Raw genomic sequence first — 69,563 nt, forward strand, 5'->3', positions numbered from 1 at the left:
TTTCTCAAAGATCTATACTCCAATATCAAAATCATGATCAGATAGGTAATCAAAATCAGAATTTGCTTGTAAGATGTAAAAGTCGCCCTTGATTGACAAAGCAAGAATTTGGGTGTTTAGAGAGAGGTTGCTATGGAAAAATACCAATGCGATCACCAAGGAATCATAAAGGTAAAGACTGTGTGACAGATTTGAGTTCTTAACTATGGCCTTTGAAGGGTAGTGGACACGCCATTATCCTTTCTTTAAATGAAGTGACGGAACGTGAGGAAAATAACTTCAGTAGGACGAGAAGGGAAATTGTTTTACACCCGTTGGTGTAAAATATTTTCCGGCAGAAAAGATTTTCCCATGCACTTGTGCAACCAAATATTGGAAATTCTAGAAAATATCTTTCGGAAAATATTTTCAGTCCAATCAAACAGACCCTTAAAGCAAAAAAAAAAGGGTAGGAAACATACCTGTGAAGTGAAGCTCTGTTGTTTCTAGTGTATCTAGACTATCTCTAATATGAAAAGAATACAAATTTTGATTTTTTTTTAAAATTATCTCACAAGAGAGGGATAAAATTTAAGAAACTAGGGATGGAGCAGAGAAATTAGAACCTATAAACTCTAATTCGTGTGGGACCTCAACCTTAATCATTAAACTAAAGCTGCTTGGCAAAGAGATAAACTTTGATATTATACATGGTATTGTCTTGTACCAAGGCGAAATATCCTTTCCTGCTAAAAAGAAAGCCATAGAATATTCTGTTCTTTTTTCCAATTTTCTTTCTTGATAGCAATATGAAATGGTTTTGCAAGGCAACAAAAAAGCAATTCCAAAAATTCCCTCCTAAGATGGTTATGCATATTGCTCATCATTTCTTTGGGTATGTGGATTCTATTTTGTTTGGCAAAGTAAACATAAATAAAAAAAAAAATTTGTTTTTGGAACTTTGTGTGCCATCCCATGAGCAAACTAATAAAGGCAACTTATTTCTATATATAAAAAAAAAAAAAATTGCACATAAGTTCCTATTCCAACAATAAATTTCTCCAATGCAAAAACAAAAATGCAAGTAAATTAAAAGCTAGCATCAACATCCTTGATTTATGGCTATACTGTTATCTATCCCAGTGTGAACGCCCATACAGATTTTCCCATACGCTTACGTCCAATGATCCAAAAGAAGATTACATATAGTTATACCAAAATGAACAAAATAGGGGCCTTAATTCTGTGGATTGAGTAAATGTGAGCCATCGTAGTAGAACGACCGACATCATCATTGACTTGGAAAATAGAATTAAATTTTGGAGAAAAAATGAAGTGCATTTCACACTCGGTTCATTAAATTCAATGGAAAATCTGAAATCACAGGTTGACTTAAAAAAGAAGAAAAAGAAAAAATCTATCTAAATACGACATGAGCTGTTGTATACTATTTGTAGGGTAATTTTTAATGTTACAGGATTAAACCAAAAAAAAAAAAAAAAACACAGCTGCCACAGATGAAATTGAGCACAATTTTGCAAAGAAATAGCCCACGTATGTTATTTTAATGTTATAGGATTAAACCCAAAAAAAAAAAAACACACATCTGTAATCTCGTTCACCTCCAAAAAAAAAAAAGATATATATATATATATATAGTGCACTCATTGTATCCGATTTTCTTAGTGTAGTAAATAGATGGGTACTGAATTAAAAATAAGGGATTATTTCATCGATTAATTTTGTCTACATCATTACCATATACCTTACTAGATCTAGATGCATGGCCCATTGTCTCAATTTGAGTTTGAACACGGAGGAGATTTGCACTAATAGTAGCAATTGTGTGCAACAAATACACTTTCAAGTTCCATATCTTCAATTTCATATGTGGTTGCAACCCCAACCACTTGTGCATGCCCATTATTTGGACACGCATACATAGTAGATTTCGTATTGTACTATTACCATTAACTTTTTCTTTATAAAAAAGCATAATTTTATTAAAATAAATCCAAACTAACGGTTAAAAAGTACATAATACATGACATAGATATAAAATTTAACTAACTAACATATATAACAGGTCAAAAAATTAACAAGGACATAACAGTGAAGCTCCAAAACTGCTACATTACCATTAAGCTTTTGAATAGGAGTGCATAACAATTGCGGTAGGATAGAGTATTATTTGAAATAATTACTGTAGTACTTCTTGTGATATGATGCATGTGAGATAAAAAAATGATTGGAAATATAAAAAGGTGAATTGAAAAATATATTTATGATGCAAACGAAATATTATTTAAGATAATTTACTATCCAAACACTCCCATTGACTGAAGATTGATTGAAGATTAGTACCGGGCAATCACTCAACTTAGTAGTTAATTACACTAGTGTTTTGATCTTTCCTTAGACGAACAAATTTGTTGTTGTCGGGGTTGGGGAGAATTAAAGAGACGAGAGGTGAAGGGCAAACGGTCCGCTCCGCAACAACGATAGGAGCCGCCCCGGAAACAGAGTCAGCGTTCATCTACTGCACGTAATCGCTCCCTTCCAACTTTGGGAATCGCTTCCACCATATTACGTCGTCAATTTAGAAACAAGGAGTAGCTTTATTTAGTGGCGAGCCAATGATTGTTCACACTCGCAATCCAGGTTGCAAAGTGCTTGCCAAGGCTCACGCTAGTGGTTCAATTTTTATGAAATAAAAAAAATTGTCGTTTTCTCATAATTTCGATTAGAATCCCACGAATTTGAGATTAAAATATGTTGATAAACCTTTGATAAGTGATCGATAAATAGTCAAATACAGCCTGCTGCCTACTTATATATGTGTCATATAGCTAATTTCCGCTATAAAGTGTAGAATGTTAAATAAAAAAAGTTTTTCTAATGAATATTTAATAGATACTCGTTTATACATTTAAATCAAATTTAATTTACCAAATAAATGCATGTATTAATAATTATTATGAAATGTTATATTTATATACTTTTTCGGAACTTTAACATTTGAATCACGTCTTAGAAAGGCCCAAATAAAAAAAATAAAAAAAAGCCTTTTTCTCAACTTTTTTCATGCCTTCATTTTTGGTATTTTGCTCTTGAAGATGTGAATAGAATATAAATAAGAAACTCACACTTAAGCCCTCAGGGGCTTGGTCTGGTGGTTGAGGTTGCTGAAAATGGAGCCTCAGGTCCCTGGTTCGAACCTTGCTGCCAGCAAGTTGCTGAGGGTGATGAATAGTCTGCGGAGTCCACTCCCTGCGGGACACACCTAAAAAAAAAAAAAAAAAACTCACACTTAGTTTAATTTCCACTTAAAATTGAGAACGTCATTGTATACTTACTAGAGTTTGAAAAGAAACGAAAGTTAAAAGAAACTTGTCAAAACTCACACCACAGCCTCTGTGCCAGCATGTCAAGATTTTGGCCGCAATCTTGGAGAGTTGGAGGAGAAGACAAAAGAAATTGCCTTTACATGTGACAGCATCTTTTTTTTTTTGACAAAAAGAATGTGACAGCACCTTTACGTCACAAATGCGTAATGACTTTTTAGGGATAATTTCTAAAACCTCCCTTAAGGTTTCAGACAGTCTCACTCCTTTCCCCTGCAGTTTTCAAAATATTAGGAACCTCTCCTAATAGAATATTGAGTCCCACTCTTTACATCATCATAGACAAAATGACTTAAATACTCACACAACTTATCAGATATTTCAAATTATTTGGACAAATTTATTTAAATTAGTTATAAATATGATTAATTGAATTAACGATGATATAAAAGTGCAAATAATATCTAAAATGCCATGAGAAAAAAAGGCACTAAATTCAAGCACCCTACTATGACCGACGTATGGCATAGAAAACTGCAAGAGCAAGAAGTCCCTTCAATTAGAGCAAGAGAATAAGAGATTTTTAACCCACATGTGAAGATTCTCGCCTTTATTGTACAGGATTTAATAGCTCTTTAAACCATATTTTCAAGTTAGTCTTTAAAAATTTTGTACTGAAAAATTTTGATTCTTTTGGCGGCTTATGCTGATATAGTTGTTGTATGTGTATAGCAGATTATACTTAGTTGATTTTTTGTTTCTGAAACCTCCCCTAAAATTTCATTATTATTTAATTGCCTAGGTGCTGTTCGAATGAAATTATCTCACTAATGCAAGGTTTGAGGGCATTTGTGATATCAGGTTATTTTCTCTCTCCAACTCCTGCCTTTTTAATTGTTTATCTTTTTGAATTGGGCAGAATTTGATACTAACTACTTACTTTTAAGAGAGGTCTTTAATATTTTAGAAACTTCAAAGGAGGGAAGTGAGACTGTCAAAGATTTCGAGGAAGGTTTTTGAAATTATCCCTGACTTTTTTAGATCATATGAATTCCCTCTCGCCTTAATCTCAGCCGGTGTCCATATCTTGACTACAATATTATTCATACTACTAGGTCACATCATAGTACGCGTCTTATTAAGTTTTTTTTTTTCCACAAGGGCATTAGCTCATCGGAACAAAATCAATCCAACAAGTTAATTCCAACCCCCCCCCCCCAACAAAAAAACAAAACCCAAAATCAATGTTGATAATGAAAAGGAGCAGGACATGGGCAGTCTGTCCCTTTACTTGTTACATGGGCACAACGATGTAAATCTGTACCGCAAGCATAATTAAGCAATTATCTGGTCACAAATTATTTATGCTTAACTCTTTAATGTGTATTAATCGGTCGAGCCAACTTTTTCTGCCAAGAATTTTCCTACTAATGCTAGATTTATTCAACTACGAAAATGAATTTATTTATTGAATAATCAGATATATTTTATTTGATTGTATTATGCATCGTTATTAATTTGATCTTGCCGGATTATTCTGATCAAAAAATGGTTGCGCCGAGAGTTTTGAAGCAACTTGTTGCCTGTCTGTCTTTGCTTTCAACACACAGAAGATTCATCCGATATTCATAATAATAAGAGATTCAAGATTCAATATTTTGGTACGAGAAGTTCCCGCTAGCCACTAGGAGGTCTTGGACCAGCCAGCCATAACCATTTTTCAGCATCCCTATTTCCCATAGATGTTTATCCAATATAAACAATTCCATATTTTGATCTCCAAACCAACCAAACTCCTATTGGCTTGCAGAATACCGTACGCCGTAACGGATTCATTTCTATTCTCCTAAAGCTCATTCTTTCTTTTTTTTTTTGTTGTCAGCAATAATACATTTATATAACCTATTCTATCATAATATAGAGGAGAGGGGAAGCCTAAAGAGGATGTAGTAGGGGACTAGTGGGTATACAGACCTAATTAGATCAAGAAAATGCTATGACACAATCCTTAAATTTTTTTTATTACAGGTGAGATTTGAACCCTCATCTATAACCCAAGGAGGGACTTAAGCCCTTCCACTCCTTGGTGGCACTGAGCCATTGGCCCTGTGGTTCCTAAAGCTCATTCACGGTTTGTGTTTATCACTTCAAGGCCAACTTTCACACACTCACACACTGATAAAGACAACCCATCGAACAAATACTACTAAAAAAAGAAATAATACTCTATTACTTTATCCCACCCCATTTGGTCAAAATCCCAAATCCTTTATCCGTATATAATATATATGTATGCATTGTCTCAGCTAGCAATTGCAGCCCATCCGCTGTTCTTTGCATAGGCCAAAATGGATCGCTCTGCTAGCGTTTCAAGGCGTGATCCAAATGGTATTGAAAATGGCGCGCCTTTGCAGTCTGAAGATGATGCCTACAACCATGCCACTGGTAACAAGAAATCAGATGATAGAGTGGTGGAGAATGGCATTGAATCAATAGAGAAGATCTTTGAGTCCAAAGAGGTGCCATCATGGCAAAGCCAGCTGACGATAAGGGCCTTTGTTACAGCCTTTTTGCTGGGAATCTTGTTCACTTTCATTGTCATGAAGCTGAATCTCACAACTGGGATTATCCCTTCTCTCAATGTCTCAGCTGGGCTACTGGGGTTCTTTTTCGTCAAGACCTGGACAAAGTTTCTTGAGAAATCTGGGCTTTTGAAGCAGCCTTTTACTAGGCAAGAAAATACTGTCATCCAAACCTGCGTTGTTGCAACCTCTGGCATCGCTTTTAGCGGTAAATATCTCAGACTTCCAAAATCAACATGCATGTTTTGCTATGGAGATGTTACTACTTGTGTTTCTTCCATTTTTATTTTTTTATTTTTTTCCTGGGATCAAGTAGCATAAAGTTGTTGTTTGAGGGTCTAAGACTAATTTTTACGTATCTGAAATTAGAAATCAACCCGAATTAAAGGTAACATTTAAGGGTCCAAGGTTAATTTTCATGTATCATTAGTAGGACTAGGAGAATAAAATGATATTTTCATCTCTGGCGGCGAGTCGGTGGTGGCCCTGGTGCAGAGTTTAGCCTTTTAGGTGTTAGTCACATGTTCCGGCGTGGCCTGAAGAGTAATGATGGGTGGGGAAATCGAGATTGATTGATGGAAATTGGGATGTGAATTTATGATGAAACCATGGATTATTTGCTTATGCTAATGGAGTCCAATGAAAATCGGCACTTTGAGGGTCCCGAACGTGTGAATATAGAGAGTTTGGGGGACCCTGTTGGAGCTTTCACTAATAATTCATTTAGCGGCATAGAGATATATTTCAATCTGTTCTTTTCTTTTAGTTTAGTGTCAAAATCACCGCTTCCTAATAGCATAATAATGGGAAAATGCTATGCATACGGTTGGAAACTTTTATGCAATCATGTCTTTAATGCTGAACTTTCCGGTTGAGAGTTCTTGCTTGCTGCCTTTTCCTTCATCCAACTTGGGGTAAAATAAGAACAAAAACTTTGCCTTTCTTCACGAGTATCAGTTCTGGCAAATTCCCAAAGTCTTACGGCGGTCAAGATTCTATCTGGTATCCGGTTCTACAAAACTTTGATGGATCCATGTAACTTTTACACGGAATATCATTAAGTAACAGTAGTAATATAAACATCTTTTGGGCTGTCAGTTTTGAAAATGAATCAATTTCTATCCTTTAACGTGAATCTTTCTTTGCAAAGAAGCTCCTTGATTCTATGTAATTTGAGCTACACCAGCTGTGTGTGTGTGTCGTGTTGCTTGTGTGTTTAGTATCAGCTCTCATCACAAGTGATGCCGTAAAAAGTTCGGCAGCTGGGTGGGAATGACCTTTCACAAGATTCCAAAATCTGCCTGCACTTGTGCAAAATAGACTAGTATTGCTTCAAATTTATGAAGTGTTTGGTCAATAGCGTAATCTTTTTATAACCTACGAAATGGTTTGCCTTCACTGGAAAGTTTGGATTAGACTGTTTTACTTAATTCCCTTGTCATATCCGGTGGTTATTGATTACTCTAAGATAGAGCTTAATTTGCTTTGCATGGTGGTGTCAAAGAAGCCATGATTAGGAAAACATTTTCCGTGACTTGTGGTGCGACTGTATATGATGCAGATGATGGAACAATTGAATAGTAAGTCAGTGCTTAGTGTGTCAAGATGTTGATGGGTGCATAGAAATAAAATTATTAAAGAGATGAATCTTCTAAACAGTAATAATAATTGCAATCTGACACCCCATCTGTGATCAACTCAACGCCTTGATTCCCTAATCTATCTATCCCTGGCATCTCAAAACGGCAAGTTCATGTTTCAGTCTGGAAAATCAAGAAAAGTTATTTCTTAAGTGGAAAATCAAGAAAAGTTTTTGGACTTTGGCTTATTTTTATTTTAGTTGTGTTGTTTTAGTAACTAAACCTTGGCCAGCAGGTGATAGATATATCAAAATTTTGAACTGATGCGGGCAAATCACTTCTCTTTCTATTTGGAACTCTAAAATTTAACTGAAGCACGAGATTGTGGAAAAGTAGCTGTGATGCATCACAAGCAACCAGAAATAGTTATTGGTAACCTATTTTGACTCGAAATTCCTGACTAGGACGCAGTGGGATATCGTAGCACGTCAACCTTAAATGAAAACCAATATCCACTTAATTTATTTTGTATGAAACATCTTTTAACCCAGCATGACGCGCCAGGACCTGTTTCTCTATACCATTTAGCAATCTGAAGGCTGCTAGTTGAAAAAAAAAAAAAAAACTTTTGGATTTTGTGGGTGACGCTCACCATTGGAGGATGTATATTATTTCAAACATTTTTATTAGGATTGCTGGTTTTTTTTACTTCTTTTCACTTTTAATTTAATGTCTTCAGTTGCTAATGTTACGAAGACTCGGACTTGGTGAATGAAGTGTAAAAATTTGGCTATACAGGCTATGGCGTGTAAAAACATACTATGTTCACTTGCTAATATTATGAAGACTCAGACTTGATGAACAGAGTGTAAAAACAGGACATCAGTCTTTTAGTGTATGAACTGTTGCTTCTGTCTGCTTCAGTGGGTTTCTTTGATGGCAGTTTGTTCCGAATGAGGGCCATATATTGTTTGATTACCTAATGCAGAATTCCAAGGCAGAAATAACCATGATGACAAGTTAAGACACACACCTGATGTAGAAGTAAAACAAAAAGGCCTGTTATTATTATATCTTTTTTTATTTTTTAAAAGCCTCTTATTTAAGTAATTTTTTATACTAACAAGTCTTTTTCCAAACTCTGACGAAATCCCAGTTTGAAATAGTGCCTAAACTAAGCTGTTAAATACGTTGATGCTAGCTAGTTCTGTTGGTTGTCATCTTGGCAATAGTACAGCACTGAATGGTAACTTTGTGTCTTTGGACCTTGTAGTAGCGTTACTCATTAGCTAACCAGGATGCTTGTTACTATGTCTTCTATCAGCAAAATTTCACACAGAAAAATAAGAAGAAGAAAAGGCTATGCAACTGGAAATTACTAATATGCACTAATTCACTGTTCTGTGAGTCCTTGAGTGAAGTTGTATATTCCATTAACACTATAGCTATCAAATGCTCCATCCTTGAACTACCAATACTGATTCTCCATTCCCTGGACTCCAATATGCAGGAGGTTTTGGCAGCTACATTTTTGGAATGAGTGAAGTTGTTGCTAAACAGTCTGGTGAAGATAACTTTGCACAGAACATCAAGATCCCATCTCTTGGGTGGATGTTTGGATTTCTTTTTCTTGTTAGCTTTCTTGGGCTATTCTCTGTGGTGCCCCTGAGAAAGGTATCTCTGGACTTGCTCTTTACCTCTGTTTCTGGATGATCACCAAATTCACTTGTCATGTACCTGGCATCCTTGTGTTTAAATCTTTTGTCCTGCTATTTCTTTGGCATCCTTGAATAGGGTTCCACTGTCCATGCATTTTCTTTGTCGATCCTCATTCTGAATTAGCCTCTGTGTTGCCTCAGTATTTTGGGCATCAAAACGTGTTCTGCTCATAACCATTTCTTTGTTTGTTAACTGCATCAGATAATGATCATAGACTTCAAATTGACATATCCCAGCGGTACTGCAACTGCTTATCTTATCAACAGTTTCCACACTCCCCAAGGAGCCAAGCTAGCAAAGTAAGACGAGGACCATATAATCTTCTATTACATGTCTTATTGACATTGATGATCTAATTTGCTTCTCATACTCTCTTGCTCATAAAATTTTAATGCAGGAAGCAAGTGAGAACTCTTGGAAAATTCTTTTCCTTCAGCTTCTTGTGGGGTTTCTTCCAGTGGTTCTTCACTGCAGGAGACGGCTGTGGATTTGTGCAGTTCCCAACTTTTGGCCTCAAAGCTTATAAAAATAGGCAAGTCCTTGATCTAGTTCTGGCTGAAGGGATCAGAATGAAATTTCTTTGGTGTTTGTTTGCTCAATTAACGGTTTGTCTTGTCGTCAACCATTATTTTCTAAACGAATTTTAATCATCATAAATGTATAAGAGCATATTGTGCAACTTTAATCATCAATTAACAAGGGCATAATTGGGATATCAAAATGTAAGACCACAATAATGCTTACGCTCAAAGGTACCAAGACTCATGGTACTTTAGAAATAGTATTATAAAATGATAATGATGATATATAAAACATCTTGCATACATTAAGCTGTTAGCGCATAAAAATGCATAACACCCTTGGGACCAAAACCTGTTTTTTGTTGTGCAGGTTTAATTTTCTTGTGTCAGACATTCTTGGATACCAATATGTAGCTTATTAACTTGTTTAACCATTTGTTTTCTACGAAATCAGGTTTTACTTCGATTTCTCTGCAACCTATGTTGGTGTTGGGATGATATGTCCTTATTTAATCAATGTCTCTGTGCTAGTTGGAGCAATCCTTTCTTGGGGCATCATGTGGCCTCTCATAGAGAATAGGAAGGGTGACTGGTATAGTGCAACTGAAAATTCTAGCAGCCTCCATGGAATACAAGGTTATCGGGTAATTTTCTTACCTATGCCAGAAGTAAGCAACCAAAGTACAGATGGTGACCTTCTGTTCATTCTTCTTCTTTATAGGTTTTCATTGCCATAGCTATGATACTTGGTGATGGGCTTTACAACTTTGTGAAAGTTCTTGGACGCACTTTAATTGCCATGTATCACCAAATCTACAAGAAAGATGCTGGTGCTGTTCTCCCAGTTGGTGTTAATAACTCACCTGTCAACTCAGCATTGTCTTATGATGATGAACGCCGAAGGCAACTATTCCTGAAGGATCAAATTCCATTGTGGGTTGCTATCACTGGTTACATCACCATTTCCATAATTTCCGTTATAGTTCTCCCGCACATCTTCCCCCAGCTCAAGTGGTATTACATTCTCGTCATTTATATTTTTGCTCCAATCCTAGCCTTTTGTAATGCCTATGGCTGCGGGCTTACCGACTGGTCACTAGCATCCACATATGGAAAGCTGGCAATCTTCATAGTTGGGGCATGGGCTGGTGCCGCCCATGGTGGTGTTATTGCTGGATTAGCTGCATGTGGGGTCATGATGAATATTGTTTCCACAGCTTCGGACCTCACACAGGACTTCAAGACAGGTTATTTGACCCTTGCCTCCCCAAGATCTATGTTTGTCAGCCAGATCATTGGAACAGCTATGGGTTGTATTATTTCTCCTAGTGTATTCTGGCTCTTCTACAAGGCCTTCCATGATTTGGGAGAACAAGGTTCAGAATATCCAGCACCTTATGCTCTAATTTACCGTAACATGGCGATCTTGGGAGTTGAAGGATTTGGCGCTTTGCCAAAGAACTGCCTCACACTTTGCTATGTATTCTTTGCTGAAGCAGTTGTCATCAATGGCATCCGAGACTTGTTGGGGAAGAAGTGGGCACGGTTTATTCCTCTTCCAATGGCAATGGCAATACCATTCTATCTTGGATCATACTTTGCCATTGATATGTGTGTTGGTAGCTTGATACTATTCGTTTGGGAGAAGTTGAACAAGGCCAAGGCTGATGCATTTGGACCTGCCGTAGCCTCTGGATTGATATGTGGAGATGGCATATGGACATTGCCTAGTGCAATACTAGCTTTGGCAGGTGTCAATCCTCCAATTTGCATGAAATTTCTTTCGAGGAAAGTCAATTCTAAGGTCGATACCTTCTTAGGTTCTTGAAGCTTGTAACTTGAAAAGCTGGAGTCACTTGCACGCTTTATGATTTCTGTGTCCTTGTATTCTCACGTTTTCCTAGTCCGTGTTTTTCAGCATCTCAATTCGAAAGTGTAAAGTGATGTATATAGACATATTTGGGATCAAAGATGCTAGTTTAAAGTGTCGTTTTATTCTGTACCTTGTTTGAAGACGACTGCTTGTAGCCTGACAGTTTCAATGCATGCTAGATAGATTGATAGACTGAAATTGCAGATTGGACATCTAGAAATGTAGGCTCCCTCTCTCTCTTTTTCTTTTCTATGGATTGCATGTTGAAACTTTTTAGCTTCGGGGTTCGTAGAAATCCTCAAAAGAATTCTTCTCGTCAGCTGAAGATTATATTTGGCATCCTTTCACTCTTTTTTTTTTTTTTATTCTGCCAAAGAAATATTATCGTTTGGTTTATGATATACTTGATCAACCAGCCAACTTCCACCCGCATGGAATGGCTAAGGCAAATGCACCTATTTATCTTTCGTTAGCCCAGCCTAAATCTCCACCCTCCTTGACGGCTTTTTACTTTGTTGTTGCTGTTTTTTTTTCATACATACATATATAATTTTGTTTAGTATATAAAAAAAAAAAAAAAGAAGTGAAAAGAAATTGGTGATGGGTTTATGATGACATTCTTTGGACCGAATGAGTAATTTTGGAGCTGTCATAAAATGATAAAATTGGATTTAAACTCGTGGTCCGTCTCTTATGGAGCTTCAATTGTTTATTGCTACCTGCACAAAGTTATGCTCTTTTTTGGACATTGCTGATGCTTTATATGCTCTTTGTTCATACTAGTCTGTCTTTCTAATTGCATTTCATTCAGTATGCATGTACAATGTGTTGAAGATACAATGTGTTATTCAAGTGAATTTACAAGGTTGGTTAGTACTTAGGCCTCAATCAGCTCGCGTATTGGTTTTCTAGATAGATGATCAGGAGGAATGTGGGTAAACTCTGAGAGCAGAGCCCTGAACTCATCACCTGTCAGGGTTTCCTTTTCTTGCAGCACTTCCGCTATACTGTCCATTGCCTCCCTGCTATTTCTTATGTGATTCTTTGCAATTTCATATGCTCTTTCAATAATCTGACGCACTGATTTATCAATATCTTCGGCAAGCTTTTCAGACAGGTTGTTTCTTGCCAGCATTCTCAGCACCACATCACTGCTCTGTCCTGCCGGATCAGTCAAAGACCACGGCCCAATCTCAGACATTCCATAAGTTGTCACCATCTGTTATATATATATAAAAAAAAAAAAAAAAAAAAACAAGAAAAAAAGAATACCAGCAGACTAAGTTGAATTTGTAAAACTTGAATATGGTTATCCTGATTTCCAAAGAATTAAGTTCTTGAAACATACCTGTCTTGCTACTTGGGTAATCTGCTGCAAGTCTCCTGCAGCACCAGTTGTTATTTCTGGTTCGCCGAATATTATTTCTTCTGCGGCCCTACCTCCAAGCCCTCCAACAATTCTGGCGAAAAGCTGCTGCTTTGAGATCAGTGTTGGATCCTCACCGGGTATGAACCACGTCAGACCACGGGCTTGACCCCTAGGGATCATTGTCACCTTCTGTACAGGATCATGACCCGGTGTCAAGGTCCTGTATTCAGCCAAGGAAAACGATAAGCTCATAATGTATCGTTCATGTTAAACAGCCTAGACGCATGAAGGATCTTGCTTAACATGACTATTAAAGGAAGAAGCTTCGGTCCATTTTTTCATTTTTAGAATATTCCGCAAGAGTAAGATGATACATAACAATAGAAATGAGAACCACTGAGTGATGAACTCACGCGCAGACTGCATGCCCAACTTCATGATAAGCCACTAAAATCTTGCTCTTTCCATCTGTCATCTTGGTTCCCTCCATTCCAGCTACAATTCGATCAATTGAATCATCAATCTCTTTTAAGGTTATCTTCTCTTTGCCTCTCCGACCAGCAAGAATAGCAGCTTCATTCATGAGGTTTGCAAGATCTGCACCACTGAATCCTGGAGTCCTCATAGAAATGACACTGAGAGAGACATCCTTGTCGAGTTTCTTGTTGTTGCTGTGAACCTTCAATATTTCTTCTCTCCCTCTTACATCTGGGAGTCCAACACTAACCTGTTAAAACAAATTAAGATTTGATTAGTAGTGTGTTTCTGCTTCTCAAAGTCACATCAGCATGATTAGTACCTGTCTGTCAAACCTTCCTGGCCTAAGCAAAGCTTCATCTAGAACATCGGGTCTGTTAGTGGCAGCAAGGACAATGACTCCAGTATTTCCCGTAAAACCATCCATTTCTGTGAGCAGCTGGTTAAGTGTTTGCTCCCTTTCGTCATTTCCTCCACCAATACCAGTTCCTCTCTGCCTCCCAACAGCGTCAATCTCATCAATGAAGACCAAACATGGTGAATTCTGTTGAGCTTTGTTGAATAAGTCCCTCACTCTAGAAGCTCCCACTCCAACAAACATCTCAATAAACTCTGAACCTGAAAGGTTAAAGAAAGGAACCCCCGCTTCTCCAGCTATGGCTTTAGCCAACAATGTCTTCCCTGTTCCTGGAGGTCCTATTAAGAGTACGCCCTTGGGAATTTTTGCTCCTACTGCAGCAAATTTATCTGGGGTTCTTAAGAACTCAACAACTTCCTGAAAATCTTGCTTTGCTTCATCAACTCCAGCTACATCATCAAATGTCACTCCAGTATTTGGTTCCATTTGAAATTTGGCTTTGCTCCTGTAAGAATATTCCAATAGTTTTCAGTACTAACTTCAAAATTTTTATTGCTTACTAATGACCAATACTTGCATTGTAAATCAGAATGTTCAACTTACCTTCCTAATCCAAAAGGTAGGTTTGGACCTCCAGCTCCGGGTGTATTTGAAGAACTTCTCAAGAGGAGAGCGCCAAGCAGTATCAAGGGAAAAGCCAAATTTCCCAGCAAGTCAAGAACGGCAGAGGCCATATTCACCTCCATTGGATGAGATGCAAAATCCACATCCTTCTCTTTGAGCTTTGTCAACAATTCTTGTGGCAATCCAGGCAGCTGAACTTTAACTCTCTGGAATTTCTCCAGTGCAGGATTGTATATCTCAACAATTGCCACAGTCCCATTCTCGAACAAATCCACCTTCTTAACATTACCTTGATCTAAGTACTCTAACAATCTTGAATACGACATTCTACTCGAACTAGCTTCCATTGGACTTTCTGGCTCTGGTCCAGCCCTTGCAGGCTGAGCCAGAGTCCCTCCAACTAGGCTTACACCAGTGCTTTGTAACAGGTTTCGCCGACTAAATTTGACATCAATATTCGCTACTGGAGTTCTGTGACATGTGTTCTCTCTGCTGGAGCTTTTGCTGATCCTGGAACTGTCTTTTGGATCATCTTGGCATTTGCAGATGGGAAGGTGAGACATAGATAAAGATAGAGCAGGAGACATTTTATTAACTGAAAATTTTTTCAGTAACTTAAAGGTAGAGTGGATTCAAAACACTTAGTAGCTGTATGAGGATATCCTGTGTTTTCTGCAGTTGATGGCAGTTGGACAGTTTTGGAGGGAATGATTGGTTGCAGTTTAAATAGGAGAAGAGCAAGATGCTTCTAGCAGCTTTTGGCTTGGCAGTATATGCAGCGTGGATGTTTCTCATCCTAGTCGACTTTCGTTCGTGAAGGATCTGGAGTAGTTTATTTGTCTTGTAGATGACTCAGATGCATGAAATTAAGGATTCTTGATACTCAAGTTGGACCTCAAGAATGACAAACGTTATAAACCCTCATTTTTTTTTGGACCATACACTTGGAAAGGTAAAGGTCTTCCATTGCCAAATTTTTGTGTGGAGAAAAATGTGAAAGACCCTAAAGAGCTCAAGAAAATTTAAGAGCATGTTTGCTTTTACCAACTATATCCCGGATTGAAATCGAATACATATTCATCATTCAGCATTATTTGACACACAGTTGTCATAGTTTTGCATCAACCTACGCTTCCAAGTCTTGAGCCCCTAATCCAGAAGTTTGAATAGGAAAAATCTTAAGCCGTGAGCCTTCTGTTGGTGACTTCCCCCCCTTTTTTCGGTCCACCTTTGAATTTTCCTGATAATTAGTTTTCTGATATTTTATTTATAATGTTTTAAAAATAATCAATCCCTAGTGTATTCCCTAATATATCTGCTCTCTAATCTGAAACTTGATCACCATCAATTAGAATAGTCAACTTGTTAAAATTCATTGGAAAAAGGAAGAAACCAATTTAAAAATAAAATTCACAATAGCAAAGGGTATTTTCGGTCTCCCTTGAAGTTATGTGACACAAAACAAAAGTTAAGAGAATAAGGTAAATATCAATGCATGCCTTATCGAAGTAAATTATAGTTAATCCAACTTTTCAGTAAACTTTTTATTACTACAGAGTTTCCAAATTTTTACTCTTCTTTGAATGATTCTTGGACTTCATGTCAATTTGTGGGAAATCAAATTGATTGATTGTTGAATGAGGATTCGAAATAACCTATGAGTGATGTAAGGAGACCCTTTTGTTGAAACTTTAGTTACATAAAGTAATTTTAGGCCCCCATAACTAGGGAATAAATGTTGCAGTGGTTGCTAAGTATAAAGAGAAGGGATAATATCAAAAAAAATCCCATGAGATTTTTCTTAATATCACCTAATACCCCTAAAATTTTAAAAATATCACTTACCTTCCTTACTTTTGTTATTTATGCAACAAAATTTTCAAAAATCCTAAACTACCTTTTTGCTTGTTAAATAAAAATACTCCTAAATCACTTTGTTTACTCCAAGAAAATCATCTCTTAAAAAACAATCTCTAGTAATACTACTACGCCACAATATGCTATAGTCTATAAAAATATAAATTTGAAAAATAAAAAATGTATTTGCAAAGAAATATACTAGCACCAATTTAACTTGGATAACTTTTCTATACACTGTCAATGCATAATTTTTTTTTTAATATTAACAGGTTTAAATCATGCTACATAATATAAATTCAAATCATGCACATGTCGCATACATTCAAAACTATTAGTGTAAAAAAATCATTATACTATTAGTATATGAAAAGTTAATTCATTTAACCTTTATACATTCAAAATTGATTTCTTATGATTTTTATTTTTTTCCCAACTTCTTTTTAACCAGTGCCCAAGATTTTAAATTGCATTGATCATTATAAAAATCAATTCAAAAAAAAATCGTATCCTACTCTATCATATTCACAAAAAATAAAAGAAATAATATTTAATTTACTATAATTTACAAATAAAAAAATGACATATTCATCCAAACAAAAAATAAGTAAGAGAGAATGATGGAAAAAGAAGAAAGAGAAAAACGTACCTTTAAATTTATTTTTTTAACTTCATTTATTTGATATGTGAATTATATACCAAGTGAGGATTAATATAATCTTTTCACAATTCACAAGGGATGCAAGTAATATTTTTAAAACTGCAAGATGCTAAGTGACATTAGAAGAAACCTCAAGGAAGGTTTCTGATACTGATATTATCCCAAACACGTAGAAATCTTCAACTGCGAAAAATGCAAAGACAGCCAGCTCGGCTTCCCCACTCTCCTCTCATTTTCCCCTTTTTTCCATTCACAAGTATACCCCGCGTACCATGGTTGCATATACCCTTTCACGGACACGTGGATAAACCAGTAAAACGAACAACTTTCAGGACGAAGTTGAGTCCAGAAGAGTCGGGCTTTACTCTATATACGCAAAACTGTCAGGTACATTTCTAGTCATGGAAACCTTTACAGCTCTTAGGTGCACGGCAAGTTTCTCTATCTCTAGACACATGATAAGTCACAGGCTGAGCAGTGGCTTGACACAAGTCGTCGGACCAGGTCACCTGAACGACTCTGGATTTTGAGGCCGTAGCAGATTATCCGAAGAACAGAAGTCAGGAATCAAATACATCTTTCAATGATTGATAAGCTTGGATGTCGCATGGATGTTGCAGCCAAATATAGATTTTGTGTTATGTAACTTCTGGTTTGATAACCTGAAAAATGTCAATTCCATGTCAAACTGCCATAGTATATAACAAACCAATTCAGCAGAAATTAACAATTCCTGTACAGACTAGCAGCATAGCTCAATGCATGGACTTTAACTAATATACCTAACAAACCAGAGAAATCCAACAGGATGTATTACCAACACACACAAACTCTGTGAAGTTACCAACAAAAAAAGCCAGGCTTTGCTACACACACTACCAAGTAAAATGAACAATACCCAACATAAAAACTCCAGGAAGCGTATCCAAAATGGTAAAAATCAGCATGTTGTACCACACTGTGCACAACAACCTGCACATTCTAACATCACCAAAATTGCCAAACAAGGTAACAGAAGTAATTTAATCAGGGAGAAGACGCGTTAGCATTTGGCATTGCTTGGACCTAACAGATAGGGTTATGCATAGAAAAAAAAAAAGCATCTTAATATCCAGAACCATGTTTTTACAACTAAAAGAAATGGTCAAACAGCAAATTGTACTCGAATGTGAAACATGTAGAGCGCCCGTAACATAGCAGCAAGTTAAAACGATAGCAATTGCGAAAATAAAAATCAAGAGAAATTCCTTCAATCCCATGCTATTTTAATACTGATTTCCTTCAGCCAATGTAATGGTCACTATGAAGCCAAATTATGAACGATTCTATAGGCAACCAAGCACATTGCAACTGTATCAAATGCACTGCTTCATTACATGAAAACTAAAACAAGCAATTTCTGCATTAGAATCAGGAAAAATGCCATTGTCATGCAATAAAACAACCATGACCTGTGAGCAATTATTACAGTCAGATTTCTATCTCCATGATCCCAACCAAGCCATGCAAGCATAAATCAAAGCTATTTATCTTCTACTATTTTATGTACAAAATATTCCAACATAACTAATAAGATAATGGAACGAGAGGTAGTTCCTTAGAAAATGGTAAAGGAATAGCAACCTTTAAATATCTGCTCTTTGTCTGCTCAAAAAAGCTTATAGCATTGTCAAGTGCGTGGAGAGCCATCTTTTTAACCTATTGCAGGCAAAGAATGATTTAGTTCAAAGGTATTTCTGAATTAACCATATAGGATGTTACATAAAGCTGAAAAGGCAATCATCTCAACATCAACGATGATAAACTATGGCAATTACTTTCAAACTGCAACATGATGGTGGCAGGTATAGTTCATCAAATAGTTCATGCTGTAAAAAGTCATACCAGAAAAGTAATGCTTCCTTCCGAAAATTTAAAAGTTCACTTCAGCACTAATATTTTCAGCTACTATACCTCTAGCTTGTCCTCCTTGGCCTGATGTTTTTGTGGAAGAGTCCGAAATTCCTCAGACAAGCGAATACACTCAGAAATATTTTCAGGAGAAACAAAGTCGAGAGCAACCTTAATGCAAGACTGCAGAGTTGAATTGAGAAGATTAAAAGCTAGAAACAAAAAGAGAAAACGATAACATCCACCAGTAATGGAAAAAAAAAAACTATTGGTATCCTGTATAGCACAACAGAAAGCAAATTTAGCAGACCACGAAAACATATCTAGGGATAAGGAGGAAGAAATCTGTAATATGAGCATATTTTATAAGAACTCAAGTACGGGAGACTAACAAGCAATCCTGAGTCCTACCGCAGCGTTTATACCCCTGTTATGAAAGAACCATCAAAAGTTCTGCAAATGACAAGGAACATCATACATCTGAATCATGCTAGTTACTACCACTCTGCCTTAGATGAAGGTGATATTTTTTAAGAAAAATACTGGTAAATCCCCTAAAAATGAAAGTTCTGTAAGAAATTTGTCTAGAAATGAAGAAGTAAAGTGTGACAAATTTTGCAAGACCCCTTCATGATGTTAAAGCAAGAACTAAAAACCAAGATCTCGATAAATTAAGATACAGGAATATGATCACCAGTTTCATTGTAGCAAATCAGCATAAAGAGTCACCAAACATGTCTCATAATTGCTAGTACATCCTGTAGGTGTCAAAAAGCTTTAGTATGAAACATGAGGGTTTTTGAGGAGCTGAGTATTGCACTCAGAACCAGGTGTTATCCCAAAGGATTTAAGAACCATTGGAATGTCGTTGAAGTTGTTTTCCCAGTATAAATTCCAGGTAAAAATGAAAAAGATGGCACAAAAAATTCCTTCTACAATCTGCCCAAGATTTAAATAAGCACACCTGAGCACAACCATCTGCTTAAGATAGCCATGTACAGATGCTAAAAGAGATAGATTTCAGGTGCATTAAAACCATAGTTACACACTTAAAGGTTTGAAAGAGAGTTGAAAATATAAACATGCAAGGTGCTACATACCTTAAGATTCCTAACTTGATGAGGACACCCTGCCGGCACAAAAACTGCATCACCGAGTTTTTGAACAAACGTCCAGGGTTCAACTCCTATATTGACCACATAAGAATATTACATAAACCTTTTGGAAAAAAATTGAAAAGATACACAAGATTTGTTAAAGCTTTAAAAGATATTTAACCAACCAAACTCTTCCTTCAGCTTCTTCTTATGATACTCAGTCAAGTAGAAAGCTTGGTCATGAATTGGGTGAACAATCTGGAGAATGAAACACATTGGATCATGATAATTAGCTGGTCCAGAGTTTGACAGTAACAAGAAGTCAATTGCTAACTCTCAGAGAGAGATGGGATCAAAATGTATCTATAGAAAGCTTAAATATAACAAACACATATGTAACCATATCAAGATGCAGCACTTCCACTAAACATGGCCCCCCCAAAAACATTAAGCCCATGGTGGCAGAACAGAACCAAGAAGATAATTAAACAAGCACAAGTTCAGGTTCAATGAAAGGCAACACTAAGCAAACGTTAACGCTGAAAATCGTCTTCAAGTGATCCAATCGGATTCAATAACATCTGTTAAAGGTGCTTAATTTACCCATCGAGACCAGATGCAACACTGACTTTCATGTCATCTAGTGAACATTTTCTAACATTTTCAGCACACGTTTATCAATCTCTAAATACACAGCGAATGCAATTAAAAGACCACCTGTGTAACACTTCTTTTTGGCATGTCTTGGGACCTCATCGCAGAAACTTATAAAAATAAAATTAATGATAAAATTACCTTTTCCACGGGACGGCAGTAAATATGCCTGAATTCCCTATGGTGCTTTCTAAGATATTCCTCTAGCTTGGGAACATCCTGCCGCCTGAATATATCCCAGATTGCCCCACCCTCGACTTCAAAAAAACCATTCAGCTTGTTTTTGGTACCTATTTCAAACACATATACAGATTACATTTCCTGATGTACGTTCTTTTTTAGAAACACATACCCAGATGGAACAATATCAAGCTCACCTACACTACTATTTTCCTTGTTCAAGTCTGTACTTCTAATATGTAATTCAGAGGCATTTTCAGTCAATGAACTTCTCAATTTGCTATTCTGCTCATCACTAGACTGACTAGCTTCATCATTTCTTCTACCTGGCACACTCTTTTGAGTTCCCAGCAACCCGCCAATGTGGGAACTCTCAGAGGGCAATCCAAACTCTGTGACTGGTTTGGTCAAAATACCATCTTGCAATGTTTCAGCTGCAATGGAGGCACCACCTCCACTCCCTTTTCCAGCATTAGTTGGCAAATGATCAATACTCCCACTTTGAAGGTTCAAAGAATCAGAAATTTTAGGAGAAGCATGACTAACTTCAGTAGTTAATGCACTTCCAGATGGTTCCAACGTCACGGGCACCTTCTCCACAGCCTCTTTATCACTTGGATCAGACGTCCCAAAGAGTTCTTTTTGGTCTTGGGCATCATGCTTTTGCTTGAGCTCTTTTATTTTAGCAAGCTGCTCTGGTTCAACAGCCACTTCAGCAGTATGCATCAAGATATTCACCTGGTTCATATAAACAGAGTTAACATAGTTTATAAAGAATAGCATCTATAGGTCCATATTCAAAACAGATTACCATCATATCAAGACAAACAACAGGAGAAAACAGTATTTTCTGTCACCCAAAAAAAAAAGAAACCAAAAGCAAACCAGTAATTTCTCGTAAATTAATTTTTTGAAAGCTGGGCATCGAAGTTTGACTCATTGACTACATCAAGATACTTCAGAACAAGAGTTGCACAATTTCCCTTTTTCTAGTTTTTTGGGGAATGACCTAGACTGATACTCACAAGAAGCAAACACCTCGATTATCTCAGTGATAAGCCCCAAAATGAGCAAGTACGTTTCTTCTTATACTTTATTATCAATGGTTGTTTCTAATAATGAACTCATTTCCTGGATGCTACCATGCCACTAGACGAACATGTAGAAATTATCAATAATACAAAGAGAACTTTTTTTCCATAAAGGGATACTACAAATTTAGATTACACGTGTCTTTAACTTCTTTGACCCATATGTAGAAACTATCAATAATACAAAGAGAACAATTTCTTTCTCCTAAAGAGATATTTCTGTATCTCGCAGAAGTTAAGACACATTCATTTAAGCTTTAGCTCAATCAAGGAATATGAAATAAAATGGATTAAGATTACTATGGAAGCCTACAGGTAATACAATTTTTCATTCAACTACAAACTTGACGGGTCATCCAAACAATCATCTGGAAAATAGTGAAAGAAAGCTGGATCCATTAATCTATGTTCCCCAAAAAAATGTAGATAAACATCTCCATTCATGGTCAAATTAAATTGCACCAAAGCAATACTGAAATCATGCAGGAACCTATCAATCTACATAAAAAGGGACAGTCTTTCCACGATGTCCCGCTGAGGAGCACTAAGTGAATTATCACTTTCAAACTGAATTATATTTATTCCTAATAGTTATATCAGATCATCGCAATTTCTCAAAAGGCTAGCGCTGAAAAGCTTTAATAGGGAATCACAAATCTTTCCATCCACACAAAATCCTGGTCTTGCTATCCTCCACTTTTGCAGCACATCAATGCAAAAGGCTTCCATAAGAACCATGTCCCTTAAATTATCGAAAGCAGCCACAAAGAACATCAAGGAAAAACAAAATCATGGCCTTGCAACCATACTGCTCACTTAGTTTGAACCCTATGTCTCAAATATAGTGGGAAAAGGGGGAAAAAAGGTGTGCATTTATGCTGATAGAAAATCCTTAAAGCTTTGGTAGAAGCATATAATTTCGCATAAGGGTGCATCTTCCGTGATCAAGAGATCTTTGAAGATTAACTGTTAGACCCATTATTTTTAGAAACAGAACCACCAATGCATAAATAGTTATACTATATATACCGCATCTGACATGTCACAGTGAAGCTTCGTCACTGAATCTCCCCGTCCAAGATCTTCTGCAAACCCATATGCTATATAAGTCTTAGGCCCCATGTCTGGCTTCAGCACTGTAGTTGGCACTTTTGCCGCCAAATTAAGAATTCCTGAATTTGGATGTGTATATTCTTTAAAAGGCAAGGCACTAACAAATTCTACACAATGGCGAGGCAGTCTCTCCCCAAAGTAACTTGATGACGGCCAATCCTTGAGTTTTAACATTTCAGGCCAGTGTTTTCCATCTGCCCGACCATCAGTGTATCCCTTAAAAAACTGGTGTATATTTATATCAACCTGCACACATAGAGGACAGCTTAGAAAACTCAGAGAGCAAGAGATACACACCAAAAATTTGAAGTATGAAATAATTTTCCACAAGAAATGGGAAAACATGCTACATCTGTGAATGAAGCAAGATACACCATCATATATGTCAATTTTGTATTCTAATGCTAGAAGTGAATAATTTCTTTTTCTAAGAAATTGAGAACATCTTTAATGATCATAAAACCATTCAAACACATGCATGGTCACTTGCAAACCTACTGCACCATCGTGGCCTGAACAACCTATTGAGAGTAGTACCTTTCAAACACAAAAAGATCAACATTTTATCAAATACCAAGATAATATAAAAACATAATTTACTCTCAAACTCACCAACAAACGAGCATTAAGAGTGGTATTGCAATTACAGTGTTTCTCAACATTCCACATGCCAAGACATTTAGTGCTGCAATTTTTAGATCGACTCCCTGTAAGACATTTTGGAAAGTGGGGCTGGCAATGGAACGCAATATTTCTACCATGCATAAGCAAATAGAAAAGGAAAGTGCTGTGCCACAAATCAGGACAAAGAGAAACCAAATGCTGTAAATACAGTTTTGTTTACAGCAGAAAATTGTTGGTAAAATCAGGTGATATCGTAACTATTTATCAACACCAAACAGAAACATGAACCTGCTTTTTCCATCAATAGACCCAGGTAACAGTGATCAGATTTGCTGCATAAGTAAAAGCAGCCACCTAATTGAACAATTCCCCTAGCACTTTTGTGAGCCATCCAACTAGAAACTAATATACACCTCTTCAATATGTATGTTTAATATAATTTATACAGAAATCACTTTCAAGGATGTCTACTGCAACAAAAAGCAGAGCACTAATTATGATGAATTCTACATTAAGAAACGCTGAAGCTAATTTGCATCCAAAAAGTAAGACAAACATGTTGACAGTCATATGCTGAAAATAGAGTAATAAAACAAATTTAAAAAAAAAAACAGCTTTGCCCAAAGTTACTCTCACCCCAAGTTGCAAAAAGATTAAAAAACATTACTATAAGGACCACAGAATAAAACCAAAAATCACAGAAAACTACAACAGTTATATCTGGCCAGATGTATGTCTGCCTGCTGCGTGTATTTACTTTGTGGCTGATTTGCATCTTTATTGATCCTGATGGTTCAAAGCCAAGGTACCAATAGAAAAGCATGCTGAAAACTACTTACTTCACATCCATGCAGCATGTCACGGTGAGAAAAGTAATCCAAATGTCAAGATTAAGTATTCCAAATCTCAAAATACCAAAGTACCAAAATGAAAATTTTAACAGCTATATGTCATGAACCAAAGAAAAAGAACCATATATCAGCCAATTCATGTGGCACATCTCTTGATCCGTATTTAGGTTCAAGAATGTCTGCGACTCCTAAACGCAGATAAGATTTAGACCTTTCTTTATGGAAGTGATCTTGTAGTTGGGAAAAAGATCTTACATTTTCTAGAATTTAAGAGAGATGCTCCAGCAGCTTAAAGAATCGAAGAGAAGCTAAGAACGTAATTACCAACAGCTAAAGAGTAAACCAAGATAGTTAGCATCCTTCCAAAAATAGCCACACAATTTGCCAACATTTACCATCAACTACTACTACTCCATAAATGCTAACAGCACGTGTTAGGATAACTGCCATTTAATGGAGAATCAGATAAATTGGAAAAGCACATTGATTGTCACATAAGAAGACTGCAAAAGAGAGAAGAAAATCAGACAGGAAAGAATGAAAAAAGGATAGACAGAAAGGACTTGCCTCGCACCAATCAAGGCAATCAATTGCTGTCACCAACAAATCCGACGATCCCTTTTTAACTAGGATCTCACGTACTGCACGCCACATGACCATTGGCTCCCAGCTTAACCCAGATGTTAGTTCAAGAACATTGCCAACGATGACTGGTTCTCCCCTAATCCAATGTTTCTGGAAGTGCTCCAAGTCCCCTTGCTGGAGGTCACTTGCAGAGGGACAGTACAAGTAATTGTCACCAGAATTCTTTCTTGAAGCAGCTTTCTTCAGTTGTTTATCTCCAATATCAGAATCATCACTGTATTCGAAACAGGTACACTGCTTGGAAGTTTCACTACAGTTGCCAAGTCTATGGCTCTCAATTAAATTCTCGACTTTCTTTCTGAAATCCAACACATCTTGTTCAGCATATATGCACCTGAGCTGCAGTTGCTCATACCCACAACCACCCCTTTCTTTAGGAGGGCAAGGAATTTCACCAGTTTCTTTTGCTTTCCAGTCAGGAAGGGTACTTTCCATCCCAGGAACTGATTCACTACATGAACCTGAAAAGCTTTCTTGTTTTGGAGGCACCTGCAGTTCGCCATGCAAGTATCCTTTCCCTGGGTCAGCGTACTCGATAACAACTTCCTTACTACCTCCTTGTAAACAGCCTTCACGTATTTCTCGACAGCAAGTCAGACAGAGATCATAAGAACACTTTGGACAGCTTCTGTGGAAATCAACTATAGAGGTACCGCAACAATCACTGCACAAGCATGTGTCAGTTCTCAAACCTTCAAAATAGGATCAACTTAGTTACTAAGAAAATGACTAATCAATAAAGAAGTGGCCTACCAATAAAGACGCTCATCTGCGAAACATCTAATCCTCTCTACTCCTATCTCTGACGATAATATTCCTGTATAACCAACATTTATCACATGTAGAAGTACCAAAATACTGACAGAAAGAAGTATACATGCAATTTTATTAGAAATACATTAACTAAACCATCTTGACATCTTCATATAATAAGCAGTCTGTTCAATCTTTTCTCACCCACCTCCCTCTCATGTTTGTCCACTTCGGTAGCAAAACACAAGCCCTTTCGCAATAACTTATAACCAAGAGAACCGAAATGGAGGAGAGTTCGAGGAGAAGAAAAAGCATTAGTGAGATGATGGCTAATAAGCATAGAGCAAACTCCCCACCCACCCCTAAAACCCCCCAACCCCCCAGAACACAAGCCAAAAAAAAAGGAAAAAGGAAACCAATAAAAATGCAAAAATACAAAAGCACCTGCAAGCTCAAATCCATCTAACATATTTAAGTGATACCTCGAATTTTAGCTTCTGTCTCCTTTTCCACCATTTGGTCATGATCAAATTGTTTGAGGATAGGGGCAACCATGCGAACAAGATACTTAAAGTGATGTATCACTTCAGCTTCATTATCTGGAGTCCCAGAATATACAGTTTGCTGCAATAATGAACACAACCAATCATAAATTACCACCGTCTACCCTGGAAGCAAGAAAGCAACCCAATGCAGCAAAAACTTACATTCTGTATCTCATCTCTTCGTAGACAAGCTTTGCAGTTGCAGTTTCCTCGGCAATATGGGCATGCTTCTGCTATTGCTTCCTCTGAAAGCTGAGGGTACCTGTATTTCAGTCAAATATAGTGGTAAATATTGCAATCAAGACAAGCTAAGCACTCTATTAGCATCTACTCAAGCCAGCACACATAAGAGCTGAAAAGCACCATATAACTGATAAAGAAGGTTGTTGACAAGAAAATACACTAATGGCACAAGCTTAACACAAACATGTACTACTGCCATGCCGCCACCAGCACACTAAGATCAGCCAGAGCCAGTAGACTAGAACATCCAAAGTAGCTCAAATTAATAAGAGTGCACATCTCTATGATAAGCTATACTAATGAAAAAGACACACCACACATACACAGAATTGGTGATTGCACTCAATCCCCTATAAAATGCTGATGCACTAGGTAAAAACCTAAAATATAACGCAATCAGATAAAATATGAGAACCAAAAGACAATATCTACTTGAAAACCATTCATTATTTTGCATGCTAAACAGTGGAACCCAACCTAGAACCTCATATGTTAGCACACCATCAATGACTCATACACTTCCTTATTCAGCCAAGAGACACTGATCAACAGAAAACATAATGCACTTGGTCTGTACTCGACAAATACAAGGCGCACATACCACAGTATACATGATTCTCGCATAATCAATTAGAACAGCCAAAAGCTTATTTTCCATCTTGCAGTTAACATGGTAATTAATAAATATGGCAGAACAAGCATGTAATTTTTGGGATCTATTAATATCACTCAAATGTGAAATTGGAATATCTTCCAGATACACTTGCCATCTTTTGATACAGAGATAACAATAGCGCCTATTATAGCCATTCAATTGCCGTTCCTTGCGACACCTCACAACCCTCTTATTGCTGTACATGCATTGGTGGCACATTTGGCAATCATCTTCAGGATCCTGTTCATTCAACTCTTAGTATGACTGTGATTCATCCCAATAGATTACATACTATTCCAACTATATAATCTTAAGAAGCCAGCAGACAACTTACATCAGTACTGAAGTGCTTTCTTCTAAGATCAACCTTGGGCTTATGGCAGTTCTTCTTCTCCCGAGAACTCCTTTCTCTAATTAAGTGTGCTCCATCATCTGATTCTGTACGATCATCGTCTTCTTCCTCAATTCCTCCCACCTTTTCCATTTTTGGACCCTTCCTCCTCCTCCTCTCTTCAGTTGAATCTGTTTTCAAAGTTTTCTTGACTTTCTTTATTGCCTTAAACACAGATTTACCATTTTCATCGCCAATTTTATCCTTTTCGCTGGATCTTTCCTCTTTCTCATCTTTAAACATGTTACTCAGCCCCCCTGTCTTCTCCCGTGACTTCTTCTGTCCTCTCTTCAATAAAGTTGCAGGCATGAAATCCTTTTTTGCAAATTTTATTAAACAAGCATCATCCATCTCCTCAGAACCATCAACATTATCACCGTCATTGTCACATCCAGCTACTTCCCCTTTCTCAACCTTGTTACTCTTACCCTGTAACCAATTCTCCTTAGAGCCATCAACATCAATACCATCATCACCATCTCCCTCTGCTTTTACTCTCCCAACCTCCTTAGCGTTCACCCGCAGCTGAGATTTCTTCTTACCACGTTCATCCTTACCATCTTTCATGATATCTTCAAAACCACCATCATCAAAATTATCCTCTTCAGATTTCATACCTTTCATCGCCACTTTCAGTGTCTTGGTCCTCGAACCCTTTTTCAACATTTTCACCACACTATCTCCATTTTTCTTCTTCGAATTCTCACCATCTTCCTCCTTGTCCTCATTACTCATTGCCCTCCGATCATTTTTCATCTTTGTTCGCAGCTCAAGTTGACCACACCTTTGACCACCTTTACGCCTGCTACCCTTCCCTTCTTCATCAACAATCTGGTCATTCCTCTCTACTTTCCTCTTTTTTTTCCCCCATTTATCCCCGCCACTACTTTCAGCAGTAATTAGCTCTCTACTCCGCTCCTCCTCTTCCTCCTCAGTATCTTCTTCGCTGCTCTCAACTTCCTTCTTCTTATCCAACTCGAGCTCCCTATGCCTCTTATCAATTTTTTCCACCTTATATTTCTGCCCCTCCTCCTCATCACTCATATCACTCGAATCACTGTCCTTTACACCATCCTGAAATTCTCCACTCCTTCTACCAATTTTAATCATATTACGCCTTCCTACCTCTTCATCATCACTCCGATAACTTCTCACAGCTTTCTTCTCATTTTCCAACTTAACTCCACCACTTTCTGTAGCACTACTTATTTCTTTGAACCAGTACTCTTCATCATCGCTACTCTCTTCATTTCTTTCAATCTCCTTGGCATGCTTCCTCCTCAACTCACTTTTACCACCACTTTTAGAACTTTGAACCACATTATCCCTAGCACTCCCTTTAGCACCTTTTGCAACATCACCTCTTTCCTCATCACTCTCCTCCAACCAACCAACTTGCTTCTTTTTCATCAGAGAATCAATTTTATCACCCACCTTATCACCTCTTTCCTCATCACTCTCCTCCAACCAACCAACTTGCTTCTTTTTCATCAGAGAATCAATTTTATCACCCACCTTAGATCTCTTAACAGCATTTCCCCTGTGGCTCTCGAATTTTGCCCCCTTCTCATCACTCCTTCTACCAGTAATTTTCACAACATTCATCCTCTCATCCTCCTCTGTCTCTTCGCTATCTTCCTCCTCCTCCGCCTCCACTCTCATCCTCTTACTCCTCGGCTTTTTCTTTGGCAACACCTCTTCTGTCGAAGAAGACTCGCCGCCCCCGCCCTTGCTCCTCTTGTCTTTGCTACCACCGCTAGAAAGCCCTAACTTCTTCGACTTATTTGCAACAGAACCACCAGCCTTACCACTACCACTAGCCTTAGATTTCTCCGAACGCCTTTTCTCAGACCTAGAATTTCTCGACGGAGCAGAAGATTTCCTTTTCAAATTTTTTCCGACGATTTGGAGGTAATGCTTTTCGCAGTAGGGTTTTCCATGGATCCTCCAGCTATGGCACCGCCACGTCTTACCGTCAGACCTTCTACAGCGCAGCTCATCCGGCGCCTCCCTAAAATCGGCGGCCTCTTCTTCCGAGGGCGAGTCCGCCATTCTCCGCCGTTGTCCACCCGTTGACACGTGTTCAAGTCAGTATTTTTAGAGGGAAAAGGAAGCTTAAGAAGAGAGAGATATTTTTTGTGTCGTGTAAATTTGCATGTATATGAAATAAATATTTTACTGGAGGAATGATTCGGAAATGTTCACTGCGGATGTTTAATATTTATAGCAGGGAGAGTGTGAGGGTAATTTTGTCAATTAATATTGGCCCATGGTTTTTGTTGCTCAAACTTTGTGGGCACCAGATGTCCAGTTGGCAACACTTGGCTGTAAATTGGACCCAAACAATTTCCAGCCCTGGTGTTTTTTACTAGGCACCGTTTGGGCTATGAGATTTCTATCCTAAATTGGAACCAATTTTGTGAATATGTTCACATATTCCTATTTGACGTTTTATTATCTTAAATCGGTTTAGAATGCATTGAATGTAGTAACAATGTGTAGAATAATTTGTATTGTTTTTCCTAATATGTTTTGCTTAAAGAATAATTTGACATACCTGTTTAGTTTAAGGATTTATATTGTTTAAATGTTGGATTAATGTTTTATAATACACTATTAATGTAAAGATTTTTTACCTGACAAGCATGGATATATAATACATTGATAAAAAGTGAATTCAAAATTTGAACAGTGTTGGTGTAGCATTCATTTAAGCCTACTTGTGTACAAAAATTTTTTACATTGATAATGTATAAAAATTAATCTCTTAAACGTTTTGCCCAAATATTTGTTTTACATGTGCTATTTAGAAAAACCCTGGCGTAAAATGTATCTATACGAATTGTTTGGTATTTATTTGTTTTCCTTATGTGCAATAGGAACTCATTAAAATTAGTTTAGAGGTTAAGTATTTAAAGTCATTAAATGCATTTTGCACTTTAAGAGTTTTGACCAGTTTTATTTGTAAAAGAATTTAGTCCTTTTTTTTCTTTTCGAATGCACTAGATTTCTGGTTCAAACGTTTGTGTTTGGATAGGAGATTATTTGAAATATTATTTGGAATAATTACTGTGGCACTTTTTTGTTATGTGATGTATGTGAGATAAAAAAGTAATTAGAAAAATAAAAAGGTATGTTAGAAATTGTATTTGTGATATAAGCAAATAATTTTTTGCCATTATTTGGCTATCCAACACACCCTCGAAGCCCATGCTAAGTGCAGGAGATTTAACCTATGTGATAAAAATATTTATTCAAATGAATTTATAAAAAAATAGTAGAATTAGAATTGCATCGTAATTGGTTTAATTGAATCAGTTGAAATGCATGAAATTATAAGTAAATTGGCCAAATCAACAAACTATAAAAGGAAAACGAATGTATAAGTTTAAAAAAAAAGGATTATAGTAGATAATCGTACCATACCACAACAATAATAGCAAAAACATCATAACCATTGTTAATATACCATTATAGCAAAATCATAGCCATATCAAATCAACAATTAACATGTATCAACTATAATGTCAGATTTAGATCCTACCTTAGTCACGAAGTTGCAAACAATAGATAATCTTTAATCACAGTTTAACCTCCTGCTGCCACAAACATTAGATTTTGGAAATATAGTTAGAAAATGTAAGAAGGTTCCTATGGATATTCATTTGCATGTATCATATATTCCATAACGAAATTTTCATATTCAAACAATGGCTATTGAGAAGGTATTGCAGTGGAAATTTCACAAATTTTATTGTAACAGCTAAACATTCAAAATTCCAGAAAGAAAGAAAGTAAATGATCAAACCTATCCAAACATCGACAACAAAAGATTGAACACAAACACTTGAAGCAACATTTTTTAGTATTAAAAGTCTTCATTATTATCAAGTTGAAGAGCACTATAATCATGTTCATTATTAAGTGCATCTTGAACCAGTAATCTTTAGCATTAAGACCCTCTATTATTTTAAGTGGTCTAAACACCACTTAAAAGCTTGATAATCATATGGAATATAAGCCAATCGCAAATGGATAAGCTTGATAATCATATGGAATATAAGCCAATCGCAAATGGGATGACACAATAGTCAAACCCAACTCAACTATACATTATAATGTTGTAGATTTGACATAATTACTTGCATTTGATTTTTTTTCCCCTACCTAAATTATCCCCAAAGATGGCATATAAAAATTTTTCCAACAATCATCTGCAAACTGCTTTATATATATATATATACTTTTTAAAAAATGAGCTTCTTTAATATTAATTCTTGATATAAAATTGACAAGTCTTGAGCAGTTTTATTTGTAAATTAATTTAGTTCTTTTTCATTTCTTCCAAAAGCATGAGACTTCTGGTTCAAACATAGTATTATAATCCTATTTATAATTAACAGATATCCTCACAAATGTTAATAATTACTTTCTAAAATTTAGCTCCAATTACGACATAATTGTAATAAATGTAAATGATTGTCTTATCTTTTGAAAGTTTTAGTGCTTTACGTACCTTCTAAAATTGAGCTCCAACCACGACATAATTGTAATAAATGTAATTGATTGTCTTGTCTTTTGAAAGATTTAGTATTTTACTTACCTTCCAAAACGAAAAAATGAAAAGCTACTTTTGCCTACAATGGTTTATGATTCTTGTAGTTTTATTTTCTTTTTTTTTAAACGGATGTTTCCTAACGGACATTTATTATTACACATAGATTTCACCAAATTTATTACACATAGATTTCACCAAATCTATTATACATATGCACATATATAAGAAAAATAGGAGGTTTAGTGTTTTGTTTCTCATCTTGTCATGTGGCTTACTGGTTATTTGACAAGTGGCACGACTTCAATATATTTTCTCTTGCAAATTGCTTTTGCTCCTTCCCATGTGTTTAGACCAAACTAAGATAGAGAAAAATGCAGTTTTGGTATCCAAACGTTGACAGATGAACATTTTTCATCTCTAAATTTTGGACAAAAATAAACCCGGTACCCAAACATTTAACTTTTGAGCACATTTAGTACATTTAACAGGTTTGTCCCATATTGTTATTAGAAAGAGTCATGTGACAGTCACGTGTCCGGTAACTATTGCATTAAAAAATGTCAAAAAATGTAAAAAAACCTTTTAATAAAATTATTAGTCATTAAACTTAGTACTTAGTGTCAAATGAATATTTTATTTGATAAATTATTAGTCCTTAAATTTAGTACTTAGTGCCAAAAAGATATTTTACATGACACTTAGTGTCAAAAGGATATCTTACATTTTTTTGACAATTTTATACAATAGTTGCTAAACATGTAACTATTAAATGACTCTTTTCGATAGTAATTTGGGAAAAATCCACCAGATGTACTAAATATACTCAATAGTTGAAAAATTAGGTACTAGATTTGTCATTATCCAAAAATTGGGGATTAAAATCATTCATATGTCAAAATTTGGATATCAAAAATGTATTTTTGTCAACTAGGACCCATTGGGATAATTTCTGACTTTAAAAAGGACTAGGCCATATCTTTTTCTTTAGGCCTAATCAGTTTCATTAAGCTCAATTATGAGACTAAGTTGATGTGTTGTCTAATCCATCACCCTTAGATTAGTTTTAATCTAACTAAATATATATATATATATATAATATAATAACCAGTTGGCTCTATTGTAGCTTCTTTAGGCATTGCCATGTGGCCTGATGGGAGGTGAAATTTGCATTTCTTTTGCTGCCTTGACATTTGTCCTACCATTATAAGAATGCAAACAGGCTGCAAAATTTGGACCATGGAATAATGATATGATATGAAGTATGGTAAGAGAAGAGCAGTCTAACCGCTTGCTATAAAGAGAAAAAAAAAAAGGAAAACGATCTAAACAATTTGTTTTATAGTATTAAAATCAGTGAAAAAGCCTATAAATTGTTAGTGTAAATGCAAGCTTATTATTTTAGAAAGTAAATATAACTATATCATGCATTTGAATTTGTATTTTAGATTTTTTTCTATTTGTTTGGGATTTAGAGGAAAAAAAATCTACCAAAACATATACTATGGATTTGAAAAAAAAGTATAAGAGAAACAAAATTCTTTTATGTTTATTTTGTTTTATTAAATGAATTCTTTTTTATTGTCAATTTTGAGTTGTTGGATTTGAATTTATCAATTGTTCTCCTTTTAGTTTTTGTTGGATTGTTAACTTTGTGATGCACTTTGCTAGAGTTTAAAGCCTTTGACCATTATTTTTTAGATATTGTCTCTGATTTTTAGATATATAGGCGGCAAGCTTATTTGAGATGAAAATTAAATAAATTTCTATCATATAATGTCCACAGGGTGAGCCAAGAAAATCTCCAAACAATTAACTTTCAATTCTCTATCATTTGTTTTCTTCACAATATAATTCAATAGTGCAACCTCATGAAAAAACAAAAAAATTAAAATAAAAGGACTATGCTATTGAGCTATTCCAAGCTAATAAAAATAAAACTAATTTTTCATATATAATTGAATGGTTTATATACTATAAAAAATAAAGAGTTTAAAATAAATACTTCTTTAGAGTTTAACAAAACTGGTATATTTTTTTAACAACCATGCACATTTTCCTTTATACCACTAAAAAGTGACGAAAAAAACATTGTTTTTTTCGTGAAAAAATATGCACATTTTTCTTTTTTTTATTAAACACCAACTACGTTGTCACTTCTAAATTATGAAAATACTTATATGTTTTGTTATTTTTTTCAAAAAATATGATTGCAGATACCACGAATATATTACTTGATCAATTAATACATTAAATACTTTTCAGTGGGCACTGGCTATGCGCAGCACAATGTAACTCAACTAGTAATTATTATATTTATTTATAATTATAAATATAATAATTATATACTTTTGCTAATTAATTTTACTTTTTCAAAAATCTAACACCCACGTATATTTTAACGTTAGACGAACCCTTTTGAAGTCTGTAGAAGCACTTACAGAGTATGCAGGATGCTACCATGCACTTGTGGAGTCTGCTTTATCTTCTAAATCTCAAAAGGAAACCTGGAATTGTAATTCCAAATTTTGGCGTTGGTTCAGTCTTTTTTTTCCCTATGCATAGTAAGTTTCTAATTGCCATGCACTCACACGCAGTATCCAACTCACCTATTTGAGAAAATGAGAAAAAATTCCAGATGAAATGGTCTACAAGTTGGTCTGATCCATTTCAAAACATTGCATTGTGCCTGCATTGTAGCCATGTCTCGATATCGGACTTTTTGTCGGCCCGAATGGCAGTCGACCTTTTTTCTCCTGCAATTTATGAAGTCTTTAATAAATAAAAAAACTTTTTTTTTACACTAAATTATTTGCATATTTTTATTTACTTATATTATCAATATATTTTTAATTATTTTTTTATTTTATATACATTATATAAAAAAAAATATTACAATATTTTTTAAAAAAATTATCTTCAATAATCTACAATCCAAACACACTCACCGTGATAGTTGAAAAAAATTACAACGTTGTTATTGCATTGGTGTATTATCAACCAATTTCTCCATAAAAAATATCCTTGTTTGAGTTGTCATTTTTATAAAAAATTTTATTTTTTAATTACATTTTTGTTTTACATTCATTAAATTATTACAATATATATTTTTTTACAAAAAAAATTTCAGAAAATAACACTCCACAGAGACTTTCTATTAGCCATAGGCAGCGGGCTACTAGACCAAAGTGGTACTACTTGTGGGGGGACAAAACATTCAAAAAGGGACCTTGAAAGTCGAGAAACAGCAGAATGTCTTTTCATGTTACTCCTTCTGAGCAACTTTTTCAAATGTATTTATTGCGAGAAAGCTTTCCAGGTTCCTTGAGTTGGTGTTGTTGCAGTAAAAAGTGACAAACTGGTTAATTTCCGGGTCCTGGCATTTTTTTTTCCCTTCGGTCAAAACCCACACTTGCAAGTTGCAAGTCATTCTCCATTCTTTAAATTTTCTAGCAAGTCAATCTCCATAGTTTCTTGTTTCTGTCCACTGAGACTGAGCACGAGGGCCGGCGGAATGGAAGGTTCATCATCGTTATGGGGATACGGCTCAGTATCAGGGTCGAAGACGAAGGAAATGATAGAACAAGCGAAGGAGGAGTTGCAAATTTTGGAAGCTCAACAACCAGATAATTTTAACTACTTGAAGGATGAACTTAAATCCTTCATCTCCCGCTTGGAGTCACAAAGCTTGCCTCTTCCTTCCGGTCATGACAACTACAAGAACTCAACTGGTTACTCAAATATTTCCTCCGCCTCAACTCGGGGTTTGTTCTGCGTTTTTTCTTTCTTTTACCCCTTTATGATCTATAGCAGGTTTCTTTCTTTTCTTCATGGGAACTTCTCTGTTGTATATTGTTGTGATTACAGAGTCATCAGCTTGCAAGAAGAGGAAGAAAGAAGATTCTCTGGAGGATGAGAATATTGAAGGACCAAAACGGAAATCTCAAAGGGTTGCTGGGGATGGCTGCAGCGAAAGAAGGAACAGGATTGATCTGGCCATTGAGAGGGCTCGAGAATGTCTTGAAAAAATTCAACGGTTCAAAACCAGCTTTTGTTGATTTCGTTCACCATCTTATTTACGTAATCACGACTTGCATTGATATTTGGTTTCACGAGGACTGGTGGAGTGGTGATTCTCAAGCTCGTGATAAAAATGTCGAAACTGAAATTCACTTCAAAATTAGCCTCGTTCATGCCACTTAATGGCAAAAAAAAAAATTTTGTTTTTTGGTATGCAGTTTTTAATGTAATGAATGAGGCTAATTAGAGTGAAATTATATGTTAAAAAAAGTACATCAATGTTTTAAATAAAAACAAACATTGGGTCGATCCAGTGATCTGATCAGAAGAAAATTCGGAAATTCTTTAATTTTATCAAAGAAATTTAAGTGTTTCCTCATTCCTACCTAATCATGTGCCATAAATTTCGTGAATATTGAGATGTACTCTCCCACTTCCTCTTGTTCTTAAATCTTAATATAAAAAAAGGGTAAATAAGAAAAGACTTGCTCTTGTTCTGCATCACGATGCAAATTTTGTCTTTCTGTAGATCTTAGAAGGGAAAGTTAAGACTGTCAATCTCAACTTTTGCACGGCTTCTTCTTCTTCATTCTTTTCTGTTTTTGCGTCAATACACGGCAACCAGTAAGTTTCAAAGAAACGAGAAATTAGTTGATACGCTGCAATGATCAAATAAACTATTTCGACAAAAACACTTATTTTTAAAAATTATTGCATGACAAGCAAAAAGAAGTACAGAGCTTTTACAAAATTAAAAAAAAAAATAAATGATATAAAAAAGGGCAAAAATTAAGCATATGGATTAACGAGAAAGGGGGTTTTCAAAGAATAAAAAAGATCAATAGATAAAATGGAATTTTTTTGGGCAGTATCTTAGTCCCACACACATTAGTCCTATGGGTCTGCATGGGCATAGACCCAGTATTTTTCAATCCCATTTAAGTTCCTGTCCGCCCTGCCCATTTGCCTTGTCTAGTTTTATAGCCAACAAGAAGATGCAACTATTCTACTACTAAATATGGTCCTCAACCAAGAACAGCATTAAACCAGTACAAGTCCCGGGGTCTGCAGAAGATTCAAGGGAAGGCTGGGAAAGCATTAACACAGGAAATCGTCTTCAACCATACTTTCCAAGTGATCAAAATAGGTACAACAACAACAAATCATATTAATGGGGCTTAATTTGCCCATAAGGATCACATGCTACATTAACCTTCATGTAAATGAGCTAACATTCACTAACATTTTTAACAAGAGCTCAGAAAGATGATACTGAAATCAGGGCACATCTTTATAAATCTCTAGAACTAAAAATGCAATTACCTTTTCCACTGGACAGCAGTAAACATGCTTGATGATTGTACCACCATCCACTTCCGCGACACCACTGGGATCGTTCATAGCACCTAACTTCAACACGTACAAAGATCATATTTCCTGATTTACAATCTATTTTATAAACTGACATAAAATAGTATCAAGCTTACTAAGACCACTGTGGTTTTCCTTGTTCAAGTCTATACTTTTAGTACGTAGTTCTGTGGCATTTTCAGTCAATGAAGCTCCAAATTTGCTATTCTCCTCATCACTAGACCGACTGTCTTCAGCTTTTATGCATCACACACTCTTCGCAGTTGCCAGCAATGATTCAATTTTGGAGTTCTCTAAGGGTAATGCAAACTCTATGACTTGTTTGGTCAAAACAACATTTTGCATCATCCTATTCCCTGTGGAGGCAAAACTGTCACTCCCTTTCCCAGCATTAGTTGGCAAACGATCAAAACTCCCACTTTGAGCGTTCAAAGTATCAGAATTTATCATCGGGCAAATGATGCAAAATTCCAGATGGCTCCATTGTCATTTTGCCCTTAGATTACGGCATCTTCTCCATAGCCTTTTTATCACTTGAATCAGATATACCAAAGAGTTTCTTTGGTCTTGGACATCGTGCTTTTCCTTGAGCTTTTTAATTTTAGGAACCTTTTCTGATACAAAAGTCATTTCAGCAGTATGCATCAAGATATTCACCTAGTTATGAAAAGAGTCGACAAGTTATAAAGAATGGCATCAAGATATGCAAGAAACATTACCAACAGATCAAGACAAACAAACAAATAAATAAATAAAAAAAGAGTATCTTATGCCGCAACCAAACGCTGTCCAGTAATCTCTAGTAGATTAATTTTGTTAAAGCTGGACATCCAAGTTTGACTCATTGGCTGCATTAAGACACTTCAGAACAAAAGCCAAACTTTTTTCCCTTAATAGAATTTGGGGGGATGACATGAAGTGGTACTGGTAAGAAGCAAATATCTAGATTATCTCATTGATAAGCGGCCCAAAATATCTATATAATCAATATATGACTTTCTACTAACGTGCTCATTTCCTGAACGATACCAAGCCACTACACCAACATCTCGAAAGTACAATTAATTTCTTCTTCCAGAAAGAAATACTCCAAATTTTTATTACATGTATCTTAGAGAAGTTCAGACGCGTTCACTTGAGCTTCAGTTGAATAAAGAAAAGAGATGAAACAAAAAGGATTAAGATTACTATGAAAGGCCTGAGGTAATTCAATTTTTCATTCAACTAAAACCTTGACAGTCATCCAACCAATCACCCGGATAAGAAGAAAGCTAGGTCCATTAATCTACATTCACATAAAAATGTAGATAAACATCTCCTTTCCATGGTCAAATAAAATTCCATCGATGCACAAATAGAGACCATGCAGGAACCTACTCCCCAAACAAAGGGCCAGTTTTTTTTAAATCTCTGCTGAGGAACACAAAGTAAAAACTCCTCAGATATTATCACTTTCAAACTGAATTATGTTAATTCCTAGGTGATACTTTTATCAGATCACTGCATTTTCTCAGAAGGCTAGAGCTGAAAAGATTTGATAGGGAGGCAAAAGGATTTCCATCCAGACAACATCCATCCCGGTCCTGCTATTGTTCAACATTTTACAGCACCTCAATGCATAGGGCTTCCATAAGAGTTATGTCCCCTTAAATTATCAAAAACTTTTAAACAACAAAGAACATTATTTTTTTGGGGGGGGGGGAGGTCTTGCCACCCTACCGTTCGCTTACTTTAAATTCTAAGCATATTATGGAAAAAAGTACGTAATTTATCCTGAGTGGAATTGTCGAAAGCCTCTTGCTAATGAAAATCATTAAAGCTTGGTAGAAACATATAACTTAGCATAAGGGTGCATTTACCAGTGATCAAGAAATCTTTTAAAGATAAATCAATAGGCCTGTTCATTTTAGAAGCAGAACAACCAAGGAATTGTATTTATACTATGTATACTGCATCCGACATGTCACAGTGAAGCTTTGTCACTGAATTTCCCCATCTGAGCTCTCAGTTGGGATTTTATGAATGTAACTGTACTCTTGCTGCTGTATGACACAGAGAACAAGGAGGCATCATTCCATCACCTATGGAACATAATACCACCAGATCCGGAAAAAACATGTCTCAGCAACCAATATGATTTATATGTCTTAGGCCCCATGTCTCAGTTGGGATTTTATGAAAGTAACTGTATTCTTGCTGCTATATCAGCAATGACACAGAGAACAAGGTGGCATCATTCCATTACCTATGGAACATGATATCACTAGATACGGAAAAAAATAGCATGCCCCACAAGACTAGCAAACCAGGAAGCAGAACATTGCAACATGTCCTTGACTTATAAGAAAAATTGTTTACGACATAGGCAAATAAAAGCGTCTTAAAGAAGCAACAGCAGTGTACAAAGAGAACACGTTCCAATCCACTTGAACACCTGTATTTTTGTAAACTACATACCACGAAATAGATGAATTAACTTTTACATACGGGCAAACAATGCGGCACTTGGTCACTTAAGTTAGATAACATCTCCTTTATGCAAACAAACAAAGAAGAAAAATTTCAGCTTGCAGAGAAAATGTTCGTTAAATCTATGGACTAGAATATGTAAGAGCATTTTCTGAGCATGAGTCAAGAAGGTGTTCAATTTATAGACTTCACTAACATATCTCCGCACTGACTAACATAGTTAAATTCATAAACAGGTGTCACAAGAACTTAACCACGGTAGGGAAGGGTTATATAGAAGCTAATTCAAAATTCAATTGTTTGAACATGAAAGAAGAAATGCATTCAAGTTTCTAACCTCGTGAATTCAGGACTGATGTTGCAATCACATTAAGGAGTCAATTGCTCTTAGCTGGTTCCTCCCAGTTCGACTGAGGATGAGATGTTCCTCATACAGCCACATTAAAAAGATGACGTTTATATTTCACACATCTTGCTTTTTGTTATCCTATGTCTCAAATCCTTGATTTCAGCATCCAAATGACAATTACCTGAACTAATCCTCTTCATTACTCTCTGCCTCTTCTAGTTCCTCATCTTCATAATTCTCCACCTCTTCCAATCCATCCCCTTCACTCTGACCCACATTCTTCAACTTAGCATTCCTTCTTAACATTCCACGGCGTCCCACGTTAACAAGATTAAGAAGGTTCCTCCTTGCCTCATAAACAGGGTTCGGCTGTATCAAGCATCCTCTTTCATAAGCCTCTCGTAGAAACACCGTGTGCCTCTTCCCTTTCGTCGACAAATAAAACATCCCTGGATGATCCAAAAACAAATCCCGGATATTCAAATCAATCCCAAACCACTTCCTAAACTGACTAATCTTCTCAACCTCCACCATCTTCTCCACAGTCAAACTCAAAAACTCATGAACAATCCCAGCAGCCCGCTTCTCCATTTTCTTCATCCCAAATTTACTCCTCCTCGTCCCCTCAATCGGCATCTCCTCATACGGGCCAATATAAGGCAAACTCTGCCACTCCTTAACCTTAGCCTTAAAACTCTTCCTCAACCTCATCCCTGGAGGATAGTTATGCTTAAAACTATACCGAATCACGGTTCTATCCACATCACAATCCTCTCTGCAACACTCCGTTAATCTCCAATCCTCAACAGAAGCAATTAAACTACTCTTATCTACCTCGCTAACTAGCTTTAAAACATGAGTATTAGGTTCATTGCCATCATCAAGAGCAAACAGATTCGGGTTTTTCGCAATTACCGAGCTCTCAAAGTCGTCAGGCAGTCCAAGCTCTTTCCATACTTTGAAAATGGCCCTCAAAGGTAGTGTCTTGGTGAGAGAAATCGACAGAAGTCGCACCAATCTGTCAACCACAAGTGGGATTGAAGCATTGATCGCTTGTGATTCATGATCAAAGATTTCCAGGGCAGCCAACTGGAGGGTGCAAAAGGGTTCAAATTTGGTGGGGTGGTTGAAAATGTGGAAAATGTGCGGGTATTTGCGTAGGAAGGCGGTGGCGCCGCGGTTGAGATGGAGTTTCTGGGACAGGCGGTTGAGAAAGCCGAGGGGAACGGAGGGAGGGTTGTTTGATTCTGAAGCGGGAGTGGCGGTGGCGAGGATGAGGTCTTGGATGGAGATGACTTTGAGGAGGTTTCTGTACTTGTCCATGAGCTTTTCGAAAGTCGGGTCTCGAGCTCTGGAGGCTACATATTCTGCTGAGGTGGTTTTGCGGCGGATGATAGTGGCAGAGGTAATGGTTGGTTTGAGGGTGGCAGTGAGTCTTTTGATAGTTGCGGTGGCCATTGTTGGGGTGGCCGAAGGCGGAGGAGTAATTGTTAGTCTCGGAGGACGCCTTTAAATTCAAATTAATCCTTAATAAATATGTGATTAAAAAGGCCTATCTAATTTCCCTGCATGTGTTGGTAAGAGAAGGGGTGGGGGCATAAAGGCGCTGATAGCTGATAACGACTTTAATCAGTGTAAATATGGGTGAAAGGAAATTCCAGCTACTGCACATTTGAATCGAGCGTGGCCCAATTTGTGAAGAGTTGTTTTTGTTCTCACTGAATCTAATAAAAGCCCAAAAGTACATTGGAGAGTCGTTTGTCTACGAATCTGATGAAAGCCCAAATGAAATTATAGCTTTTAATGCTCGAGTTTAATAAGTAATTAATTTGATTGAGATTTACCCAAAAAAAAAAAAAATTTAAAGGGCAAATTGTGAAGGCTTAAACACCAACCATAATATTCTATGTGGTTTTTTTTTCTTCTTCAAAGATAGCTTTTGTTCCTTTATGCGCTGGATCCAAAGTTCAGTTCGATAGCTTTTGTGCCATTATAATTTCATATTGCCATGACACTGTTCTTTCAATTATTTCTTAAATTTTAAAAATTTATTCCATGTTATTTTTAATAATTTGCATTATTTTAAGCATCTTTAAATAATAATAAACGCATGAAACCAGATAATCTAATTGAAAGTATTTAAAGATAAACTAATGAAAAAAATGATTAAAAGAATAGTGATGGGGGTAAATTGCTTATGGTGTGTGAAACCATTAATTCAGAATTACGAAAGGTTTAAAAAATTTATTAAATATTAACATGTTGGTTTTCTTCTTATGTGTGGATTCAGGAGGACAAGAGGGTGTAAAACTTATGGAGCTATTAGTAATTGGCTCAGAAAATAAATTAGACAATAATAAAATTTAGCTGGATTTGATGATTTTTTTTGGTTTTAGGTAAATAGTTGCATTTTAAACTCATAAAAAGAGATTTGCTTGGGGATACAAAAAGGGTAAAAAGGAAATATAAACTTGCAAAATTCCCCGTTAATTAATAAGAAAAGCCAAAACGTCCCCGTTACACGGCCGAGACCGTGGTGGCAGCCGGACCTCAACTTCTTCAAGTGGGGGGCGCTGTCAAGCATCAGCAACTCAGGAAAACCATCAAGAAATGGTGTGGGGTCTCTTTCCCGTCGACCCTCTCCCAGGTTCCATTTTTCATCTATATTATCCAACCTCTGAAATTTACTTAACATTATTGAAGCTTCTTTTACCATGCGGTATTGTGGTTTAATTTTTCTTATGTAAAATATGTTAAACACGGAGTGGGGAATATGCTGCACTGATGCTAATGTGTTATTGGATGGCATGGGACAGTTTTTTGGTCTAAAGAAAATTCAATAATAGTTTGTGTTGTATTTCTTCAAATTGAAGTTGAAAAATAGCAGGGAGTATGATGGATTGGTTGTATATAGATTTTTTATCCTTCTGAGCTGTATTGGGAAGTTAGAAGTTAACATTTTGTACAATACGAGTTAAAGAAGAAAAGAATTGTCATCTAAAATCCTAGATTTGGCTAACGCAGTTGTAGCTGTTTTTGTTACAGGTGAAGATAGATACTACTTTTTCAGCAAAGGAACTTACAAAGTTGGTCGCAAAGGTATTATTGATCATTGGAGAGTTGTAGTGCTCTTCTTGATATTATTTATACCAGAAACTATATTCAGTTTTTGATGTGTTAAGCTTATGATGTTGAGTGCCTCATGCCTCTATTTTTGAATGCGTTTATGTAGGATGTGATATAATCATAAACAAAGACAAAGGTGTCTCGAGGATACATGCGGAGATTGTGATAGATGAAATGGTTTGCTTCGATAATCCACAGAGACAATCTTCAGATATATCCTCGAAAGTTCGGATAAGGGACTGCTCTAAGTATGGAACATTTGTCAAGAAGAATCTGGGGTCAAAGGAGAAGGTTCACGAGTTTCCAGAAAAAGAGACAATGCTCAAGGATGGGGACCTGGTTTCTTTTGGAACTGGAAATGCAACCTATAGGTAATTGAACTGGACTATAGTCCATTTCCATTTGTTCTTTTGGGGAGGACTTGGTAGAGAACCATAAGATTGGTCAATTATGAATTGGGACTTGGCAGACATACAACTCAGGCATGAAGCTGGATTTATGGCATGCTGCATGTTAGTCTGGTTAGAGGAGATCATTGACTGGCATTGCCTTTTTTTCTTTATGGTTATGTGGTATCGCTTTTTGTGTATAAATTTGGTCTTATACCACTAAGGACATGACACTTAAATGAATTTGACACATTAATAGCAGTATGTGTATTTTGAGATTACTTAGAAGCACAAAAGGATCCAAGCCTTCTGATGCTGTTTGCCTGTCTTGATGAACTTACTGTTGCCTGGCAGATTTGGTTATGTTCCCTTCATAATTTTGTATTGCTGTTCAAAGGATTTGCAAGTCAGGGAACCACTTCGACAGAAGATATTGTCAATAGGTTTGTATCTTTTAATGTACCAACTCTGCTTAAACTCTTTTCTAGGCATTCCTGTCATATGCAAAGATTTTCCTTCTCCTTACTGCATGTTACTTACCTTTGTATTATCGTTGTTCAGTACCCTTCATATAAATGAATAATTTGACTTTTGCGGCCAACAGTTATAGCTTAAGAAAGAAATTGCCTTCTTTAGGACTTTCTGGCCTCTTCAGTATTGCAATTACAATATCCTCTGAAAAAAGAGTTGGGCATGCTAAATGTGTAGTAGTAACTTTTCCCAAGGAGATTAAATATTGAATCCCCTGTCTAATAAGTTCAAACCACATATACTTTGTTGTAAAATGTGTTATTGCTAAGGCTGATATTAGTAGTGGTCATTTATTGTCTGAGGTTGTGGTGGCTTTGTATGAAAAATTGACTGGAAAAAGGATAATAGAATTTCTGAAACTGTTGAAAGTGAAACGATAAATAATTCAGAATCTTCAGACTTCAGTACTGAATAGTTTTTGTGTGTCGTTTTGGATGTTTATTGAAGTGTCATTTTTGTTTTATTTGTCCGTTCTTATCTATTTTGACATTTCTTGACTGGTTTAAATCTGCAAATAAATTTGTAATGAGACTTTTTTCAGATATTCTGTATTTTGAGTAAGTCGTGCTTTTTGAATCAGGTGCTTTTGTTGCTCAAGAGTGGAGTTTAAAGTGCACACATGTGCTGATTGATGATTTGGTTCCTTTGAAGGAAGAGTTAATTGATGCTATTGTGGCTAAAAAACCTTTCATCTCCTTTGACTGGATTGAGGTATATTTACATCATTCCTGTATCATTTCTAGATTGATTCACTTCTGAAGTGATTTTTTTTTTATGAGTGTGAGGACTAAGTATGGATATTGTACTGCTTGGATTCGGAAGTTTAAATATCCAGTTATAGTCTCCACTAGTATTGATACTCACTAGGTTCCTTGAAGCTCTGCCTTGCAATAATGGCAGCCCATCTTTAGCTTTAGTTGGAGTTTTATGGTTTACAATAAGTTCTACTTTTTGATTGGCTGCGCTTGCTACCTATTGTATGTGGTTCTGAATCTAGTAGATACTTTATTTCTAAACATAATGACTCAAACATTTTGATAACTGAATACTCGTCTTTCAAAGTTTATTGCAGGGAAAAACATATGCACGGAAATTCCAAGCTATTTGTCGTAAGTAATGCATGGATTTCATTTCTTTGTGGGACCATTGCTAGAGCATGGTGTTGTTGTTTCTGCTTATAGTGGAAGCTTTCTTTTGGCAAGCTTATTGCATAAGCTGTGTCCTTTTTCTCAGTTATTCTCCGACACTTTTGCTGGAAGAGGCATCTGTCAGAGTTGCAGACCCTCAATCTCGAGAAAATTGTTTGAATGGATATACCTTTTTGTTGGAGTCAAGAAATAAGGTCTTATTCCTGTTTCACTTCAGAAATCTCATGTGATAATTTGAGTTTTCTTTCCTATCTGTTACGTTTGTTTGCCTGGGGTGAACAAGTAGGTCGATGTCCATTGTGTCTGAGTAGTCAAGCAAGTGCTATAGCTCCAGTGGCACTTTCAGCATATTAACAACCAGCTTCTTGGAACCCATGATTCTAGTAAATTATGAATGGACATTATCCATTCAGGTGGTTCACAAAATGCAATAAAATGCATGTTTAGCAGAGAGAAATGAATGTTATCTCAAACTAATAGCTGCACAGCACAATTTTTTGTTGTACTCTGCTACTACTGTTACAGCTGTAATTACTGCTGTTATAACTGTTATCTGCTGTCTCACTCCATTTTTACAAAATTTTGGACAAGCTTGGTAGATGCTTGACCCTCAACTGTGGCTTACGTTTCTTCTGCCTTACAGTATAGACACAAGGACAAGTTGCAACCACTACTGGAAGTGGGTGGTGCAAAAGTTGCTTCCCTGGAAGGTTTCTGCATTGATAGCCAAGTATGTTCCTTTACCTACTGCTTGATAGCCAAGATAACATGACTGGTTGTTTACATTTTCTAGGTATATTATGCCTAGTTACTCCTCAATGCAAGATAGTTGCATTAACATAGCTACTATTGACCTTGTAGTTAGAGGTAGTCAATGTATCTAGAGAACACTACAAGGTAAAAACTTTTAATGAGGGTTCAATCATTTCTTCATTGTTGATCAATGGGATGATGCTCACAGGTATTGGAGGAAGAAGGAATTAGACATGTGGTAAGGGTAATTCCTACTGGAGCAACCAGCAGTTCAAACGGCTCTCAGAGCATTAGGTCACTGCCTAGTGTAAATGAGATGGATTTGATTTCAGTCGTCTTATCCGGACATCTGGATCCTTTTATCATTGTATCACCTCCTGGTAAGTAGCTGCCTTACTGTCGGGTTGGGCAGCATTGCCTTGTTTTTGTGTCCCAGTTAACTGTTTCACATGGAAAATTTCAAAGCATGAATTTCTTGTCGTTTCCTCTTTTCAAGAACTATTTCTCTTCATTTTTTAAACAAAATAGATAAAAAATAATTTGATGATGTTTATTTGATGATGCATATTGGTGGTCCTTCAACGAAAAGAAGGGTTAAAGGAAAATAATGTTGAGGGAAAATAATATTCTTGTTGCCTGCGAGTGGATTTGCAGAAAATCAGGTGATGTGCAGGGTATATGCCATTTGACAGGGCAAGATGTCACCCTTAGCACATGACCACCTAGTCAAAATTAGGATCTAATCCCCAGGATACTAAACGGGGTCAATTTTCTCATTGCAGGAAAGACATTTTCTGAATTTCTTTCATTCTTTAACAGTTCAAATGGGTTTTGGGTGCAGCAAGTATTTTCAACTCCTGCAGAATTCATGTAGGTGGCCAAGGGGCATATGAGACAATAGGAGTACTAACAACAGAAAACGGCTGCAAAACAAAGTGCCTTAATTGAAAAACCATGTGGAATTAGATTTATTATATATCTGATATCTGGCTTTGTTTACAATATTGATATTTCTATTGGAAATTTTAGATGTATGGTTGGTTTTATTGGTGTTCCCAAACTAATGAAATCGATTTCTAAGAAATTGACTTCTTCTTTCTTCTTCTTTCTCCAAGACAGTTTTTGCATTTATTTTCTGAACTTCCTCCACTCTTGTTCTACTCCTCCTCCTCTAGTTTCTTCTTCAGACCTTCCAACCAAACAACCCAATCTTTCAAACCTCTTAGTCTAGTTTTAGTTTTGTAACTTTCCACATTCTTCTCGTTGGTGTCCTTGGTTTTTAGTGCTAATAGTTTTTACTTGACTCATGACAACAACAGTGGATATTCAATGTATCTTCTCCAGTACTGAAGAAAGAAAGAACTTTTGAGCTTATGCAAAGTGAGTGGAGAAATTTTCTCTGTGATGGATGCTGTCATCAGAAGCATTTAAGTTCTCTCAATTAACTTTTTCCTTTAGCCTACTTGGAAGGATTACTTTGTGTTCATGTCTTAATTGTATTATGCATTTGGCCTTATTGAAATTTTACATTTGCATAAAATAAAATATTAATAAATTTTGCAAAGGAAGAGTAATCTTTTGCACTTTCAGCCTTATTTACAAAGAAAGAGTAATCTTTTGCACTTTCAGCTTTTTTATTGTATATTTTGTTCCTTTTGCAGTGCTTGTCACTTCTTCATGCTCCACAGATGAGACAGTGGTGGCAGAATCTGATGAAGAAGTGGAAACTGCCACAGCCGTTCACACCTCTACTGCTGTCTATTCAGTAGAATCCTCTGAGCATGACAGCAAAGAGATGACAGATCTACATATGATAGAATCCACTCAGCATGATAGCGGAGAAGAAACTGCAATCAATGTAATAGAATCTACTGAAACTGATAGGAAGGGAAATATTACTCTGGCTAGTGTAAATGCCATTGAACATGAGATCAAAGAGGAGATACCATGCAATAATGTGTCCATTAAATGGTCTGAAGGTGCTTCTTTCACTGGCTTGAGGAACAGAGATGGTAGAACAGGATCGAGATTAGAAAAAGTTGAAGAGTCAGAATGTGGGAACGTGGATGTTATATACAGCCAAGATCTTATCGTAAGAGATTCTCTATCAGCATCAGTTCATTCTTCTACAAATGATGCTGTCATAAATTTTAAATGTTTCCGAAAGGTAATTGATTCTGATCTAGGTTGGATTATGAGAACTTATAGTAATTACTGAAACTGAAACTTGTGGATAAGAAGTTTTCAACAGATTCTAATATCTGTTGCGATGAAACAAGTTTTTATACTACAATGGATTTGGTAGATTGGAGAGCATTCTTCTTTATATAATGGTGGTATCATGTTGTAACTTTGACCTGCCATTTGGGAAGGTAGGTTGTGGTGTGGGTTATCCAGGCCTAGGAAAGTAATTGAATTGTCTACAGAATTTTTTTTTTTTTTTTTTTTTTTTTTGGCCTATGTCAGAATCTTTCTTCAAGATGTTTTCTGGGGTTGTCTGCACCCTTGAGTGTTTTCATTATTATGTTCCTTAAATTCTCTCTCTTGCTAATCCTCTTCCTTGACCATTATGCAATTCTCTAGAGGGAGACTCCGTCTGGAAATAGTTTCAGCAGTCTCATTCCATTCTCAAAGGATCCTTACAAGTATGATTTCTGTCCTCTGAAGGATTTGGCTAGAATACATATCGTGTACAGTTTGTGTATGATTTTCCACAATAATTGCTATTCTGTTAGAGAATCGGACTATGGAAATGAGGAAGTAGCTGAATATCTGAAAGAAGAGAAAAAGAGAAAACAAATGGAAGCCTTAGCAGAGGACTTATTTAAATATGAGGTGGTGTGTAATTTTGTACCCTCAATCCTACATGTACTGCCAGGAGGTTTTGCTGAAAATATTGTGTATTTTGTTAATTGATGTAGGGGAGAAGACGGAATGCAGCTGGCTCTCGCACTGGACTTTTTGCTTATACTTGACTTCCTGGTAATTTTCTACTTTAGAATGTGTAAATTCTGGGCATGTTGCTCAATGCTCAGAGCTTGGCGAGGGATATTATGCTAGTTGTATCTTAGTAATTCGTCTACAGATTTTATTCTTAATCGTAGCTGGGATGTAATATTCGTATCTCGAAATGCTGCATTTTGTATTTCCATATCTTCTCATTTTGGTTCTTTCATCCTCATTTCTCCGCAGGTCTCTGCCTTCTGATGACATTTTTGGCAAACTCTACAAACTCGATCGGACGGTATTTTCTCCCCGTATAATATGAGGAGTTTATATTCGCAATGAGTTGGTATAATTGTAGAGTTCAAGAGAGGTAGTATATTGATGAGAATGATTTGTGAATGATGGGATGGAAATAGCTTTATATGTAGTAATGTAGTAGTTCATTATTTTCTTGAAGTTCAATATTTCTCACCATTCAACTTAAACTTTCAATAAGTAACTCCATCCGATCAGATTAACTCAACGGGAGTAGAAATCAAATAGTGAGACAACTTTCTTGATTGAATATATATTTTTTTTTTTGGGACGGCCTAATGCCCTATCTGTTGCAAGCAACAAATCTTGGGTTGGTCACCCCTCAATCAGCTCATCTGGTGGGTTCCGTAGTCTCTGGAAGACCAAATCCATGTTGATGCTCTTCTTTGCCAGATAATCTGCACAAACGTTCCCTTCCCTCCATGTACGGGATATTTTAGACTCCCCGTCTCTGCGAAGAGCCTGCTTGACTTGGGCAATGAGGTTATGGTGGGTGCTGTCCTGTACGTTCCCTCGAACAAGGGATATACTGGTCACTGAATCCAATTCTAAGATGACTCGTTGATATCCTAAATCCCATGTCAGATTCTGAACGCAATAATTCTGCTGCTACATTCCTTTGCTAGCAATTCCTACTTTAGTACAGAAACTACCTTGCCATCTTCCTAGAATATCTCGTAGAAGCCCTCTAGCACCTGCAAGCCCCAGGTTGTCAGTTGAGGCTCCGTCAACATTGACTTTTATCCATTCCTCTGGTGGCTTGACCCCAACCGATAAACAAAAGTTCCATATGCCATTCCTCTGGTGGCTTGCTCCAAGCCTCCAACTGATAAAACTAAAGTTCCATTTGCTGCTGGTTACTTTTGGAGGACAAAGCTGCGTGCGCTTGTTCTGCCTGTGCTACCAGTTCTTTAGTCCTGACCTGGAGTTTTCTTGTCATCACCTTTGATGCAGAACTCATTCCTCCCACTCCAAGCAAAATAGACCACTAATTTAAAAAGAACTACCCAACTGATGGTCTGAAGCTTTCCCGCTCTTCCATCCTTTAGATTCCAGTCAACCCATTCCTCAAGTGGCATTTCAAAGAATTGCTCCCATTTGGGTGAGACAACTAGCTCCTTCCATATTTTCTTGATCCAGACACAATCCCGAACAGCGTGAAGAGCTGTTTCTGTGCAAGCCCCACAAATATTGCAGGAAGCATCCTCTTGAAGATGTCTTCTAGCCTTTTCAGCACTTGTAAGCAGCTTATTATGCTTGATAAACCAAAGGATGAATTGCCATCTTCTCGGACCTTTTTGCTTCCATATGGTGTCCCATTTGATTGAGTTAAACATGCAAGGTCATGGTCATAACCAAAATGGCTTGATTGAGTTAACATGTACAATGCTGTAAATTCATGCTTGAGAGCCTTTTGATATTTACTCGAGTCAAAGGGGCAAAAAACTATATCATTAAGCTAATACTAAAGATTTTAATTTTAGGTAATTTCCTCTTTCTCACTTTCTAAGAACAAAGATAAAAATCTAAAGACAAATGTTAAGACAAAATTTATATTACGATATACTCACATTAAGCATCCTATTTTCGTTTTATGGGCTTTTTTGTTCTTCTTTTTGTCAAGTAGTCGTTAATATGATATTTAGATTGACAAGAGGACAAAATGGTTCAAAATTTACCATCAACAAAAGATTTTAGTTTTGTGTCCACCCTCTATATCACTAACATATACTATTTCTTAAAAAAAAAAAAAATCTAGTTCACACTACTTCCACCTAATAATCAACAAATGTCACTCGAATTAAATTTTCATTGCAAAAGTTTCATATTAGGGTTATAAATTACAAACAAGTCGAAGTCAATCGTTTAAATTTAGCTTGTTTCTTTGAATATGTGACGCCCCAAAAGAAGGAGGGGTTTCATTTTATGTATATCTTTGATTGGACGAGCAGAGGAGCGCAGCTTTTACACTTGAAAAAGAAGAAAAATTTTGCAAAAAGAGAAAGAGCCAAATCCGGCCAGTTCTTGGCCGGATTGCTAGCCGGATTGTTGTTGGTTTTGAAAAAAAAATGATTTCGTCTCTGCCTTGAATCCGGCCTGAAATCCGGCCAGATTCCGGCCGGATTGCGACGTGGCAGCTCCGGCAGCCACTTTTGACTAGTTGTTTTCCTTCATATATATCTTGTTTTTGCTGCAAAATATCTTCATTTTTGCTTCCTCCTTGTCCAGCTCTTTGGAGAGAAAAACAAGAAAAAATCTCTTCATTTTCTATCTTCAATTTTTGTCCAAATCTTGTATTTTAACTGGTGGATTTACAAATTACTCCATACAAGGGCTCACTAAGGAGGTTTAAAGCTTTTGACAGAATGATTTTGGAAGGGAAGCTCTAAGGTGTTAGTTTTCTTGAATTTGAGGTGAGTTGCTAAGAAAGTTCCCTTTTGATTTTAATAATGATATAGTAGTGATTTGTAGTGGTTAAATATGTTGTATTGTGGATGATTTCATGATTTTAAGTAAAGTTGGACCAATTTCTGATTTATAGGGCATTTTTCTGATTTTATATGATTATGGTTCATTGGTCTTGGAATGATAGCTTGTTGTGGTATAAAATGGAGCTAGTATACGTTGGATACGATTATTTGCGAAAAATTTCTGATTTGTGCGGAAATTCCGGTTCCTAAAGTTTAATTTGGGGGTTTTCTAATGGTTAGCTTTTAAGCTTCTAATTGGCTTGATTGAAGGGGAATTGTGGTCCTAATTGGATGTATTGTATTGTTTACCAACCGTATGTCAATTGTGGTTGGTAAGATGTAATTTGATGTTGTTATTGTAGGGTGGAAAATAAAGAAGGTAAGGGGAAATACTGTCCGAACTTTGAAAGGGTTTGATTGCTTTGAGGTTGTGATTTAGGGCTTGGATTTGGGCAAGACAATGATATATGATGGATGGTTCCTGAGCCGTGGAGGTGAGTGACCCTAAACTATTTTCAAAACTACTTATGAACTGTTTCGTGCATTCTTTACTCAATTGCATATCATGCGTGCTTGCATGGGAGTTCATGGCATAATTTGGCTTCAATGAATTATTGGGGAGTCTTGTGCTGAACACCAACATCGCCACTACATGTTTATGTTCATCTGGAGTACAAAAGAGGCTCTCTCTTACTGTTTAACGTTAAAGGATCTATTTGAGCGTTGGATGTTTAAGTGCAATGATTTCGCTAGTTCATTAGAGCAAAAATACGTACATTTGATCTCGGAATCATGACATCATCGAAATGCATTATTGTGAAATATATTTGATTACTGATTTTACTCGTTACTCGCTGAGTTTCTAACTCACCTCAAAACTATTTTTATTCCCCTCCACAGGGCTCGAGGTGAAGGAAACATTTGTATTAAAGTTCTCCGTGTGAATGGTTGGATGATCCACTGTGCAATTGGAGTTTTAGTTTTAGCTTGTGTGATAGTTGAAACTGCGATTGTACTTGTACTTATGTGAGAATTGAGGACCTTTGTTTTATTCGGGAAATTAGTATTGCTTTTATCTCTTGAGGTTTTAGTTTGTAGTGCAATTGAATTTGTGGAACATTTGATATATATTTAAAATTTATATTGTAATTTAATTGAGAACTGTAGTGAACGACTAAGTCCCGCCGAAAATTGGGCAGGCGGTCCGTCGAACCCTTTGGTTCGCCTTAGGGGGAGGTGGGGCTGTCACAGAATAAATTTATAAATCAAAATTGCATTCAAACCAATGTTTTCAATAATACAAAATTGACTTTTTTTTGAATGCATACAAAATTGAGTTGAAATAGAGATTTTATTAACTCATTGAATTTGATTAGGTTAATTCAATTGTCTCCCAGCCCAATCTAATAGCGGCTTTAGTAGCTATTGGCCACATTAGAACTTAGAAGCGAAAAGCATAAAACTCCAGGAGAACAAGCGACAAGCCTAAACCCAGACGAAAGTTGGCTTAAAAGAAAACTGATGCTAGTTGCTTTAGATGATCAACCAGAGGATGCCCACGTTCAACATCAGTTCTTTTTTCCAAAAATTGCATCTTAAACCAATCTACAGGAGAAATATGCAAGTTTTTATCCAAGACTTCACCTATAGCATTAGCAAGGATTTTTCAGAGTTTTTCCCTCCGTGAAAAGTTCATTTTTTAGGAGGTAAGCAATAGATTTTTTTGGAAAAATCGTTCAAAACGTCCCTCACATTTTACAAGATGATTTTTTTCGTCCCTCACTTTTAAAAGTATAATTTTACGTCCTTTACAAATTTACATTAACCAAAATTTGGTTTCTACCTAGGTTTTCGATTAGTTTTTGGCCGGAATCCACCACGTGACTTGCATGTGATCATTTTTTAAGGGCAAAATTGTCAAATCAAATTTTTACATAATCTGATTCATAGTCCCTCGCATTTCACAAAATGAATTTTTCCGTCCTTAACATTTTATAAAGTGAATTGTTTCATTCCTCACATTTCAAAAAATAAATATTTCCATCCCTCACATTTTTCAAAATGATTTTTTTCATCTCTCATTGATCATGTGTATGAATAATTTTTTTTTCTATAAACCTACGTATATGTCTATTTGATTTTATCTGAACGGTACGAATAATATGTAATTTATTTCTATTAGATTTCATCTAAACATGCTAATCGTAGTTATATACATGCTATTCAATAGATATATATAGGGGTTTTAAACTAATAATTTTATTTGAAACCCATGTATATATTTATATGATTTCACCATTTGAACCTATTCAATATTTGTGACCTTTCTCTTTTGGTAATAATTTATTTATTGAGTTGTATAATAAGGTCATCTAATTAATGGGTCCTAACTTAATTATATAATTGTGCTAACAAATTTCAATTTAAACCTGAATTTCTACTCGACACTTTTAAGACCAACAGTTGAATTACATGCTTTGTGATTGTCTTAATATTTGAAAGTGCCAATCACTTATTTCTTTTTGTCATACTTTTCTTTTGTTTATTTTTCTGTCCAAATTTAATTCGATATAAACACTCGATAACATTTAGAATTAAATGTCTTCTTTATTTTCAAATTTTGAGTAAAAGAAAATGAATATAAGTGAAAAACTAACAATTTTTTTAAACCCATATATATATATCTATTTGATTTCACTTGAACAGTACGAATAGTATATAATATATTTCTATTTGATTTTACATGTTATCCATACTTTTCAGGTGAAATCAAATAGATATATACATGAGTTTTAAAAAAATTATTCACACACATGATCAATAAAAGATGAAAAAATTTATTTTGTAAAATGTACGAGACGAAAAAATTTATTTTATGTAATGTGAGGGATTATGAATCGAATTATATCAAATTTGATTTGACAATTTTGCTCTTAAAATATGATCATGTGCAAGGCACGTGGGAATTCCGACCAAAAACTAGTCGAAAATCTAAGTAGGGACCAAATTTGACCAATGCGAATTTGGAAGGGACGTAAAATTACATTTTTAAAAGTGAGGGACAAAAAAAGTTATTTTACAAAATATGAGGGACGTTTTGAATGATTTTTCATCTTTTTTTAGTCATTGTACTTTGTTTTAACCGTTGAACCCAAATTGAGTCACCCAAATGCACCTATTATCATAGGTGTCTTTATTTAAATTTTTTTTTTTTGGGTTTGGTTCTGTTTTTACTAATCATAGTGTTAAAGTTCACAACTTTCTTTATAAAAGATCATGTATAGGTATCGGTAAAGCATGTTATGCAATTTTGCAATGAAGATATGCTATGGATTTTTCTTCATATTCGGTAAACAAATTATGGTTCAAAGAGTTTGAGTTTTAAATTAAAGAAATATTGTTATATGTAGTTCTTCCATCATAATGAAGTGGCTGACTGACTTAACTGAGTTGCTTTGCTTCAATCATGGGAGAGAATGAAGAAGCAGAAGAGCATGATGATATTCTTGCCTTTCGAAGGTTAGTAAAATCTTGTTCTAGTTTTTGATGCTACACTTTTTCCCAAACATTGATAAAAAAAACATGGTTGTTCATTTAATTTTTACCCTTGTTATTTTCATTAGTTTTGATATAAATAACATTAAGCACAATAGTTGTTTGATTAATAGATAGGTTAAAGGAGTTCTTGAACTCTAGCAGAATATTCTGTTAACGTGAGAAAGCTTGTGGTGAAATGTTTAAATTATTCAATATATGGCTTAGGCTTGACACAAAGGAAGTGAAATCATATATCCTAATAGGAATGGCTGAGGTTCATATTTATCTTTGTGCTTTCATTTAGGGCCAATTTGATCTTATGTCCTATTATAGGAAAAATCCAATGGGAGTGCAATTTTTGTTATGTTGTCAGAAGGGGTGTATAGAAAGGTCATTCTAATGCTATATGTCAAATATCCATTCAGTAAGAAGGTTATGGGAAGATGTATCTTGTTCATGCTTTTACTACTGTACTAGTTGAATCTCACATTTTCCTGATGTAACAACATCCCTCACCTAGAAGGACATTAATAGGGACATGGAATAAATGGAAAAGGCTACATAGTTGATACGACACATAATTAAGCATCTAATCTCAGTTACCTATACAGAATTGGAAGTAAATCTAGCTAGAGTAGCTACTATGCCATGAAGACTTCATTTATTGCTCCATTGACTTCTCTTGAGGAACTCTGTTTGATATCCATTTCTCCCTTTATGTAAAGGATTAAACATGATAGTATCACTCTCTATTGCTCATCCAACTCTATAGGTTTGTTCAAAGCTATAAAACTATGCAAGAGAAACATCGAGTTTTACTTATGTGCTAGTGCTTTAAGTGATGACTATAAAAGTCTTGATAAGACTCCTACTTCACTTGATTGTTGCACTCATCCATGTTTTATAGTCAGTTAGCTTTCTATTGGATATTTCTGCCTCTTGGCAATTTCTGCATGTAGTGCTTTTAACCGCATACTTCCAATCGGACTGCCAAAACAGTTGTCGCTATGTAAGCCGTACATTTGTTTTGCGATCTAATCCACTTCAGTTCTTAAGGTTGGCTCTATCTTCCATGATTTTGAGTTTCTCATTACATTTTGTGAGGTTGTTTCCACCAAAAGAACTTGATTTGTCCAATTAGGACTTTTATGAGTTTTTAGTATGCTAAATTAACATATAACCGATTATCTTAATTGTCCCACATTCTGACTAATCTAGTATTCGTTTCGAATAACTTTTTCCTTCTTTAGTGGCTAACCGACTATTCACTCAAATCAATTAAACTTTCTCATTTTTTTTTCGAGGTTTAATTGCATTCAAGGTGTTCTATTGCCTAGGTGCTTTGGTTGTCTCCACTACTTTGCTCATTATCCCTTTCCTTTCATATCTTGGCAATCTGTCATTTTCCAAGTTTTTAAGTTTCGGTCTACCAACTAACTCATCGTTATTTCTTGCTACATTAAACTCTCTAAAAAGAGAGCCTTATTAGATCTTGCTGCCCTCTTTTCATGCCACCAGGTGTCAAGGGTCTTGAGAAAGTCAATCTCTTACTTCTGAATTTTTATGTGCATTATTTAAGCACCGTCTGCTTTCTAATTCCTCTATCAATTTTCTTCTTTCTCTTGAATCTTTAATTCGACTATGGTTTGCAATCAGAAAATCGGCACTAGCACATGCAACAATTCTCTCTGGGCGAAAGAAGAGGATAAAGCATTTGAGAATGCCCTGGCCATCTATTCATATGATAGCAATCTATGGGAGAAAATTGTAGCTGCAGTACCTGGGAAAACAGTTGAGGAGATCAAAATTCACTATGAAGTCTTAGTTGCGGATGTAAATGCAATTGAGTTGGGGCTTGTACCTTTGCCCCGTTATGCTGATTCTTTCATGAAGTCGAGAAAGCTAGTTGGTCACGCTGTTGTTGGCAGAAAGGGAAAACAATCTGAAAATTCTCAGAGTGAGTCTAGTTACAGAGGAATATCAATGCGATCTAATAGAGACCACAAAAAGGGTAGACCTTGGTCGAAAGAAGAGCATAGGTAGGCTATGTTTCAAATCTGTATTCTTACATGAATACAATTAATTTTTGCTAGATAGTTTTTGATAACCTTTCATGGCTCTTCAATTCAAAAGAGGTGCACAGGTCGGATATGATTCAAATGTGAAATCTTACATGCATGCAATTAATTTTTGCTAAATAGTTTTCGATAATCTTTTGTGGCTCTTGAATTATGGTAATCTTGAATCTCTTATTTTTATCCCTTAGAAACTTGGTCATCGACATATGACATTGAGGTTATAGCATGGTAACGCCAAGTTATTTCTCATAGTTTAATGCTTTTTTAATTTTATGATATTTATTAAGGTATTTTTTTGCATACAGATTGTACTAATAGTGTTCTACACTTTCATATGTTTTGAAATTGCATGTTGGCACATACCTCAATTATATGGATATTTGACATTAATATATATATATATATATATATATATATATATACACTTTGGATATTGCACATTGGAATGAAAATAGACATTTCACAATGAGTTCATTTACTATTTTATCACATATGCTATTGATATCTGTATAGCAATAGGCTTGTTTTTACCACTGTCGTAATTGGCCACATGCCAATATGACTGCTTTGAGATATGCATTTGAAGCAACCTTTTTAGGTTTCTCAAGCACTTTTATGAAGTATCTGTAATCATTAATAGTTTATTATATTTTATGCATCTACATGGTGATTCGCTTATTTATATGAGTTGCATTTCAGCTTTCACAGTTAATCATGTGCTGCACATCAATATTTGAATTTGTTCATGTTTGGTGAGAGTACTGTGCTTCTTTTTGAATGGTCTAGAGAATGGAGAAAGTGTATCTGAACAATGGTAAAAATATATGTGATGTTTCCTTTGTGGTGTTTCTTTCTTTATAAGTTACAATTCGATTGGTTGGGTGAAAGAAAATTTTTTTTTGATAACATATTGATGTATCTATATTGCTTAGATAATTGCATCTTTGATTATAGGTTGCAAAATATCTTTTTGGTAGAAATATAATTTGAATGGTATATTGTAACCATGCTAGGTACTTGGCCAATCAAGAATCAAATTAAATGGCCCGATTGCCAATTTAGCCTAAAAAAAGCCTAATCCTGTGACGAGAATTTTTCTCTTTACTTTAACTGTGGTTTTCAAATTCCATTATATAAATATGTAAATCTAAGTATTCTTAAAGATTTGGAAGATGCAATCTAGTTTTCTTGTCCTATTTTACTTCTTGTTATTTGAAAGACAAGATTTTAGAACCAACCATCTCACTCTACCGACACTATTGCATAACAGGTTATTTCTCCAAGGTTTGGACAAATATGGGAGAGGCGATTGGAGAAGCATATCTAGACTCTGTGTCCGTTCTCGAACACCTACACAAGTGGCCAGCCATGCACAGAAGTACTTTAAACGAATGGTTGTTGTCGATAAGAAGATGATGTCGAATACCCATGATGTAACAATTCTGGATGGTGGGAAGATAGTAACTCAGCAAGTTCAGACCACTCAGCTGGTTGCTGGAGCTTCTGGCGGTTCTTTTATAGACACTGGGTTATACCCATCAGAGAATAATAAAGTTGGTGATCGTTATCTGCATGGCTCTCTGATTGATAGCCAGTGCAATATAATTTCTCATGTGCCAAACACTGAGGATATTAGTGCGGGAATTAATTTGCTCGAGTCTCTACTTGATTCCCTGGCTGATACTCTAACTCCACAAGGGCCAAGCAGTCAGAAAATTTCTGAATCTACCGGTGTCCATTTGTGCACTCTTGTGAATGTGAACCAACATATGCCGACGTATGGAGAGGTAGTTATTGAAGATACTATTACGCCTGCTGATCTAGAAATTTTTAATTCTCTATTTATTTTCCAGCATAACATGTCTAATTCGCAAGGACCTATTATGGGTGAAGTTATTGGGACTGTAAATATGCTCAATTTTGAAGCATTGCCATTTCCAGCTCACCTTGATTTTGATGTCCATGCTCCTCCAACTGCTAGCCAACTGACTTTAGAACTTCTTCCTTCAGTTGGGATTCAGGGATCATTTCCCTATCCTGGGTCATTGATGTTTGAAATGGACTCTCCAAATTTTGTAGCCTTTTTTTGTGACGAACCTGATGATATGGCTACCCCGGCTTACTGAATGCCTCTATCAGGATATAACTGAGTGAGTTATTGTTGGGAGGGGAAGGGTTTGTTGGCAATGTCAGGATGAAGGAGAACTTGTGTTCATCACAGAAGTTTATCTTATACAAATGTAATCCTCCCCTTTCTGAGCTCTTCTGGTGATTGGTGTTCTATTTTAGATTGGCTTTTAGCATGTGTAAAATATGTACTGTATAACTATTTCACCAAATTTGCTAGTTACTTATTATATATTATCTGTTTTCAACATAATGTAAAGGCGTAAGTAAGCAGATAAATGGTACTAAGAACTTCAATAAATCAAGGTAATCTATTGTTGCAATCTGGATTAATCATTAATGTCACATACTTTAACTCTTAAGACATCATCAAATGCATGACCGGCCATTGATATGAATTCAATGTCCAGCGCAGGCCCCAACTAAGTCAGAAAGTGTGGTTGTCTATATTGAACCAAACTTGACTTGGTCCTCTCCTAACTTCAATGTGTCATTTTTGCTTTCATTTTTTATTTTTTTAAAATAATGGTATTTATCCTACTCTAGATATTACTTCTAATGAGGACCCAATTTGAGTTTTTGGGGTAAGAATGCTAGTGGAAATGAATCTAAGTAACATATCAAGCTAATATTCTTTTTTCCCTTGATTCGAACCTAGTTGGAGTAATATATTTATTGTCCAACTGTTTCCTTGTAGCTAATTTCAAAATAGTCAACAAGTTTTGTTAACTTGTTATGTTAGCATTTGGCTTTTGTAATAAGAAGATATTCTTCCCAATGGCAAGCTCTGGACTGTTAGAGCTAAGACGTCATTTACCTCTGTCCATAAAAGTCATCAAGGTTTTTTTTGTGGCAAGGGTAAGATGGCAAAAACACTAGAAAAGTCCATGAAAATTTAGATTTATAAAAATTATTACCAAGAGTGACGTGGCATATAGCATGATTATTCAAATTTTTGTTCTATAATGAGTTCACCTATCACATGTTTTTTTAATGTACATTGAATCCATACTATATTGTAGAATAGTGTCACGTGGTATATTATTACCAATTACTATATTAGTATAACCAACTAATTTATATTTAATAGTTATAAAAAAATCACTTTACTTATTTGATAAAATATCATTGATAGTAGTATTGTATGTGGCGGTATCAAATGATTATTCATAATTATTTGCTAATATCATTTTCGGGTATCTCATATGTTAGTTCTTAATAAGTGAGATTAAATAAATTCAGAAAACTATCCAAATTAACAAAATTAAATAAATGTCCAAGATTTGTGCAATATGAGGGACGAAAAAATTGATTTTGGGAAATGTGAGAGACTTTGAATCGAATAATGTGAAATATGATTTGATTATTTTTACCCTTTAAAAATGATTACGTGCAAGGCACGCAGTGAATGCCAACAAAAAATTAGTCAAAAATCTAGGGATGGACTAAATTTGACCAATATAAATTTATAAGGAACGTAAAATTATACTTTTAAAGGTGAAGGACAAAAAATGTTATTTTACAAAATGTGATGGATGTTTTGAACATTTTTTTCAAAAAAAAAAGAGTTAACTTTCTATACCATGTGATTTTGTGTAGTTCAATCGACAGTGAGAGATTTTTGGAAAAGTTAAGACTATCAAATACTTTATACACCTAAAATTCATTTATCAAATTGTTCAAATACTAGAATTTGGCTAACGACTGGGCATTCGTCAATAGATGTTTCGAGTATTTATTTTTTATAGGGTAAAAAATAAAAAGCCCCCTGTGGTAAGTCTAATACACAGAAAAGCCCCCCATAATTTCAAAATATACAACACGACCCCTCATGCTTTGAATTAAATTGTAAAGGTGACGGAATCCGTCAAACTTAACGGAAATGGACGAAATGACCAAAATGCCCTGATATAATTAAGCAAAAGATAGCTCAAAAAAATCATTTGTTTTATTCTCTAAATAAAAAGAATTGAGGGTTAAAGAGTAGAATAGGTATATTTGATAAAAATTAGGTATAAAAAATTTTTTTAGGTTCCAATAAGTCATTTCCGTTAAGTTTAACGGATTCCGTCATATTTACAATTTAATTCAAAGCATGAGGTGCCGTATTGTATATTTTGAAACTATAAGGGGCTTTTTTGTGTATTAGACTTACTACAGGGTTTTTTTTATTTTTTACCCTTTTTTATAATATAAAATTAATTAGAGAAAATATCTAAATGTAAAAGTGCATCACATGGTATATCAGGTATATTGTAAATGAAGTTAATTCAAAATCAGATATAGTACAACATTATCACTTTAGAAGGTTTAGGGAAAATAAAGAAAAGGTAAACTACATCCACTCGTCGTATTTTAGTCAAACTATCGTTAAACACCTTTAGGTTTGACATATTATAGTCTATATCCTTTGACTTGATATTCACATAATGAAACACTCCCCACGGTACTAAACTAACATTTGTTACTATCATTAAGCTAAAAATTTGTGTAAGAAAAGCCCAAAGTTGCCCCTCGAATGTTTTAAGCTTTTAAAAATTATTAAGAAGCAAAATATGTGATGAAAAATCAAGAGAAAAAAGTGAAAAACTAAAATATACTCTTCACGACTCTTGGCCACCATCATCATTTTGCCAAACTAGCAAATGCTTCGCTAGCTCCACCAATAACACTTTCCAAGTCCCAAACATCTCAAGGCTAAACTCCTCGTCAGCACACCACTCATTAGCCACACTATCACTAAATCACAACTATGCCTCAAAATTCAATTTCACAATTTCTCCCCAAATAAGCCAAAAGCTTATAGACTAATAGTTCAAATCTATTCCATAACCAAATCATCCTTAAGCTTGTTTCAACTTGGCCACTCTTTTCTTTCCTATTCTCTCAAAGGTCCCCTTAGGCACTTCTTTGTTAACATCCTCCAAAAAACATATGGCATGTAGAGCTCTTTCAATCAACATAAATTAAAAGAAGTCCAAATCACTCAAATTTGCAAATACATAGAAATTTGTAGTGCTATCAAAAGTAGTGCCAAAGCACCGATGAGGTGTTGCGCAATTCATTTTGCTATCTTGGATTTGACATGTAGTTAAGTACATGTTTTTTAAGCAAGTAGATTGGTTTCTTTCCTTATTACTGTAGAAGGCAATGGGTAGTTGAGTCTGTTTGGGAGATTGTATGGAGCTAAGAGGTGATGAGAATCTCTTATAAGGGCTCTTTAGTGGTAGCCTTGTTTGAGAAGATATCCATTAATTTTTTTCCTTTTCATTTCTCTTAGATCTAAGTAATTTTGTCGACAACAAATATTTATTGCTAGTGAAGATAGAAATGATAGCAGGCAGCTGGCATCACCTCGATTTCTTGTTTCAATTTCTATTTTTGCTTTTTGGTTAGATTGGCATTGGCTACTTTAGTAATTGTAGATTAAGAGTTAACACCATTTGAAGAGTGTTAAGTTAAGTACTAACTTAGAAATAGATATACTTGTAAAGACGGAAGATAGCTTGAGTTTTGGGGTGCTTCTGCAATAATTATGACATCATAACAAGCAAAAAAGTAAACATTATACTGCTAGTAGAACCAGGAAATAACGACGATGTTTATCTGTTACGTTGTGAATTAATGATGTAATTCTTTTTGTTCTCTTCTATTTCTTTTTTTTACATGGTAGCATCAACTAGGTTTGGTTCACTCTCTCATCTTTTGACACTTTTGACTCATACTTCATATGTCAATTTGTGATAGTTTGCTGAAAGATTGACTAAAATAGAAGTGGGAAGGAAGTTTTGCCGCTGCCCTTAATTTGGCTGTGGTTGTTATTATACTTGGAAGAATCATAAACTTCTATACTTAATTAAAATTGAATTGATAGGTATGATTTATTCATTGTAGCTAGTAGTTAGGTTGGATGAAATTGATTTCTGATCAATCCCATATTGGGAGTGACAGGCAATAAATTCTTTTTCAAGTGGGAGATTCAGAGCTTTTCTTAACAATATTGCAACAAATTAATGATTATAAGATCAATTGCCTGATAGTGCATCGAGTATGAATAGGGCCAGTTTTATGTAGAGTTATAACCTGTAATTTGATTTTATATATTGGGGCTCAATAATCAATTGCTCGATAATGCATTGAGTATGAATAGGGCCAGTTTCATGTAGAGTTATAACCTATAATTTGATTTTATATATTGGGGCACAATAATTTCCATTGAAATGCTCGTCACTTCTTCATATACCACTAGATGAGACAATGGTGACAAATTCTAAAAAAGATATGAAAATTGCAACAGTTGTTCACACCTCTACCATTGTTTATTCAGTAGAATCCTTTAAACATGACAGCAAAAAGATGACAAATATCTATATAATAGAATCTGCTCAGCTTGATAGTAGAGAAGAATCTGTAATCAATATATGATAGAATCTACTGAAACTGATAGTAAAGGAAACATCAGTCTGCCTAGAGTAAGTGTCATTGAACATGAGATCAAATAGGAGATACCATGCAATGACGTGTCTGTTCAATGGTCTGAAGGTGTTTTTTTCACAGACTTGACTTTAGAAACAAGAATGGTTGAATAGGATCGAGAGTGAAAAAAGTTGAAGAGCCAGAATATGGGAATGTGTGAAAAGCCATACGTTATCTACAGCCAATATCCTATCATAAGAGATTCTGCATCAGCATCGTTCCATTCTTAGTAATTCGTCTGCAGATTATAATCTTAATCATTAACAAGAATGTGAAATTTACTTTTACCAAATGCTTTATTTCGAATTTTCAGATCTTCTCACACACTTTACTATTTTTTCATCCTTATTTCTCTGCAGGTATGTGCATGCGAATGACATTTTTGGCAAACTCTACAAACTCAGATCTGACAATATTTTCTCCCTATGAAATAATGCATTAACGAGACACAAGAACTGAGGAGTTCAAGGCCGCAATGAGTTTAGATAATTGTAAAGCTCAACAGTGATAAGTATATTTGATGAGAATGTTTTTTGTGAACAAGAGTATTGCTTTATTCATAGTAATGTAGTAGTTGTTTATTATCATCTTAATCCATTTAAGGATATCCGATAAAAGAAAAGTAATGTTATTTATTTTCTTGAAGTTTAATATTCCCCACTATGCAACTTAAACTTTCAAAAGGCACCACTATTTGAGCAGATTGACAAAATGAAAAAAAAAATCATAAAACAACTTTTTGATCGAGTTAAACATACAATAGTGTAAATTCTTGCTTTCAGAACCTTTAATATTCACTCGAGAGAAAAAAAATACACTATATCATTTTTGAAAAATAATGAGCAAAAACTAAAGACAAATGTTAAACCAAGTTGAATTGCACAACCATAACTTTGATTTCCTTTCTTTTTTTTATTAGATTTTTTTTGCTATATTATAGAAGGGGCATAGTACTTGTTTCAAAAATTATATTATGATATAATCATATTAAGCATTCTATTTTTGTTTTATGGTTTTTTTCTTCAGCAATAATCTTTTACTAGTTAAATAATGTGATATTTAGATTGCTCAAAGTACAAAATGGTTGAAAATTCACCATCAATAAAATGAAAGATTTGTTTTCTTTTCATTCTGCATATCAATAACATGCACTACTCCAAAAAAATCTTTTTTACACTATTTACCTGTAATTATTAAAAAAATCTCAATCAAATTGAATTTTCATTGTAGGACTTTGAGCTTATTATTAGGGCTATAAAGTATAAACAAGTCAAATTCAAGTATTTAAATTTAGAAAAATATGAATGACACTCGATTTTTTGTTAATAACACTCCCATAATTTGTTTTATTATGTAGTATAATAAATAAAAATTATATGATAAAAACGATAGTATGAGTGTCGTTAGTGAAAAGGGGAGTGTTATTCCAATTCCCTTAAATTTATTTGATTCGTTGAATAAATTAATAATTATAAATTTTATCAAACTTAATGTTTTCACTATAGTAAAATTGAGCTGAAATAGAGGTTTTATCTACGCTATGAATTTGATTGGGCTCAATTCAATTGTCTCTCAACCCTATTCCAAATTCTAATTAACATATTCTTCAGCAGTTACTGACCACGTTAGAAGAGAAGAGCATAAAATCCTATGAGAGCAAGCAATAAGCCTGAATCTCGACAAAGGTTGGCATAGAAGAAAACTGATGCTAGATGTTTAAGATGATCAACCAAAGGAAACCCACGTTCAAAATCAGTTCTTTATCTCAAAAATTACATCTTAAACTAATCAAAATGAGAAATATGCAAGTTTTAATACAATACTTCACCTATAGCATTAGCAGCGATTTTTTAGATTTTTTTCCACCGTGAAAAGTTTATTATTTGGGAGGTAAGCAATAGAACTTTCTTCAGTCCTTTATACTTTATTTCAATCATTGAATCCAAATTGAGTTACCCAAATGCACCCATTATGATAGGCGTCCTTTTCTCTCCCCCTATTTTTACAAATCAAAACCTTTTAGTTCACACCTTTCTTTATACATAATCACATATAGGAATCGGCAAAGCATGATATGAAATTTTGCAATAAAGATATGCTGTGGATTTGTCTTAATATTTAGTAAACAAATTATGGTCCAAAGAGTTTAAGTTTTAAATTAAAGAAATATTCTTATCTATAGTTCTTTTATCAGAATGTAGTGGTTGATTGACTTAATTGAACTGCTTTATTTCAATCATGAGAGAGAATGAACAAGCAGAACAGGATGATTATCTTCAAAGGTTAGTAAAATCTTTTCTAATTTTCGATGCTACATTGTTGCCCAAACACTGATAAAAAAAACATGCTTGTTTATTTAATTTTTATCCCTGTTATTTTTATTAGTTTTGTTATAAATAAAATTAAGGCACAATAGTTGTTAGACTAGTAGGAATGCTAAAGGTGTTCTTGAAATCTGATAGAATATTCTGTTAATGTGAGAAATCTTGTGGTGAAACGTTTAAATTATTCAATGTATGCCTTGGGCTTGACACAAAAGAAGTGAAATCATACATCTTAGTGGGAATGGCTGAGGTTTATATTTATTTTTGTGCTTTCATGAAGAGCCAATTTGATCTTATGTCCCAGTATAAGGAAAGTCTAATGGAAATGCAATTTTTGTTATGTTGTCAAAAGGAGTGTATAGAAAAGTGATTCAAATACTCCATGTCAAATATCCATTTAGTTAGAAAGTTCTAAGAAGATGGATTTTCGATGATCATGCAATCGGCTTTGATTGCTCTAACTTGTTCATGCTTTGACAAGTGTACTAGTTGAATATCGTGTTTTCCAGATTTAACAACATCCCTCACCTAGATGGACATTAATAGGGACGTGCAATACATGAAAAAGTCTACATGGTTGATATAGCAAATAATTAAGCATCTGATCTCACTTACTTACACAACACTGGAAGTAAATCCAGCTAGAGCAACTAATACGACATGAAGACTACTGCTCCATTGACTTCTTTTAAGAGGCTCCATTTGATATCCATTTCTCTATTTATGCAAAGGATTGGACATGGTAGTATCGTTCTCTATTGCTTATCCAACTCTATAAGTTTATTCAAAATTATAGAACTATGCAAGAGAAATATCGAGTTTTACCTATGTGCTAGTACTCTAAGAGATGACTATAAAAGTCTTAAAGGGACTTGTGCTTCACTTAATCATTGCACTCATCCATGTTTTATAGTCTGTTAGATTTCTATTGGATATTTTTGCCTCTTGGACGAGTTCTGCATGTAGTGCTTTTAACCATATACTTCCAATCAGAGTGTCAAAACAGTTATGGTTGTGTAAGCCGTACATTTGTTTTGCGATCTAAACCTCTTTAACTCTAAGTTTGGCTCTATTTTCTACACTTTTAAACTTTCTTATTATATTTTGTGAGGTTGTTTCTACCTAATGAACTTGATTTCTCCAATTACGACTTTTTATGAGTTTTTAGTATGCTAAATTAGCATATAACTAATTGTCTTAGCTATTCCATATTTTAACTAATCTCGCATTCTCATTGAATAGCTTTTTCCTCGTTTAGTGGTTAACCGGCTATTTACTCAATCAAATAAATTTTCCTGTTTTCCTTTGAGGTTTAATTGTCTTCATGGTGTTTTGTTGCCTAGGTGCTTTGGTTGTCTTCACTATTTTACTCATTATTAATTCCCTATTGCATATCTTGGCAATATGTCATTTTTCAAGTTTTTACATTTCGATCTACCAACTAACCAATTGTTATTTATTTCATACATTAAACTCTCTGAAAAGAAAAGTCTTATCAGATCCCGTGGTCCTTTTTTCATGCCACTAGGTATCAAGACTCTGGGAAAAGTCAATATTGTTTAGATTATGTTGAGGTACTTCTGAATTTTTATGTGCATTATTTAAGCACCGTTTGCTTTCTGATTTATCTATTAATCTTTCTTATTTCTCTTAAACCTTTAATTTGGACTGTGGTTTGCAATTAGAAAATAGGCTCCAGGACATGCAACAATTCTTTCTGGATGAGAGAAGAGGATAAAGCATTTAAGAATGCCCTGGCCATCTATTTAGATGATAGCAATCTATGGGAGAAAATTGCTACTGCGGTGCCTGGGAGAATAGTTGAGGAGATCAAAGTTCCCTATGAAGTCTTAGTTGCAGAAGTAAGCAATTGAGTTGGGCCTCATACCTTTTTCTCATTATGCTGATTCTTTCAAGGAGTCAAGAAAGCTGGATAGTCATGTTGCTGTTGATAGAAGGAAAAACAATCTGAAAAAGTTCAGAATGAATCTAGTTGTAGAGAAATATCATTATGATCTGATCCAGATTGCAAAAGAGCTACTTGGTCGGAAAAGGAGCACAGGTAGGCTATGTTTCAAATGTGTATTCTTACATGTATACAATTAGTTTTTGCTAAACAATCTTTGATAATCTTTCATCACTCTTCAATTCGGAAGAGGATCACAGATAGGATATGATTCAAATGTGTATTCTTACATGCATACAATTAATTTTGCTAAATAGTTTTCGATAATCTTTCGTGGCTCTTGAATTATGGTAATCTTGAATCTCTTATTTTTATCTCTCAGAAACTTGGTCACCGACACATTTCATCAGGGTTATAGCATAGTTACGCCAAGTAATTTCTCATAGTTTAATGCATTTTAATTTTGTGGTATTTATTAAGGTATTTTTCTACATACAGAATTATGCTAATAATGTTATACGCTTTCATATGTTCTGTAATTGCACATTGACACATTTCTCAATTATATGGATATTTGACATTAATTTATGTATATTGCACATTGGAATGAAAATAGACACTTCACAATGAGTTCATTTACTATTTTATCACATATGCTATTGATATCTATATAGTAACAGACAAATTTTTACCATTGTCGTAATTGGCCATGTGTCAATATGATTGTTTTGAGATATGAATTTGAAGCATCCTTTTCAAGTTTGTCAAACACTTATGTGAAGTATCTGTGTGTAATTATTAATAGTTTATTACATTTTATGTGTTTACATGGTGATTCGTTTATTTATATGAGTTGCATCTCCATTTTCACATTTAATCATGTGCCACACATCAATATTTGAATTTGCTCGTAAGTGTTTGGTGAGAGTCCTATGCTTATTTTTTAATGCTCTAGAGAATCGAGAAAATGTGCCTGAATGATGGTGAATGTATATG

The 69,563-nt window shown here is 35.4% G+C and overlaps 7 protein-coding genes and 2 long non-coding RNA genes across 14 annotated transcripts in view; 4 read left to right on the plus strand and 5 right to left on the minus strand.

Moving 5' to 3' along the window:
* The window catches only part of LOC140010733 (uncharacterized), a 1,291-nt gene extending 704 nt beyond the window's left edge, over positions 1-587 (minus strand). Inside the window, exon 1 of the long non-coding RNA XR_011817846.1 lies at positions 462-587. This is a non-coding gene — a long non-coding RNA (uncharacterized lncRNA). The remainder of the gene's footprint in view (positions 1-461) is intronic.
* Positions 588-5,571: 4,984 nt separating this feature from the next.
* LOC113698658 (probable metal-nicotianamine transporter YSL7) lies at positions 5,572-11,796 on the plus strand. The gene is made up of 6 exons (XM_027218546.2): positions 5,572-6,113; positions 8,996-9,159; positions 9,406-9,503; positions 9,602-9,736; positions 10,180-10,369; positions 10,447-11,796. The coding sequence occupies exons 1-6, from the start codon at positions 5,672-5,674 to the stop codon at positions 11,551-11,553; spliced, it is 2,136 nt and encodes a 711-aa protein (XP_027074347.1). The 5' UTR covers positions 5,572-5,671; the 3' UTR covers positions 11,554-11,796.
* Positions 11,797-12,367: 571 nt separating this feature from the next.
* On the minus strand, positions 12,368-15,145 carry LOC113698659 (ATP-dependent zinc metalloprotease FTSH 6, chloroplastic-like). Its single transcript, XM_027218548.2, has 5 exons — positions 14,406-15,145; positions 13,767-14,307; positions 13,381-13,694; positions 12,947-13,187; positions 12,368-12,817 (listed from the first exon to the last, which is right to left on the minus strand). The coding sequence occupies exons 1-5, from the start codon at positions 15,011-15,013 to the stop codon at positions 12,476-12,478; spliced, it is 2,046 nt and encodes a 681-aa protein (XP_027074349.1). The 5' UTR covers positions 15,014-15,145; the 3' UTR covers positions 12,368-12,475.
* A 2,138-nt stretch (positions 15,146-17,283) lies between these two features.
* Positions 17,284-29,863, minus strand: LOC113698657 (uncharacterized). 2 transcript variants are annotated; one of them, XR_011817764.1, is made up of 15 exons: positions 27,620-29,863; positions 27,398-27,525; positions 26,550-26,649; positions 26,325-26,466; positions 25,843-25,906; positions 25,012-25,753; positions 22,886-23,215; positions 21,312-21,503; positions 20,963-21,226; positions 20,727-20,875; positions 20,117-20,189; positions 19,935-20,020; positions 18,898-19,017; positions 18,568-18,642; positions 17,284-17,606 (listed from the first exon to the last, which is right to left on the minus strand). XR_011817764.1 is itself a non-coding variant. In XM_027218544.2 (14 exons), exons 1-14 carry the CDS (start codon positions 29,726-29,728, stop codon positions 17,583-17,585), a joined length of 4,683 nt encoding a protein of 1,560 aa, XP_027074345.1. In that variant the 5' UTR covers positions 29,729-29,863; the 3' UTR covers positions 17,284-17,582. The 2 variants fall into 2 exon arrangements, 1 of the variants encoding a protein (XP_027074345.1); XM_027218544.2 differs by having other exon boundaries at positions 20,963-21,503.
* Positions 29,864-35,642: 5,779 nt separating this feature from the next.
* Positions 35,643-36,584, plus strand: LOC113697832 (uncharacterized). The gene is made up of 2 exons (XM_027217421.2): positions 35,643-35,995; positions 36,099-36,584. The coding sequence occupies exons 1-2, from the start codon at positions 35,746-35,748 to the stop codon at positions 36,287-36,289; spliced, it is 441 nt and encodes a 146-aa protein (XP_027073222.1). The 5' UTR covers positions 35,643-35,745; the 3' UTR covers positions 36,290-36,584.
* An 811-nt stretch (positions 36,585-37,395) lies between these two features.
* LOC113698202 (protein ROOT PRIMORDIUM DEFECTIVE 1-like) lies at positions 37,396-42,036 on the minus strand. Of its 2 annotated transcripts, none has more exons than XM_027217917.2 (2): positions 40,429-42,036; positions 37,396-38,236 (listed from the first exon to the last, which is right to left on the minus strand). In XM_027217917.2, exon 1 carries the CDS (start codon positions 41,896-41,898, stop codon positions 40,627-40,629), a length of 1,272 nt encoding a protein of 423 aa, XP_027073718.1. In that variant the 5' UTR covers positions 41,899-42,036; the 3' UTR covers positions 37,396-38,236; positions 40,429-40,626. The 2 variants fall into 2 exon arrangements, with proteins under 2 accessions (XP_027073718.1, XP_027073717.1); XM_027217916.2 differs by having other exon boundaries at positions 37,396-38,279.
* Positions 42,037-42,838: 802 nt separating this feature from the next.
* LOC113700041 (nibrin homolog) lies at positions 42,839-49,789 on the plus strand. 4 transcript variants are annotated; one of them, XM_027220463.2, is made up of 14 exons: positions 42,842-43,087; positions 43,486-43,539; positions 43,673-43,937; positions 44,310-44,398; positions 45,067-45,197; positions 45,549-45,595; positions 45,720-45,828; positions 46,278-46,364; positions 46,596-46,767; positions 48,049-48,479; positions 48,971-49,032; positions 49,123-49,225; positions 49,309-49,369; positions 49,580-49,789. In XM_027220463.2, exons 1-13 carry the CDS (start codon positions 43,051-43,053, stop codon positions 49,360-49,362), a joined length of 1,641 nt encoding a protein of 546 aa, XP_027076264.1. In that variant the 5' UTR covers positions 42,842-43,050; the 3' UTR covers positions 49,363-49,369; positions 49,580-49,789. The 4 variants fall into 4 exon arrangements, with proteins under 4 accessions (XP_071913731.1, XP_027076264.1, XP_027076262.1 ...); XM_027220461.2 differs by having other exon boundaries at positions 42,847-43,087; positions 48,049-48,554; XM_027220462.2 differs by having other exon boundaries at positions 42,850-43,087; positions 48,049-48,554; positions 49,123-49,222.
* Positions 49,790-49,963: 174 nt separating this feature from the next.
* LOC113699487 (uncharacterized) lies at positions 49,964-50,985 on the minus strand. Its single transcript, XM_027219856.1, has 3 exons — positions 50,571-50,985; positions 50,302-50,343; positions 49,964-50,217 (listed from the first exon to the last, which is right to left on the minus strand). Exons 1-3 carry the CDS (start codon positions 50,983-50,985, stop codon positions 49,964-49,966), a joined length of 711 nt encoding a protein of 236 aa, XP_027075657.1.
* An 887-nt stretch (positions 50,986-51,872) lies between these two features.
* LOC140010266 (uncharacterized) lies at positions 51,873-53,214 on the plus strand. The gene is made up of 3 exons (XR_011817570.1): positions 51,873-52,062; positions 52,482-52,613; positions 53,020-53,214. It is a non-coding gene; the product is annotated as an uncharacterized lncRNA (long non-coding RNA).
* Positions 53,215-69,563: the final 16,349 nt, after the last annotated feature.

Source organism: Coffea arabica, chromosome 7c (genome assembly GCF_036785885.1).
Source record: "Coffea arabica cultivar ET-39 chromosome 7c, Coffea Arabica ET-39 HiFi, whole genome shotgun sequence".
Lineage (NCBI taxonomy): Eukaryota > Viridiplantae > Streptophyta > Magnoliopsida > Gentianales > Rubiaceae > Coffea > Coffea arabica.

What these genes read in the sequence shown, in the direction of transcription:
- LOC113698658 (XM_027218546.2), top strand. Translation starts at nt 5,672, where the DNA reads ATGGATCGCTCTGCTAGCGTTTCAAGGCGTGATCCAAATGGTATTGAA. An exon ending in CTCTGGCATCGCTTTTAGCG is followed by an intron (nt 6,114 to 8,995) that starts GTAAATATCTCA and finishes TCCAATATGCAG; the next exon opens with GAGGTTTTGGCAGCTACATT. An exon ending in CAAGGAGCCAAGCTAGCAAA is followed by an intron (nt 9,504 to 9,601) that starts GTAAGACGAGGA and finishes ATTTTAATGCAG; the next exon opens with GAAGCAAGTGAGAACTCTTG.
- LOC113698659 (XM_027218548.2), bottom strand. Translation starts at nt 15,013, where the DNA reads ATGTCTCCTGCTCTATCTTTATCTATGTCTCACCTTCCCATCTGCAAA. An exon ending in CAGGAAGGTTTGACAGACAG is followed by an intron (nt 13,695 to 13,766) that starts GTACTAATCATG and finishes TTGTTTTAACAG; the next exon opens with GTTAGTGTTGGACTCCCAGA. An exon ending in GTTGGGCATGCAGTCTGCGC is followed by an intron (nt 13,188 to 13,380) that starts GTGAGTTCATCA and finishes GGCTGAATACAG; the next exon opens with GACCTTGACACCGGGTCATG.
- LOC113698657 (XM_027218544.2), bottom strand. Translation starts at nt 29,728, where the DNA reads ATGGCGGACTCGCCCTCGGAAGAAGAGGCCGCCGATTTTAGGGAGGCG. An exon ending in GAAGCTGAAGGAAGAGTTTG is followed by an intron (nt 20,021 to 20,116) that starts GTTGGTTAAATA and finishes TGGTCAATATAG; the next exon opens with GAGTTGAACCCTGGACGTTT. An exon ending in CCAAGGAGGACAAGCTAGAG is followed by an intron (nt 18,643 to 18,897) that starts GTATAGTAGCTG and finishes TGCCTGCAATAG; the next exon opens with GTTAAAAAGATGGCTCTCCA.
- LOC113697832 (XM_027217421.2), top strand. Translation starts at nt 35,746, where the DNA reads ATGGAAGGTTCATCATCGTTATGGGGATACGGCTCAGTATCAGGGTCG. An exon ending in TTCCTCCGCCTCAACTCGGG is followed by an intron (nt 35,996 to 36,098) that starts GTTTGTTCTGCG and finishes TTGTGATTACAG; the next exon opens with AGTCATCAGCTTGCAAGAAG.
- LOC113698202 (XM_027217917.2), bottom strand. Translation starts at nt 41,898, where the DNA reads ATGGCCACCGCAACTATCAAAAGACTCACTGCCACCCTCAAACCAACC.
- LOC113700041 (XM_027220461.2), top strand. Translation starts at nt 43,051, where the DNA reads ATGGTGTGGGGTCTCTTTCCCGTCGACCCTCTCCCAG. An exon ending in TCCCGTCGACCCTCTCCCAG is followed by an intron (nt 43,088 to 43,485) that starts GTTCCATTTTTC and finishes TTTTTGTTACAG; the next exon opens with GTGAAGATAGATACTACTTT. An exon ending in ACTGGAAATGCAACCTATAG is followed by an intron (nt 43,938 to 44,309) that starts GTAATTGAACTG and finishes GTTGCCTGGCAG; the next exon opens with ATTTGGTTATGTTCCCTTCA.
- LOC113699487 (XM_027219856.1), bottom strand. Translation starts at nt 50,985, where the DNA reads ATGTTTAACTCAATCAAATGGGACACCATATGGAAGCAAAAAGGTCCG. An exon ending in TGATGACAAGAAAACTCCAG is followed by an intron (nt 50,344 to 50,570) that starts GTCAGGACTAAA and finishes TGGGGCTTGCAG; the next exon opens with GTGCTAGAGGGCTTCTACGA. An exon ending in TATTCTAGGAAGATGGCAAG is followed by an intron (nt 50,218 to 50,301) that starts GTAGTTTCTGTA and finishes CATGGGATTTAG; the next exon opens with GATATCAACGAGTCATCTTA.